This window comes from Fundulus heteroclitus, chromosome 1 (genome assembly GCF_011125445.2).
Source record: "Fundulus heteroclitus isolate FHET01 chromosome 1, MU-UCD_Fhet_4.1, whole genome shotgun sequence".
Taxonomy (NCBI): domain Eukaryota; kingdom Metazoa; phylum Chordata; class Actinopteri; order Cyprinodontiformes; family Fundulidae; genus Fundulus; species Fundulus heteroclitus.
In genome coordinates, this window is record NC_046361.1 from 34,806,123 (window position 1) to 34,878,211 (window position 72,089).

Here is a 72,089-nt window from a genome sequence, read left to right on the forward strand (position 1 = left end):
TTGCTCAAATTAAGAGATTGCCTTAAAGCAAATTCTTTTATTCCGGCCTTTATGAAGAAGATGCAACTGGAAGAGGTTTTAAATCATGATCATATTTTTGAATTCACTCATGAAGAAGCCCAAACATGGTAACTAAATGTAACAATTATATATAAGTATATCTAAAAATATGTCAGCTTTTATTTTTCAATGTAAATCTACTTCCGGTTCTGTGAGAACTGTAACTAAACTTGACATCTTATTGGCTTTTGGACAACTTCCTACAACGTTTTCCACAGCTGTGCCAGCAAATACAGGAAGTGATGACGCAAAGTTGAAACAGCACTTCGGTTGGTCTCCTCTAGATGTCACTGTTTTCAAACATAACGCCGTAAAAGGAATCAGGCCAAGCTGTAAAAAAAAAAAAAATTAAGTTGGAAAGTGAAAACCAATGCACGACTGTATCAAGCTATTAACTCAGAAATATTCAATTAAACAACAAAAAATAGAACACGCAAATCATTTATGAAGATGAGATATTATATACATACATTTATAAACTGTTTATATTTTCTCTTGAAAATGAAGCATTCTCTCTGAGCATCAGGGATTAAAAAACAAATAAGCGGGTAGAGGGGGAATGTGCCACCATCTAAAATCCTCTGGCAGCTCTTCCAAACAACGATCTCCAAAAGTTTGCTTCTTAAGGTCACCAGAAAAGCACAAGTTTGTTTCTATTTCTAGCTCAGATCTAAACACGAGCGTTTGGAAGAGTGAGCTTAATACTGAGCCAAAATGACAGCTACAATAATTCATACAAGCAACACACACAACTTTATTGTCTGTCAAAGAGCCTGCTCTGCTCGAGCATTTCATCTATGAGATAAAGCAGAGCCGAATAAGCTTGTAGGGTTGCCAACAGAGAGAGGCAAAGCAAAGCAAAGCAAGAGAGAGAGAGAGAGAGAGAGAGAGACAGACTGGGGCAGGGGGGGAGGGAGAATGGGAGATGATAAAACGCCAATGTGAGCCCTCCTGTAGGCTCAGAGCAAAGGAGAGACTCAGACTGGACCAAAAAAAAAAAAAAAAAAAAAGGACAGGGAGTGCAGCGGAGCAGGCAGAAAGCAGCCCAGCAGACCCTGAGGCAGACCCTGAGACTGGTTGGAGCTGTGAGCAGCACCTGAACGACATCAGGCATCTGCTACCTGTTGAGTTCATTGTGGAAGGAGACAGGAGAGACTTCAAGGGGAAGGAGAAGAAGCTCCAAAAATAGCACGTCTGAACCTTAAAGTAACTAATCTGAGCTTTTTTCTTTTTCTTTTTTTTTTTTTTCCTTTTTTCTTTTTTTAGGAAACTGATTTGTTTGGATCTTGCAGCTTTTCCAGACACAACACCACTTTGTTGCAGCCTGGAACTTCTTCTTTGTGTAAAAACCAGCAGGAGGGAAAACAGAGAACTTAACCATCCATCTCCAGCAGCTCTCACAGCCCACCCTCTGCTTTGGACACCCCTCCTCTCTCTCTCTCTCTCTCTCTACTCCTTTACCCCCCCACCCACCCCTCACCCTCCCTCAAACACCTCACCTCCCCCCCAACAGAGCAGAAAGCGTGAAAAATCTCACTAATGGCTTTATTTGCTGTCAGTTCTGCGCAGCTCTGTCATTCCCCTGGACCATTCTGCTTCACACATTTCATAGTTGAGTAAGCCTCCTCGGCTGTCTGGCTAGACCGAACAGTGCCCCTGCAAGGCTGTGCTGGCTGGGATCTCATCAAGAGGGGAGGAACGCAGCAGCACCACTCAGTCTTGAGAACTTTGTGGGGAAAGGACATCCTGAAGCTCGGTGAGCCTCGTGAGCATCTTCCTCCGCTGTCAGACAACTCTACCGGTCCTCAAAAGCCCTGAAAGATTCTCCGCCAGGCCCCTTCGGTGCGGATTTGAAGTGTGAAAATGAGGTGCGGGGCTGGGCCTCTGGCTGTGGTGGCTGCCGTGTTTTGGACTCAGTGCATCCTTCTGGACGGAGTGGAAGCCAGGAAGGAGAGAAAGAGGCCAAAGGAGGCTGCGCCCCAACACACAGAGGCGTTCAATGTGACTCTATCCAACAGCGAGGAGGTCGGCGGAGGCATCAAGGTAGGGACCAGAACTCCTTGCAGTGCTGCTTACATTTTCGTCAAATCACATCAACAAATGCCAGTTGATTTTACTTGATGCACCTACGCCATGTATCTGTAAAGGGAAATGATAAAATACATAGTTTGGCATGATTTTCTTCCACATACAAGCCTGTGACATCATCCAGAGAATAGATCACCCGCTACTACCATCTAATGTAGAACAGATTACTAGATCAATGTGTGCTTCTGTGCTTTTTTGTTTCTCTTGTTGTGTCTCTGCTCTGTCTTCTGTAACCCCCAGTCGGTCGAGGCAGATGACCGTTCATACTGAGCCCGGTTCTGCCGGAGGTTTTTCCTTCCCGTTAATGGGGAGTTTTTCTTCGCACTGTCGCTTCATGCTTGCTCAGTATGAGGGATTGCAGCAAAGCCATGTACAATGCAGACGACTCTCCCTGTGGCTCTACGGTTCCCCAGGAGTGAATGCTGCTTGTCGGGACTTTGATGCAATCAACTGGTTTCCTTATATAGGACATTTTTGACCAATCTGTATAATATGATTGAACTTGATTTTGTAAAGTGCCTTGAGATGACATGTTTCATGATTTGGCGCTATATAAATAAAATTGAATTGAATTGAATTGAATTGAAACGTGTGGTTTGCGCTTGTACTTAGACCCCCTTTTACTCCCTACTCCTAAATAAAACCAAGCGCAACCAGCTCCCTTCAGAAGTCGAGCATTTAAGGAACAGGGTCAAGAAGAAAGCCAAGGCCAAAAAAAAAAAAAAAAAAAAAAGTCCACCAGCGATATAGGTGGACACAGCAAACATGGAAGAGCATGCTCTGGGCAGAAGAAACCAAAAGTAAACATTTTGTTCTCCAGGCAAAACATTATTTGTGGTGAAAAAGTCAAAACTGTAAATTCCTCTACACACAGCACGCCTTTTGTGAAACATTGTGGTGGCAGTATCAGGCTTTGGGGACACTGATCTCTCGCAGGGAGGAGAAAATTGGAAACCAAAACTTAGTTAGAGGCTGCAGAGGACAAGAGACAAACGCAGATGTCCACCTTGTCAGTATCTAAATCTTCAAAACTGGCAGGAATACAGCTGGAAAGTCTTGCTGCAAAGTATTGCAGTGAAAAGGGATCAAAACTATGCAGGACTTTGTGTTAGTCCTCAATGAAATCTTAGTAAATTACTTATAAATTTCTACCTCTACCATGACAGAATGTGGAAAAACGCGTTTGCAAGGCTTAATCTGAGGTTAGCCTGCAGATGTGAAGGTCTGCCGAGAGGAAGCAAAGTGCACCAAGAGGCTAAATCATCACAGGACAGGTGTGCCCCACCAGGTCAAGCTTAAGAGAGTGTGACGGACAAAAAAAACGTGTGAATCCGTGAACGCGACGACCAGCGCAGGAATGCGAGGAATGTGGACGTCTGTCTATTAGCGCACCCTCTGGGTGTCTTCCGCTGATTCTCCAGCCCGTGTCAACAAATCAGGATGTGGTTTAGATAAGATATCAATCGGGATGTCATTAACAAAACTGAACAAGATAAAAAAAAATGTGTTCATTTGCAGTGAGAAAGGGAGGATGAAAATAGTTCATTAGTTCATTAGATACAGTGACTACAGTGACATGTACTATATGCTGCAAACTGTAATTTATTTCATTGGGATTTTATGGGATAGACCAACACAAAGTAGCTTAGAGTAAGCGCTAATGTTCTAAAGAGGTTTTACTTATCCACCTTTAGTCTGGTCCCCCAAATTAATCCAGTGATACCAATGAGGTTCCCAAAGTAGAGTCTATCTGTGTTTGATTTAAGGGAGGAACATGAGGTTATAAATAGTATCCCAAACTATAATTATCTGAAGGAACACTGTTCAGTCAGCCATCCAAAGATGGACATAAAATGGGACAACTGCAAATCTACTAAAAGATGGAAAGGTGAGCATTGATCAGAGAAGCAGCCAGGAAGTGTGCGGTGACTCTGGAGGAGCTGCAGTAGCCTAGAGCTGAGGCGGCACGGCAGACGTTTTTTATGTCCAGACCTAAACCCAATTGGAAATCTGTTGCAAGAGTTAGACGTTTACGTTCACAGACACTCTCCATTCAATCTGACTGAGCTTGAGAAAGTTTACAAAGAACAATAGGTGAGAACTGCAGTTTTGAGATGCGCTGAGCTGGTGAAGAGATTCCCTAAAAGGCTAGAAAAGAAAGACAGTTTGTTGGTTCAGGTGGGACTGACGCACACCGCATTTTACACATCTTTATTTGTAAACCAAATATAACGTGGTTCACAAAAAAAGTTACAATTTTACTTCTCCTTCACAGTGATGTGCTACGTTTTGTCAATCTATTGAGGAAAACCCTTTTAAAATGCATTAAAGGTTGTGACTTTACATAAGAGGAGAACATGAAATCAGTATTTTTTCTCGAGTTTTAAAAAAATCGGAGCAACGGTCTCGCCTCCGACTTCATATTATTGTTTTTCTTGTTGGTGTTGCATATTCCTGATGGTTTCCAGCATTGGTATTTATTTTGCTTTCAGCCCACCCATTATGCTGGCAACTCTCGCTGCCCTGTATACGAGATGTCACGTCTCGCGGTAACCCCCCCCTCCCAGCCTGAAACCACACAGTGAGGTCTCCTTTGTATCTTTAAGAACACTTTGTAGGTGGCTGTGGCCTGGCCCTGTTTATTTGACTTGGTTAGCCCTGTAAAAGCAGCAGCTATGAAGGATGACCTTATGTCAGCCCCTTGCAGCCGGCTGAAGATTGAACCTCAGCGCTACGTCTCACCTCTGCGCTACGTCCTGCACGGTATCTTTTCAAACCCTATCCCCTTACCACCCCTATCCGCCCGGTCCGTTCTCCCCACGATGCCTCGCAGGCTGTGATGTAGGAAAGTTAGGTGGGCAGATATTAAAAAGACCTGTGGCGATGTTGTTTCTCAGCGCATTGATTCTGTCAAGCTCAGGCCCAGTCTGCCTCCGCTGTGTCTGGGACATCCGATAGGAGCGGCCGTGGCCCTGAAAACCGGGGGCACCGTGCCATGTAAGCCCCTCACAAAGCCCCGTGGAAAGGGCCCTGAAAGGGGACACCTCGGCGAGGATTAGGCCCGGGCTCCTCCCTCCTTTTCTTTTCATCTCATTTTCCACAATCAGACTTTAATGATATAATCACCGTTTTGGGGCGAAGTCGCAGCACCTTGAAGTAGTTTTCAGACACATTTTGTTGCCTTAGAGCCTCCGGCTGATTGTATTTTATTGGGATTTTATGAAGCAGGCCAACACAAAGCAGCACATAATTGAGAACAGAAAGAAATGATGCTTGGTTTTTGACATTTACTTCACGTTGAGATAAAAAAAAAAGGTGCAGGGTGCGTTCGTATCCAGCGCCCCTGAGTGACTGCTTTGTAGAAGCATCTTTTGCAGAAGTTACAGATGCAAGTCTTTACGATCATGTCTCTACACTGCAAAAACGGATCTAAAAATAAGTAAAATGTTCTTAAAGTTAGAGTTTTAATCCTTGATTTGAGCCGGTAAACAAGAATATCTGCCAACGGAATGAGTATTTTGACCCCTAAAATAAGATAATTACACATCCTGCACTTAAAATAAGCAGATGGAGATGAATTGTTCGTATTTTAAGTGCAAAAATCTTATTCCATTGGCAAAGCATCTTATTTACCTGCTCAAATCAAGGACAAATACACTAATTTTAAAGAATATTTTACTTATTTCTAGTTCTGTTTTTGCAGTGTAGCAGCTTTGTACATCTAGAAACTGACATCTTCACCAATTGTTCTTTGCAAAATAGCTCAAACTAAATTAAACAGACAGCATCCCTGAGTTGGTATGTTAGAGTCTTACGATAAAAAAATTATCCTCTGGGAAGAGGTTTGGACTTTGAATGGGCCATTCCAACACAGCAGTATGCTTTGATTTAAGCCTGGGGGCGTCCATCTCCAAGGGGCCAGCGCCCTACGGGTTTTATATTTCTCATTACTTCAGTGCAGCTGATTCAAATGACTGAATTACTCCCTCAACAGGTAACCTGGCTCTACAGAGACCCGCTAATGACCCGTTGGCTTGGCTCAGGTGTGCTGAGCAGGCCCTCTACACCATTCTATCGTAGTCCTGGATGTATGTTTAGGGTTTGTTGTCCTGCTGAAAGGCGAATCTCCACCCCAGTCTCCAGCCTTCTGCGGCCTCTAGCAACTTCTCTTCTGGGATTGCTTTGGATTTAGCTCCTTCAATCTTTCCATCAACTCTGATCAGCGCTCCCTTTCCTGCTAAACCGTCCCCACAGCAGGCTGCTCACTGTGTGTGAGCAGGGTGTTATTTCCACCCTGCATAGCGTTTTACCATTAGCTCAAGTCTGAGTGGAGCCACCTTTCTTCCACTGCGTAGTTTGTAGCAATGCGCAAACGGGACTTTTTACGCCTTGTGGCGTTCTTCTAGTCATGGAGAGCAAGCAACAGGAACAATAACTATCGACAGATTCTTCCTCCCTCCTGAGCTGTGGGTCTCTGCAGCTCCTCCAGAGTAACCATGGTGTTATTTTTATTTCTAAACTATGTTATAAACCATGTATTGATTAATGGTGAACTGGGATTTAAGGGAATATATTGTGTTGGTCCTTCCCATAAAATCCTATTAAACTAAAATGAAGTTTGTGGTTTTAATGCAGAAGTGCAGCACAGCCAGACTTTCTGTCACAAAGAATTAAGCACGCACAATGAAAAGTGGTAAACTTGCTTTTCCAATGTTAGTTAGTAAGTTTACACTTAGCTCACACGTCTCTCAGGCCTCTTAGGTGGAAAGCAGCCCATCCATTTGTGGCTGTCTTGGCCAGTCATTTGTGTTCTCCAAGCAGTCGAACATTTACCCTCCGCATTTACATTTTTCCCCTTTGTGGCCAGTGGAAAACAGTCCTAATGGTGGCATGTCTATCTGACCAATCCCGTGTATGGGCCGCTAGCAGCGTCCAGTTGGATGCTGCATTCTTCTGGAGATTTTCCGTTTGAAACAGATCTCAGCAGCCATCTCTGTGACATGAAGTTGTTGCTGTTGTTGTTTTTTTGGTGGAGATTATGAACATTTCAAACAAGCCTGACCTCTGTAACCCATCGTATTCTACACTTTTAAAGCCCAACGTCAAACATTTAGGCCTCGTAGCGAGCCCCTCTTTAAGATGAGAGGAATCTGTCACTGCTTCAGAGCAGCGAGTCGATCTATGACGGCTGTAATGGAGAGAGTCAAGTCAAACATCACGCCCGGCGTGTTGAGTAATAGCAGGGTTTAGCCTGAAGCAAAGGTTTTTGTTTCCTTTCTCTCATCCTTGGTGATGATTAATGCTGCGGCGTGTGGGACCTTCGGGATCAGCCCACACATAGGAGACGGGGGCCGAGTCCCACAGGAAGCGGGGCCGCTGTGAGAGCACGCGCCGCTCGTATACTACGCAGCACGTGAACTGTCCGTAGTCTGCGTGGCATCGCGTTGAACCCCGCCTTCAGCGCGTCAGAAAACAACAAAGGTTAGGATTATTTAACGCTGTGAAAATGACTCCATGATGTCATCTGCAAACGAGTAAAAAGAACAGAAAGCCATGAGCAGCCTTTTGTCATCACACCTGGGATTTGCAGGCAAAATAAACCAAAAGGTTGTGCTTTCACCCAGCAGGCTCAGAGCAGCCGTTTTATTTGGATTGATGTCAGGTTTATAGAAATCCCTTAATCTTTCCTGATTCTGCCCATGCATCAGTCACTGTTCTAAGATTTGTCTTTTGTGGCTTTCGGAGAAAAATAGACGTGTTCGTGTTTCTTCCCAGAATGATAGAACAATACTTTATCCTGCACATACATTTGATGTGCATTGAGAATTTTTTGCTAAACAAGAAGTGTGCATTCCAGACTAAGTCAGGTATGTGGTATCATCAAAAGAAGGCGCCATTAGGTGTAATTTATGAGCGGCGGCTGCCAACCAAAAGATAAAAATGTAAAAGAATGCACAAACAAAGCTAGCAGATTTGGCAATATGCATGAGAAAAATGGAGAGATCTTCGGAAATACTTTTCTGTGGTCTGTGTTGCAAGTTATTGTCAGCAAGTATTGGTCAGGATGGTTTCTGCAAGCAGAAATGAAATGTTGGAAAAATGTTCCAAATTACAGTGTAAAAACTTCAGCCCATTCTTTGAATTTCACAGTAACCTTCTTAAATGCCAGATTTTTGTAAAAAGAAAAAAAAAAAAAAAGCTGAAACAAAGAGTGGTTCATGTGTTTGAAAAAGGAATATCAGGATCCTCAGAAGGAAGAAAAGCGACCCATATATTCCCATCAAAGTAAATATAAAATGTATGTTTTACGTCTTTTATTAGAAAGGTTTCCCAGAATTCAATTTAAAGCTGCAGTGTTCATGATACAGCAACATCTAGCGGTCAGAATGGGAACAGCTGAGGATTTGTGTTTGAAAAGAATTGCACAATTATTACATATTACCAGAGCAATAGATTGAAGTTTATAATCTTCTCGCTGTTAGGTTACTAACAGAATGGACACAGTGTTCACTCACTCGGTTATTTTGGATTCAAGTTTTTTTTTATAAATGGCCAAATATGAAAAAACTGTCTGAAAAAGTGGCCCACTGAGTGCCTTCTGCTACTCTATAAGCTAAAAGTCTTTCTCAAACAAAACCAATGCCTTCACATACTTTCGGTGGGGCGAGAGTTTATTTTTTTTTAATTTCAGCTCAGGTAAGGAACATTAGCGAAGAAAATACAGACTTGTTTAAAAATTGTGAAGCGAAATCCTTTTCTTTTGAAGCCGTCACGAAAAAAGAAGGAAAAAGCACAAACACGACTGATATCCAATTCATAATGATTGCCATGTACTGTAATTCTCAGTTTAGGTTTTATTATGAGATGGATATGTAGACAAAAAAAAAAGGTTTGTGGTTTTGCTTTGCATTTTTTTGCCAATAGATCCATTTCAGGGCTGCAGTGGGAAATTTAATACTCTGGCGTTTAACGATAACTTGATGTGCACATGTATCTTTACAAAATTACAGAACAATACGGCTTACTGTACATACTGTGGAAGGCCTGTTTGCATCGGTCAAGCACTTACAACTCAGTCCATCAAAGAAAACTGCAAATAAAAAGAAGGGAAAAGTGTTCAGACTTAATTCAGAGCCCCTGATGAGCTCAGATGGATGTTCTGCCTACAGTCAGACCACAGGGTAAACTCCGTATCTGGGATGGTTGGGGATCCTACTGCTTTTCAGCTGCTCGTTTTACCTACCACAGGGAAAATGGGCACTCACTGCCGTGTTAGGGCTGTAATTTGCACAGACAACAGATGTTAGCTGGCAATCACGTATCGTTTAATCTTATATTGCCTTGTTATAGGAAGTGAGAGCCAAGATTTTCTCTGGAGATTTAACAAACATAGTGTCGTCCTGTAACATTCAAACCCCTCACATTTTTTCCACATTTTGTCATGTCACAACTGAAACCTTCGTCTGATACGCCAGCAAAAGTAGAGAATGATGCACGGTTTTTAAACTGCTTTACAATTAAAACCCTAAAAAGTGAAGCATGCATTTGCATTCATCTCCCTGACTCCATGCCTACTGTGAAACCACCTTTTGCTGCAATTACAGGAGCAGCTCTATTAGGGAATGTCTCTACCTTTACACAGCCAGAAACCAAAATAGTAGCTCATTCCTTTCCATCTCTCAGTCGGATTGAATAGAGACCACTAGTAAAAACTGGTTTCCAAGTCTTGCCACAAGATTCTCAATTGGATTTAGGTTTGTACTTTGACTAGATTATTTTAACTCATGAAGATGATTTGATCCAAGCCAAACCATTTTAAGTCTGGTTGTATCTTTATTGTTATTTTGGACCTCTACATCCAGCCTCAAGTCTTTTGCAGCGTATAACAAGAATTCATCTTAACGTCATCGATGTCTGTCTCCTGAAGAGAAGCATCCCCACAGCATGATGCTGCCACCGCTGTATTCCCCATTGGTTTTACTGTGCTTGGTGTTATTCTTTTATGTTTTGCATGTAAACCAAAACAGAAAAGTTTTTTTTAACAGGATTGCTGTTTCCCCTACATGACTTGTAGCAAATTTAACTTTAAGTGGGACTTCAAAAGCGGCCTTCTTCTTGCAGTTCTTCCTTAAAAGCCATATTTGTGCAGTTATTGATGAATAGTTGTCCCGTCAATGTGTTCTTCCCACCTGAGCTCATGGATCTCATTCATCTTCTCCAGAGTTACCATTAACCTCATTTGTGCTCCTCTGATTGTTGCTCTCCTTGAAGTTTAGGTGGCCTGCCATATCTTCGTAGTTTTGCAGTTGTGCTAAACTCTTTCAGTTGTCAGATGATCGACTGAACAGAGCTCTGTGAGATGTTCAGAGCCTAGAATATTGTTTTATACCCTAACCCTGCTTTAAAACCCCCACATTTTTCTCTCCTCTGTCTGTCTGGGGTGTTCTTTGCTCTCCATGACGCTGTTTGTTCTCTAATGTTCTCTAACAAACCTTAGAGGCCTTCACAGAGCAGCTGGATTAATACTGAGATTAAATTACACATGGGTGTAATTCATAATGAGAGGACTTCTGAAAGCAACTGAGTATACTAGATTTTATTTAGGGGCACTGGATTAAAGGCGACTGAATTCATATCCAGATTATCCAGTATCAAGATTTCCATATTTTATTCCTGTATATAACATTTTCCATGCAATACTTTACGTTGGTCTATCCCATGGGTCAGCATTCTAACCTGCATAATCCGTAGAAAAACGATAACTTCCCAAGTTTTATAAATACCTGCTATATATAATTGGTTTATTGTTCAAAACAACTTCTAATTCATTTTGCATTTTAGATTTTAGACCAAAAAATAAAAATAAAACAGCTTTTAGAATGAGAGAAAAAATGCGTTTGTTGAGAGAAGATTTCTGAATTTATGGAAAATAAAGGAAAAAAAAATGTAAAGCAAAGCAAACAATGACTGAAAAAACAAATCCCTGTAGTATTGTTGCTTACTGTGAGCATTGCCTTCAGAAACTGTTTGCGAATTGATAAAAGGGAATGGTAAAGTTAGTCTTTTTTGTTACCTTTGTATAAACACTGCTCATATTGACTTAATGTTTGACTGAAGTGATTAGGAGTAACTGCGGAGGACCTAGTCATTCGATGCTCTGGAGCCGTGGGTAGCAGACCTCTACTCTACCCCTACATGGCTTAAAATCCCAATAAAATGCATTAAAAAAATGAAAGTTGTTGCAGAGAAAATGTGAAAAAGTTCACGGGGTGTCAATACTTTGGCAAGGTACTGTGTGTACACACATTTTACATGCCTCACTAACATTGTTCACGGCAGTAACGTCGGACAATATTTTCTAATGTGCTCCGGAAATATTTATGGACTGAAAACTTCAGTGGGTGTCAGAGGGATTTCATATTGTGTAACAGTATAGCGAAAAAAACAGCGCAGAGTCAACATTGCATGCCTAACGGTATTTAGCTCTCCTGCAACCAACAAATCCACGAGGTAATCCGTGTCTTTGAAGAGCAGTGATGGGGAACATGGATGTGGATGCACCATGTCTGGGATGCACGCAGGTCAACAGGATCCCCCCCCCCCCCCCCCCCCCCCCCTCGCCCCTTATCCCAAAAGGCCTGGGGATCCCTGCCTGCCGGGGCGGCACCGGGCCCAAGTCGGGCCCTTCCAACTCATCCATGGATGACTGCACGGGTAGCTGTACAGCCATGTAAAAACAAGAGATTATAAAAGACTTTCCATCATCCCGCTCAACCCTAAAGCGCCGTGCGCAGCGTTCTTTATCAGCAGCTAAATGTTTCATGTCGTCTCGTGTGTACGCACAGGTAGGAAAACACATAACGCCGACGTGAAAACAAGATAAGTTAAGCTGGAGGAATTCAGGAGCTGCCTTGCAGAGGAGTAGAGTTTCAGTATCTGGTTGCAGCCCCAGAGACATGTTTTAACAGTTGTGTTTGTGTTTTCGGTGGCACGCCGCCCCGGGGAAATAGTTCCTGTTTTATTGCTTCAAATAAATTCTACCTAATTTTCTCCAAACTACATGAAAAACACATTAAACGCGGCAAACAGAGAAGAGCTCTTTTTCTCCGGGTAATAAAATCCCATGGCCCAATGTGGACGATCTATCATGATTACAACTGTTTCACCAAATAATCCAAAACCTCTAAACCCACTGGCCTGCGTGAAGTATGAAAAATAAAACAATAAAAAAAAAAAAAAATGTTTTATTGTTCGCTGTGATTGCCACAACAGTCACCAGTGGATAGACAAAACTTGTTTACGTGAAAGCTTCACAGATGCGGCGTTGTTGCATTGTTCTACTGATTTATTTGGCTGTCAGAAACATCTACGATTGAGATTTCACAAAGAAGATCCAAAAGTTCATGAAGTACAGAAGTTGTTTTTAACATTTGGCGGAGAAGAACAAATCTTGCAACATAAAATTCGACCGCAGGCAGTTTCAATGAACTAACTTTGCTCAGATCTTTCAAAGTCCAAACTTAAATGTTGTTTCAGAGCTTGTCATAATGCTTCCATAAATCTATTTGTTTCCCTTTGAAAGGGACCAAAGGACAAAACAGCACGGACAAAAGAACAGCAAAAAGGTTTCCCAGCAAACAAACCCAAACGTTGAACTGCTTCCATGTTGGGGTCACGGCTTACAAATAAAGTTCTCAAGATTATTTATTACAATCATTATTAACAACCTTAGAAAATTAATTCTTCAAGGTCTGGATTCAAATTTCACAGCTGACAGTTTAGGAAAACAGTTTAGAGTGAGCATGTACAGCTGTTGTTGGTTTTATGTCAATTTTTATGTTGTACTAAGTAAAAGCTAGAGTCAGTGTTCCAGTGATGATTTCTCTTGCTAAGAAAGATACATCAAACCCTGTCCATTCCTTTCTTCCACCTAACTTTTAATTTATACGGCGAGAGCAATCTACAAGTTTGTTTACAATCATAAGACTTAAACCCAGTCGCTCATGTTAAATATCCCACTACGGTGTTTACATTCAAATACACAATCTTGGTACAAAACTAATTCGATGACACGCTGTCAGCATCTATGGAGTCAGAGAGAGTAAATGCTCTCGTCAAAGCTGGTGTCTTGGGATTCAAGACACTTACGATTGTTTGATCGTTTACAGCCTTTTCTTATACTGAGGTACAAATCAATTCACGATACATACATATACACATACATCTCAAAGATCTTTACAAAGTCAAATTCAATCAGATTATACAGATTGGTCAGAAAGTTTAGTGGTAGTACCTTCACGTTAAATCTCCTGAGTGTAGTTTTGTGGCGTGCGAGCAGCTGAGCGTTTTAGGTTGGTGGCATATTCTCAGCATCAAGTTCCAATCATTTAACTCTCATAATCTATTAAGCGCTGCAGAAATGTGTGTGAGAAACAGTCCTAATTTACACAGTAAATTTGTCTGAGTAAATTTAGTCAAACTGAAGACATTTTACTCCGATCACATTTTATCCCTCTTAAAAATAAATAAAACGTCTTCAATTTGAGTAAATTTACTGTGTGTTAAACCTGCTTAATGTTTCCTATTTCTTCTGAGTTTGGAAGGACTTTGATTTCGTTTCTGAGTGTAAAATCAGAAGTTATGGCTGTAAAAGACCAGATTGAAATTCTGATTGCAGTTCCTGTTCATCTCTCTGTCACACAGCAGCGATGAGTCAGGGTTAGGTCTACATTGATGAAATATGTCTAAAATGCTTTACAGCTGCAACTTTCAATCCGGGGGCGGACGTTAGGTGAGTTACAGAATCACTGGTTGTAGTTTTATTGCTTACAATTATATTTTGGGTTGGGGAACCTTTATTTTCCGCCCTTACACATTCGGCAGCACTCCTCAGCTACTGTAGGCTACCGTATGGGAGGAAGGAGTCAGGCATCCCTCACAGACGACAGCCCAGCGGGGATTGGGAGAGTTCTGTGTAATTAAGTTTAATGTCATAAAGGATCAGCGAAGCACCATGGAAACACAGTTTATGTATCTCTCTGCTAACGCTGCGGCTGCACATTGCAACACGGATCTGCGCAGCTCTTTTCATCTTGGATCGCGTCTCTCCCGTTAAGACTTGTACTTGTGTGTGTGATTAGGAGTTTTATTCAAGACCGCGGCTTTATGGGATCAGAGTTGCATCTCCAGGGGATTCCTCTGCTGGAGAGGAGTAGGTGGAGGTCAGGTGAAATGAAGCTGTCTTGACAGCTTTCTCTGATGCAACCCAGTGAAAGTGAACTGCCATTTGAGTGCTATAGATTTTAGTAAATGTTGAAGCAATGACAGATGGACTGACGTTTTCTTTGGATACACAAACAGCTGAAAATTGGGGATTCCAACAGGACAATTATCTAAAATACACATCTACGTTTCATTTTGGGATGGATCAAGCAAGCTAGCCTCAACCTTCCCAAAGGCTCAACTACAACCCTTTTCAACATGTGTGGGTTACGCTTAAAAGCCGGCTTGTACCAGGAAAACAACTCATTTCAACAAACTCTACCGAATCTGTTGTAAAGAATGTTCAAGTAGTTTTCCAGGTTTTTGGTGAATGCTCTATTCTGATTGGCTGCAGAGTGTCCGCTAAGAAGTATAATAGAACATCTATAAAGAAGTTCCGGTCAAATAGCCTGATTGGTCTAAATTATTGCGCTGGCTCAAACCTTAGCCTGGTAATCCTGGCAACACGTCACAACGAGATATTAGGTAGTTCTCTCAGCCGCTGCTTGTGAAAAATGTACGATTGAGCAACGGTGAAAAAACGAACATTAGAGTATTGGTAATTGATTTAATGTCATTAACCGAGACTGAGGACCCAGTATTCAGCCAGACAAGAACAGGATGTATTTTAAAGATGGTTTATTAAATAACAGGTGTATGGTAGAAACCGGGATGACAGGCAGATAATCTACTCAAAAGGCTAGAGCAGAGTTTGTAGTCGGAGGTAGTCCTAAGTCAAAAGCCGGGTCAACAGAAGTGCGGGAATAACCAAAGCAGAATCCGGGAGCAGAGTCGGGTAACAGATCCAATGTTCAATAACAGGCAGGCAGAATTAACAGAAAGGGATCAGGCCGGCTCAGCTAGTCCAGGGACAGAACAGAATCAGGCAACAAAGGCAGGCAATCGGATCAGGGAGGAAAACAGGTAAATCAGGGGTCAGGCTGGCCCAGAATATCCGGCAAATTCGGGTCAGATCAACAGGCAGAAACAAAAAGAGAACGCTGGACTAGACTCACCGAATGGCTCGTAACAATCTGGCACCGAACAGTGAACAGTGGCAGGCATAAATAGGGGCGTGAACAGGTGAACAGAGTAGAAAACCAATTACAGGAAACTGGTGGAACTAATCAAAGGAAGGGTGGTGACTGAAAGTGAACCGAATTGATTGGTTGGTGACTGGTGGGTGAAAGGTGAACAGATCTGACTGGTGACAGGGGAGTGACAAGCAAACTGATAGGATAGTGGCTGGTGGCTGGGATGTGAAGTGAGCTGCTTGATGAACCGGTAAAACAAAGAGAAGATCAGAATAACACCAAAACAAAACCCAAATCAGACCATGGTATAAGCAGGAAAATGCCCTTTGAGGTGTCCGTTATCAGAAATTAATGGGCTTTGTGGAAGCATCTGTTCTCGCCTCCGCTTTGTCCTTTAATTTCTGATAATGGACACCTTGTCGGGCATTATCCCTTACTTATACCAATCTTTTTGGCTTATAGCTAATTGAGCTTGACATCCAGTATTTTCCAGAAATACCAATCTTGCAATTTTTCCCCCCTCTGCCTGCTGGCTATAACGTTTTATCTGACAAGAGGTTCTTTCACCAGACTTCCTCCTCTTATAAAAGACGATTACATCAGTGGTGTTGGAACCGAGGCGTTTACTGTAGTAAAAGTCTGATTACTTTTCCCACCAGATAACACAGTGCTGCCCATTCTTTAGAACCCACCCCTCATCAAGGATAAAAACTGCCAGGAGGACTTAACATTTCTCACCTTTACACATGATAACTGACACATTCTCGCGGACGGTGCTGGGAGGGCGTGCGCTCGACGCCGCTGACAGATGAGACGAGTTTAAGGCCCTCACACGTCAGCGCTGATCAAAGCCAGATCACCTCTGTTCTTCATCAGCTCTCCCGAGCTTTCATACCTGCATTCCCCTCATTTGTTCACGGCATGCTCGAGCTGATGTAAAAGAGAACGCCGGGGAATCCACGGTTCACCTTACACCGCAGCCCAAAGCAGCCAGTGGGAGCTCCGAAGCCTCTGACGGCGAGCAGCAGAGGTTTCTTTTTTTTTTTTTTTATCTGCATGTGTGCACGCTTTGATGTTCCAGCTCCCACCTGCATACAATGAATCAGGCAATTTTCTTTGGCACGTTGTAAGTGTGATCCCAGCCGTCACCAGCGCTTGTATTTCTCTGGTGGTACGTAGAGACGAGACAGCAACACGGTGTGTTTAATGGAAAAAAGCTAAGCATTCCTCCAGTTGTTGATTCAATTATTTATGCAGTGATTTGCTGTTATTCCATAGCTCAGAAATGAAGGTAATAATTACCTTAGTTATAGCCTTTCTTCCCCGAGCACAGAAAATCCCTGAGGGGAATAGTTTAATGGTTTAATTACAATGTTGTGTTTCATGCATTTGAAGGGAATGACTGATATCTTGGCAAGCATAAACCTTTTTTCTAATATAGCATGTGTGGGCCAACTCTCAGCTTCAAAAAAAAAAAAAGAAGACGGTGAGCTTTCACGGTGCCTCAATAAACAAAATGTATAGACCACGCTGAGACCTAAAGAACTCCGGGGTAAATGTTTGTTTGAATTGTTAATAAAAAAAAACCCGTTTTCTGGGTCAATTTCAGAGTAAGTTGTCAGTAGATTGGCCCTACGTTCAGCCTTAGATTGGCAGAAAAATGTCCGCATATGATTTAGTCTGGGAGCTCTCAGTTTATTTTCAGTGTCTACGGGCGGTGAAAAACATGTGGTGACTGCCTTGCCTGAAGACACTATTGGAAAAGCAATAATCATGTTCCAAGGTGTTTCCCTTATTTTATACCGAAGGAAAGTATTTAGCATGCATAAAGGGACGCCTACTGGTGTTCATAAAACACACCTAATCTTTGCTGATTTTAACACATAGGGAAACCCAAATAAGAATAAAAGCCTTGAAATAAATTTGCCGTTTATTGCAGTAGTGCGTCAGAGAAAATTTGGGGAAAAAGTCAGACCTTTAATTCCTCTACATCTTTTTCAGCGGAGAGAATCTATTCTAGAAAAATCTATTACATTTAAATTGAATAAATGTGCACAAAGTTAGCAGTACATTAACATTGGTTGCTCTGTGGTACAAAGTGACATAGGGGACCATTTCTCCTTTATCACTCTTCTGAATGGGAAAAGACAAGGAACAGGGGTGGCCAGTTAAATTGGGCAGATTTGTACTAATCCTTCTATTTCTGGTGATCGTTTCAAGAGAAAAGCTACCACTCACTTGCCCTTTTCACTCTTAAAACAAAAATGCGTTTGAAAGTTTATTATCAAACAGGAGAGAGGTAACCAAATTGGGGGACGGGGCGAGGACAGGTCTATAGGATCAAACTGGCAGAGTGACGAGAAGGCACTGGGAACTAATGTGCATGCAGCTAGACAAGATGAGACGTTCTGGCGGAAAGCTGCATATATATATATATATATATATATATATATATATATATATATATGCAGAGTGACAGGTGAGCAGAGTTGAAACTAAGTGGCTGCAGCAGCAGGTGGAGCTGATTAAGGTGCTGAGTGGTGACTGAGCAGAGTGGTTGAAAAGTCCAAAGACAAAAAAAAACCAAATCATGTCAAATGGAGCTGTAAAAATCTTCAACGCTCAATACAAGAGAACTGGAGCAAAAAGTGGCTAAAGAGCTGGTTTACTAAGAACAACCATTAGATGCTATCTGCGTGTTAACCGATTGTTTAGGAGGAATGCCAAGAAAAAACCTTTTCTCTCCTGCCATCACAAATGTGAAGCTTTTTAACACAATACTGGAACTTTAACTGGAACCATGCACTTTTATCAGAGAACACAAAGCTCGAGTTTTCTGTCCACAAACACTCGAGGATAAACATGTGGGAAAGAAAATTATGGCCGACTATTAGATATGGTGGAGGTTCTGTGATACTGTGGGCCTGTAGTTCCCACAGTTTTATTGAAAACCTCCAGATAAGCATAGAAGAGGAAGACTGTGCTTTTCACAATAAAAAAAACAAGCAAACAAAACAAAGACAAAACGAAGTAAAGAACAACAAACAAAAGATTTCCGTGAAAAAAACCCTGAGAATAGTCCCTTAGAAAATAACCTATGGCCACTGTTAAGTATGACAGTGGATCCATAATGCTGTGGGCCTAAACACCGGGGGAAACCTTGATTGAATGGCATCATGAACTCCTTGAAGTACCAGGATATTTTAAATAAAAGTCCAGTGGACTCAACCAGAAAACCACAGTTAGGTCTTTGGGTAGGGTAATGATTCAAGGTTAAAGGCTAAATCCGCTCAGAAATGGTATAAAAGTCACAAAACCAGCCTTTCTTCAAACTTGTCTCAATTCCTGACCTAGAATGTTCTGATCAATAAAGCTTTCCAAATATCATTCTAAAACAATGTTTCTTAAAATTTGATTTTTTTTCCAACATTGAAGAAACGCTACACAAGTGAAATGCTTAATCTTTTCTAAAATTTGAAGCATGAAATTATGCTAGTGCAATAAAAGATGACTTTATTGTACGGCCTTTTCGCATCTTTACCATGGTTGCCAATAAGTACAGATTTATCCCACGACCAAATCACACAACCCGGGTGAGGTAATAAAACAATTTACTTCATAATCAGAGTTTTATAGCCATGAGAGCGAGTTTTGCCAGAACAATGGGAGAAGTAAAAATATCCTTAACCCAATCAGCCTTCTTTTTATACATTTCCAATCTTGAAAATATCAACAAAAACACACATACCAATTCGACACGCAGTCGGCGCAGAATCTGTTTATTTTGTCTGCTTTCTGTGAGAGACAGGGAGCAAGTGCTGCAAATCCACAAACCAAAGGAAAAAAAAGAAAAAAAAGAGGAGAAGATTTTTACTCCAGCATATTATAAAGACAAACAAGGAGTTACTTTGTTGCGGTGCAACAAGAGGCACGTCTTCAGCGGAGCAGAAAGGAGCATGTTGGTTTAGCAGATAAGTGATCCGTGTTCTGCTGCCAAACCTAAACAAATTCCATTTCAGACAGCTCACCTCCGTGGCTCGTCCGTATCTCCTCTTCTATCTCAGCTGAAGGCTCCTGGACATTTGGGGGAAAGTTGGGGTAAAATTTGAGCTCCATTTAATTGGAACTCGTTCAACCTCTCATTTTACCCAAATGAAAACAAACCAGTTGCAGCACTGGACATGAAAAAATGTTGCTTCCAGAGGCCTTCATGCTTCCTTATCTCTCTAACAGATTGCAGTCTCTTTGCCGCTGTAATTTATTATAAATGAGGTATTTCAGAGCTATAAAAAAAACAGCGACTGTTTAAATTATCCATATATATCCACATTCTGTATATATTTACCGCGTCTTTATTAGAGATCTGTTATTTTCCCAGGACTTACGTAAGCATTAAAAAACAAGAAAACACTGTTCTGTCTGTGAGTAAGAAAAAAAGCCTTGTTAGATGTTTTTAGCTTATCATAAACTACAGTAAACGAAGTCTGCGGTGTCCAGGATTGACGTCACATAGAGCTGCAGGGTGCTTATGGGAATTTTCTTGCGGAGAACCCCCCACAAACCTAACAATGTATGTTTACATTAATCTTCCTGGCCTATTTTGCAAATAGGGAGCCAATGCAAGAGCTGACATTTTCCTTGACCTTTTCCACATAACCACCAGAAGCTTTAATGTATTTTCCAGCAACTTTATGTGATAGTAAAACACCAAGTAGTGCTCAATTACGAAGTGGAAGGAAAAACGAAGCGTTGTTTTCAACACTTTTAATGAATAAAAATCTGAAAAGGATGGTATGCATTTGTGTTTAGCCTTTTCTCCTCACTGTGCTTATCTGTAGATATCAATAGATTGAAATACCTGCACATTCCTGCAGTTTGCAAAATAGCTAAGGCTCAGTCAGTTCGGATGGGGAGCATCTGTGGAGTGCAGTTTTCTAGTCTAGGCAACAGATTCTACGTTGATAGAGGTCTGTACTTTGACTGGGCCATTCTAGCAGAGAATTGCCATTTGAGCTAAGCCATCCCACTATAGCTCAGGCTGTGCGTTTGATGTTGTGCTGCATAAAGGTCAGTCACCGTCAACGTCTCTTTTGCAGAATACAGGTGGTTTATTTCTTCAGAAATGGCCCTGTAAGTAGCTGGATCCATCCTCCTTTAGTTTTCCTTGTCCCTGCTGAAGATAAGCAGTCCCACAGCTTGATGTGCCACTCCCATTTATCAGATTTGGCCACATTTATGGCGTCCACGACTAATAGTTTCCCTGTGAACAGACTCTCCCACCCGAGCTGTGGATCTCTGCTGCTCCTCCAGAGTTACCACGGGCCTCTTGGGTGCTTGTCAGATTAATGCTCTCCTGTGCCACACTCGGATAATGAATTAAACAGCAAAGCCTCCTATGATCTTCAAAGCCTGGGAATTGGTTTTGTGACCTAACCCTGTATTTAACTTCCCCATGACTTTATCCATGACCTTGGTGGGTTTCTTGGTCTCCATGATGTTCACTAACGTTCTCTAAGAAATATCCGTGACCGTTAAAGAATAGCTATAATTATACTGAGATCCAAGGTGGACTCTTAACAAATAAGGGGCTTCTGAAGGATCTTATTTATGAGGATTCAAGAAAAGGGTAATGAATACAGATTCAAGGGTGCGAGAATACTTTTGCGAGGTATTTATTATATGTAACAAAGCTCCTGTGTGAATTGATAAAGAAAAGAAAGCACACGAGGAGGGCACCGATGCCAGTGTGAAAAGCCTTTATGCTGCCGAGTCAGGAGGGAAGGTAAGGAGGTTCCCCTGTTGGAGCATTCCCTGCTGTCTGGCACCATATAATTGTATCTTAGCATGCGCTTTTCCAAAAAGTGGTTTTAAAAGAAACAATACTGACTCTGTGTGCTAGTCTTTGAGGCTCTTTTTGCATTACATCCCTCTGGGAATCACTTTACAGTGAGATGAATGATTAGTTTTGTTAATAGGACCTTTTTACACACTTCTTTAAAGCAAAATCTGTTTCAAATACTCTTGTGTTACAGAAAAACAGAACGTAGAGGGTTATTTTGTCTCGATCCTCTCTTTTTAGCTTTATTGTGTCCATAGTGGAGCAGTACTGTTGCTTAGTAGGTAGTTCTGCTGCATCATAGCAAGAAGGTTCTTAATCACATCTCAGTCTGGGTCTTTCTGTGTGGACTCCATATGTTCTTCCAATACATGTGTGGGATTTAGCATGTTTTGGTCACAGTTTTCACTATAAATTGATCTTAGAGTGCACGGTTGTCTCTCCTGTGCATGTGTTTGATGGACTGTGTGAAACTAGTCCCTTACCCACTGACAGTGTGTGAAAATCTTTCCTGAACCCATAAACTGCAAGAAACATTTGTAGAAAACGGTTGGATCTATCCGCCTGTGGGTTGAATCAGTGACACAGCCTTTTTTCCTTCCTGCAGACGTCTGATCACCAGAGAGTGGATCCACTTGGGTCGTGGATGGATTTTGTCAAAAGACCTGTCGGAAACTTCCCCGGAAAGTGTCGCAAGCGCAAACGACCTCTGGTAAACCCGGCTGTCTTTTCCAGTCCCCCAAAAGAGAATCCTACTTTCACCGATTATCTGTACATGACAGCAATTGTAGTTCTCAGTTTAAAAACAAGACCGGTTTTCTCTGCCAACAGCCTGGACCCCCGGGTCCTCCAGGTCCCCCGGGCCCTCGGGGACCTCCTGGCTCTCCAGGGGCTGAAGTGACCCAGGAGGTTCTTTTGCAGGAGTTCAAGGAGATGATTAAAGGTAAACAGTTTGCTTACTATTCAATCATGGGGAAAACTTAACAAACTTCTTCTGCTTCCATATGATGAAGAGGAAAGGCAGCAGCCAGGCGTTGCTAATGAGATACAATTAATTAACTGTCCGCCTTCATAAATTAGGAGTTTTGTCAGTTTGCTAAATTTTAGCACATAGCTGTTGGTTAATACGACACCTTGCTGGAAAGATATCAGCTATGACCCAACACAGGTAATTGTTGCTACACATCAATGTGGCCAAGGATAGATGGGTATCTTCAAACCTTTAGAAAATCATCACACTTTTACCCCGTTTACATTACCCCTTTTTAACCGGGCCGAGACCAGTCCGGCTCGGTAACCGAGATAACTATGGAGTGTAAATGGAACGCAAACTGAACTGTTTCGAGCCAGACGCAACCGGACCGCTCTAAATGCAGACCAGTTCCATGTGTGGGCTCGGCTCGTTTTTTTTCTGGCCCGGTTCTCTAATACCAAAGAGCGCATGAGCAGACCGCGTCATCTCCTTACAGCCACCTGACATTTCAGACATTCATAAAAATACTAGCTTCCCTATTGTGATGAAGCTCAGCGTCTGTCGTTGTTTCCTGCATCTGTAAATCCTGATTAGATGTTCATTTGTCTTATCCACTTCTCAAAAGCCGACTCTGTCAAGTAAATGAACCAAAAGTTGCCGTCTTTGTCTGACTCTCCGCAAACCACGAAATATAACCAAGCATAACTTCCTGAATGCTACGGGGGCCGCCATTTTTACTTGCTTGATTTCCTCCTTGAAGCCTAGAGAACAGCAGTACCGCAGATCATCAATAGGAGGCGAGGAAACCAAGGAACCGAGATAGCATGATGTGTAAACGGTCGTCAGAACCAAGCTCGGCTTGGTTAACTGATCCAAGCTCGGACCGAGCTCGGCATTGATCGGTTTAACAAGGGTAGTGTAAAGAAAGAAAATTCACAGATGGAGAGAACATTTCAAACAGCTTCCATCTTCCCAGGATTAAACTTCACTGCCAGTTCACTCCCAGGTCAGACCACTCAGCGAAACAACACCCAGCAGCTCAATATCAGAACACACAGGTCTCCACTAGCATGTTAACTGGTAAATCCCTTGACAATGCAGTCTCAAAATGACTGTATGGCAGCACAAGTTAGGTTTGCAAAGCTTTATCTAAATAAAATAAAAAAAAAGGCTTCTTGTAAAATATTCGTCAACCAGGCAAGACCACATTCGAGATGTTTGGTTATGATGGTAAAAAAAAAAAAAAAAAAAAAAAAAAAAGATACACAGTATATTGACGCAAATGCCTAATTTCAAGTTTTAAGCATGGTGGTGGGGGGCATAATAGTTTGGGCTCGTTTTGGACCAGAACATTTAGCTTTCCCTGAGTCGACCATCAACTCTTCCATTTACCCAAAGTGTTTTAGAGACTAGCGTGAAGCCATGAGTCCAACGGTTTAAACCAACTATTGTAATTAGGTCACCCAGAGGACAACGATCCTAATCCGAGAAACACATCTACACCAGAATGACTGAAAGCAGAAAGGATTCAGGAGTTGAAACAGTCCAGACAAAGACCAGACATCAACTTTATTGGGATGTTGGGCTGAGGGATTAAACGACGGCCACAGGAAACTGATAAATTGTCGTTGTTAAAGGTGGTTCTACAAGCTCCTCATTCATGTCACGCATTTCAGATTTTCACACAATTTAGCCTACATCTTGATTTAAAAAAATGAAACATGTTCATTTTGTGTTGCTTTTTTAGTACATCTGAGGTTGTGTTATGTCCAGCTATGTAAAAAAAAAATGAAACATAAAATGATAGACAGATTTCCTTTCTTGACAATATGACAAAGAACTGCTTAGAAAATTGGCTGAAGAAGAAGATAATCAAGATGCTGTGATGAGACCTTAAGGGAGCTGTTCATGAACAAATAATAATTATAATGAATAATGAGAAAACAAGGAAGCCTTCAAATTATTGCTGCTAAAGGTGGTTCTAGAAGCTATTTGATCGCAGGATGTACTTAGTTTTTCAGAAGAAACTTTCTTTTTCTCATGACATCTGGGTTTAAACAGTATTCTTTTTCTTGCTTTGTGCGGGGACTACCTCCTCTTAAACATTTAATGAGAAACAATGTCTTAATTATTAATTCTTTAATGAGAACATTATGTTAAAATGTCTAAAGTTTGTCGTGGCGTGACTTTGCAATGTAACACCCTGGCTGCGTTCCACTCAGAGGCTACAGAGAGGAGGGCAGCAGCATTCGACAGGCAAACAAGCCCTAGCCAGCAACCTACGGCCCTGCTTACTCTGGAGGGAATGGCCTCCTACCGCCAAATACAAGAAGCTTTCCACTGCAAGCTCAAGGGACCTGTGGTGGTGGACAAGAAGACTCTGGTGGAGCTCCAGAACTTTCAGACAGTGAGTAAATGTTCAGAGTAAATGTTTTTTGAATCAGACCAGTTTGGCTTTCCCATTTGTGCTTAATTCTCCTCCTCGCTGTTATTTGCTATTTTGCTGTTGCTTACTTTGGATGTGGGAGACACCCCCCTGTAAATGGCATTGGCAAAGCATGCAGTGCCATTCTGAGACTCAGACTGCCTCTTTGGTTCAAAAATATCCCCTTTTTCAATCCTACACATCACTCCCAGGGCAGCACACAAAGGGCACTCTGTCTCTGACTTGGAATAATGTGTGGAGAGGACAGAAATAGAGACTGTTAGAAGAAGCATGCTGCAGAAGAACTATGGCCTGTTGGGGCGGGCTGACACGCTGTAGCTGGAGTAGAGACGATTATATGCCAATCTGTTTAATATAGTATTATAATAACATGCTACCAGAGTATTGGATGGTTATAGTTTAGGTCTTTTAGCAGTCAGAAGCAAAAAGGAGACGCTTGAAAGAAAACATACAGATGAAAACAATTTGACATGGGGCAAAATTAAAGAAGAAATTAAAAAGACACTAAAAAAGTCAAAAGGTAAATTATGTCTGCACAATGATTTTGAAGAGATTTTCCTCAATTCCCCCAAATTTCAGTTTTTCCTAGAACCCTGACCTGCTGACTCTGGTTGAGACTTTAAACTTCCTTTAGTATCTTTTTTATTAGTGCAGCGTGATCAGCCTGGTGTAGCATTAGTAACGGTAAAGTGTTTGTATTAGCTAAAGAATTGAAATCTATTACCTTTACTTTTTTAAATTTCAGAAAAAGACTGCCAGCATTTACAAGTCCAGGAGGTTCCAGGACTGAGAGAGAGTGAAAGAAAACGACTTTCCCATACTCTGTTTAGTTCAGTCGTTATCTCCGGAAGTCAGCTCAGCTCAATCATTACGATGAAACGTTCCCAAGGCGGGTATAAAGTGGGACGTCAATTAATACTCCTTTTTGTACCTGAATACCTGAAACCAATTTTGAGCAAAATTGGAAATATACGAATTGTGAAGATTTAAAATGCCAGCCCCACCTGCCTTTGCACGCTCTAATTCAAAGGTGGATGTGATGCCTTGAAAGTAAGGGAAATAGCCTCTTTTCCACTGCAGGGACTTTCAACCATTACCTGGGATTTTGAAAGACCTCCACGCATTTCGACACAATTTAAACAAACAAAAAAAAAAAGTCCTCCCCAGTATTGAGGAAAAGTTCAGGCTCCATTTTTATGGCTTCAAAGATCTGTGCTTAACACTATCACAGAAGCTAGGTGACAGAAGTTACTCCAAGGTAAAGGCGGGAACAGCTGTTAATGCCTTTGGTTTCTTATTACTGCCAGCTGCTGGACCGGAGGTGTAATGCAGTTTTCTTCTCAACTTCCCCATGCATCAGTTGCTTTATTGTTGACACACGTCATTTCACACGGAAATGAGACGTGCAGACACAATGTCTGCATAATTTATACCCCATGTAGAAGTAGCACTATTCTCCTAGACTCTAGAGGGCGGCGTTGTGCTTTTACGTCAAGCGTACTACACCCCACTACACATAGAAGTAGAAAACACAGTTGTTTCCAACGTTTAAGCCTCTTATTTTCTACTAAGAGTGACTGCGATTTCTGTCCAGGAATTGTTAATCATTTTTTTGATCACAGTGAACTTTTTGGGGGCGAATCATAAAGATGTCCATATTTACAATCCTCCGCCAGAAGGAGTGCTTGCTCGTCCAGCATGTTTTTTGCGTGCAGGGCTGTCCGCGTGGTTAAGAATTTTCTAAGGTGTGTAGAGTGGAACCATTTGGCCATATTACGCAAGTGACGTAATATTGCTGCGTGGACCTTGAGAAGGTGTCAAACAGAAACCAGGCTTTAGGCTGGTTGATATAAATTTTCTGTGGTTTTTCAGAGCAGTGGAAACAGAAAACACACAAATTCCCCAGGATTCCTTTTACTGGTGTGGAAAAACAACAACCAAAAAAATCCAGATGGGGCTAATGCTAGCTTCATTAGCAGCTAACTTAACTTTGAAGAGAGACATTGTAGCATTTTAATACCATGAGGTCTTGTGTCACGAGACGTTCCTGCAATTCTAGTCCTTAGCAGGTTCCTACAGAGCTAGGTTGCCCATTGAAGAGATAGTTCAGCTATTTAGGTCTGGTGAAGCGTGTGGAAAATGTGGCTCACAGGCCCTGAAGTCACACCTGTAGGTCAAACTCACAACAATTTCCCTACAGTCAAAAGTTTTTGCTCAAATATATTAAATTTGTTGTCATGTTTAGGCAGTGCAAGTCTCCTCGTTACTACCCTCGTCCCTGATGCCAAACTAATCTTCACTGACTGTGACACCTTTAAACCCAGTTTCTATTTAATTTATTGTTTCCCAAAGAGATAATACACACCAGTTAAGCAGTTGTTGTCCAAGAGGGAGCACTGTGTCTCTGTAATAAATTGTGACAATATTACTTAAGTTCTTTCTGTGCTTCCAGCCGCCTGCTAAAGGAGCTTTTCTCAGAGGAAAAGGGATGGACCTATCAACAGGGAGGTTTACGGCCCAAATCACTGGAATCTACCAGTTTTCTGCAAACGTCCACATCGGTAAGTCACCGTAACTTTCCTTTATGTACTTTTTTACACAGTAAAGCCTTAAAGCCCCCTATACACCCAAATACATGTTCAGACTCTTGCAAGCAAATTATAAGGAGACAGCGGGTGTTTACATTGACCTCACCCTTGCACTTATGTGGATTCTGTTAAAAATTTTAAAACATCATCATCATCATCTTTAACCACACATGTTGAAAACAGTATGAGGTTTAATATGTATATACAGAGTTTTTACTTATTTACAATGTTCATCATAAAGAAATAAAAATGGAGAAAATACCCTTGGATTTTATTTTTAATATGATTTTGATATGATTTCTTGTAAAAATCAGGTTAGGTAACATGTGATCAGGATAGTTATAGACTACATGCACTTATTTGCACCCCGTGTGTAGATGTTTGAAAAACTTTAAATAAATGTATATTTTATTGCAGCATCATAAATGTTAAAGATAAACATTTTTGTACCTTGGAGTCAACACATCCCCAACAAGCACTATACACCAGCTACATGCCAGTTGGTTATCAGGAGGCCTGTTAAATAAAGATATGGCTCCTTCTGCCAGAAAATCAAAAATGGATGATCATTAAGTCTTTTAGCAAAACTACATCACAAAACACTTAGTCAAATCCCCAAAGAAATGATTCAACAGACATAAATGTCCTTCTTCCATGACTATTGTGGTTCCCATACCTAACTCCTAAAGAAAACCTGTAGGGTGAGCAGAAGAGAAGAGAGCATAGGAGATGACGGCGTATGATCTAGATAGCTTGTTAAAGGAGGAATGGTTTAAACCATCCCTCTCTCTGTATGATCCAACCATGTGCATTTGAAATGTTATAGAAAAATATTAACCACTACCAGTAGATCTAAAAAAAAAATTATTTTAATTATATTAATTTTGTTGAGTCCAAGCCAGTTATTTTTCTCCATAACCCAAGTTGGACGTGTCTGATGATGTCTCTGGTTCTTGAGTGGCTCGACACTAGGAATATTATGCAACATTTGTAGCACAGTACGGGTGGAGGAATTGTCTATGAGTGGTGGTTCTTGATGCTCTGACTCCAGCCAGCGCATGAATGCATTTTGCTGGACAAAATGCATTCGCTGGTTATCCGTCTATTTCCTGCCATACGTTCCTTTCACCCAACTTTTTACAAATTTGTTTGGATACAGCAGTTGGTCAACAACCAGCTCCTTTAGCGATGACCTTCTGCGGCCAACTTTGCTTGTTGAAGGTGTCTTGTGCATGTCTGTCAAGTCGACCATCATCCCCATGACAGTGTAACCTACTGACCCAGATTAAGAGGCCAGTTTGAGGCTCATACAACATTTGACGGTGTTTTCAAGTTAATAAGCTGATTTTGGGTTTTCGTTCTCTGTCAGGCAGCCATCTCTGTCAATCAACAAAACTACAGGAAATAAAAACTTGAAATGTGTCACTTAGGGCTGGAAGGTATAGAAAAAAATCGTATTGATTGATATAAAACAAATCAATATATATGTTTTAAGTGCAGCCCTGGCCATTTTTAGCTGTGGCTTAAAGGAGTCATAACCTGGTATTTTACATATAAAATCCTTCTCAAAATGTCTTTTAATTCATGTTTAGTAATTTTTAAGAGAAAAATGTTTTATGCAGGCAGAGTCATCGGAACATTGTAATCAAAGATGAACTTAATCCACTGCTCCCTGGTAGTTTTGGTCCACAGATGCAGGAAAACCTAACACAGCTCGTTAGTGGCGGTGACACAACTAAGTGATTTCAGGTGGCTGACGAGAGGCGCCGTGGCTTACGTTAGCATCCTTCCACGACGTAAATTTAGGAGGAGCACCAAAATCTCATTCTTGTGGGTTTTTCTGGTTTGTACAAAGAGCCAATCCCAGGTGATGACTCCTTTAATTGGCAAGCTTAAGATAAAGAACATAAACATTGCATTCCAACTCAACCCTTTATTCAACCAACTTTTAACCACAAATACAAGTTTATAAAAAAAAAACCGCATGCTCTCTGAACTCTATGAAGGGGGCGGAGCTTGGTGACGGAGCGTTGCTGGATCTGCGTTGTGATTGGTTGGGAGGATGTAAAGACTGCAGTATTAACCTAAATGGCTAAAATGCAAAAGGAAGCAAAACTGTCCTTTTTTTCTATTGCACCACACATCGATCAATATATATTATTATTGAATTGTCGGACCCGAATTTCGATCTATGTGTACTGAATCTACACAATATCTGAGTTTCACTTTCTGAAATGAGTGACAACAAATATTCACATTTTTTTAGATGTATCTGTGCAACATGTTAACAGCAGGGTTGCCAAAAATAGTGGCACTTGTGATTTTGTTAAAAACATTTATTTCTTAACATAATACTTTCTTTACTAACTAAATAAAGGTACTCAAAAGCTGTATGTTTTACTTATTAAAGAGATTATACACATATTTATGATTGTATAGCATGTATTGTTGTTATTGTGGATAATTCTTTCATTTATTTGATATACAGACTTTTTAACACATCTGGAACAGGTGTAGAGGAACTGTTGGGAGATTTAAATGAAAATGTGTTTAACTGAGCCTCTATAATTATGTGATGGAGACTGTTTGCTTCTTTGCAGATCACAATGAAGTCAAGAGGAGCAAAAGCCAGCTAAAAGCCAGAGACAACATCCGCGTGTTGATCTGCATTGAATCACTCTGCCACAGATACACGTAGGTGTTCTGGAAAGCGGCTAGATCTGATAAAGATCAGTTTCACTCATCGGTGAATCTAAATCAAATGTGCATTGCCGTTGTAATTATAGAATGTTTCCATTTGGCACGATGTGTTGGTAAGCAAAACCCCAAAAGTTCACGAATGAAACTTAACAAAACGGCAGAACAAATGCACTTTGCATGCTTGACATTCCTGCTCAGACAGTTTGTTTATCTTTGCCTTATACCAGTGAAACTTAAGCGGCGTTTAATGCTGCCTCAACTTTCACTGGAATTTATGAGCTGTTAAAGGTGTTGTCTGTTACACTTCGTATGGGACCAGTGTGGCATTTCCTGTATAAAAGCAGCGCGCGTCTTTAAAGGAAATGTCCCCTCATTTAGAAAAGTCGTCCCTGTCGCCAAACTAATCTTTATAGACTCACCTTTGACACTTCAGGCAGCCTGTTACATACAACAGCCTTCATAGTGAAATGCCCTTATTGGGGATTCTGGCGTCAGATAATGAAGAACAATATACGGTTGGTCTGCAAGAGGAAAGGAGAAAAAAACTAGCAGAACTAGGCTTTGTTCTTTCCCATATTTCAAAATGTCTGTTTACATAAAGTCAGAGAGAAAGGTTGAAATGAAAAACTCCCCCAAGTCTCCCCAGAGCTCTGCAGCCACTCTTCTAGTGTGGTACAATAAGGGAAATGTATAAATAATGCTATTATGATGGGTTGCTTAACCCAAAAGAGTACTTGGCTTTTGCGTTTTGAGCCAAAGCCCCAGCCTGTCTCCCACTCCCACACATGAAACCGAGGAGAATGTGAAATATGGTCCATTGAGATGGCAGTTCGGATGAAGACAAATGTGATTGATTCACAATAAAAATTGAACATTTTCCACTTAACACAAGCCAGTTCTCCAACTGTGCGGTTAATGGCTGAGGATTAGTTTCAACCATCTTTGCAGGACAGAGTTGAACTGGTAAAGGAAGGACTTTTTTTTTTTTTTTTTTTAGAAATGGCCTTATTAGGTCTCTTGGTTATATCACCTTTTTAATCTGGGCTTTTATGCATGGTAATTTAACACAGAAGTTTTTTTTTTCACATACTTTAAATCTGATTTGGGGAAGCCAGGAGGAGATTACCAAATCAACATATGTTACGTTATGTACTGCTTTCACACACAAACACATTGAAAGGTCACTGAAAGTGGATATTTCGGGAAAACTTCATCCAAAGTGAAGATCTTCAGAAGATTCATTTATAGTGTTTATCCACAGACAGTAGAAACCAGACTTTTGGAAATGATAACACATACACAGTCATTCCTTGATTGGATCTAAATGTATAGTCTGGTCCATTTAGACCCGTAAAAGCAGATGACCTTCTTCCAAAATTATAAATAAAAGAGATTTAGTTTTTCCTGTGTAAACAACAACAGATGTTTCTGAATCTTTCCACTCCGGAACCCATTTTCCACCAGTGCCGTTGTCTTGTACACGGACAGAAGAAGCGCAACAAAACTTTTATGTTTTAACCAAAATAAACTATGTGCACAGGGCCATAGTTACAGTGTGATAACATGGTACACATCTGTTACTTTTGGACATAAAGTGTTTCCATAAAGGCTACTTTCGAAGTACCATTAGTGTGTCCGAGGGGTTAACTCAGGGGTGCCTTTGAGTTAACCTAAATTTTAATTACAGGAGGGGGGCTAATATGTGTGAGACACACTGGGGAACCCTCTAGAGGTGCACTAAATGAATTACATGCGACCTCGCTGTTAAGCGCGTAACTACTACGGAAGCTGCGGAGTATCATAAATGTGACAATGTAAACATGTCCTCAATGTATTTGGTATTGCTAATAGCCAATAGCTACGCTCATCGTGTGTAATGGTTTTTGGCACTGTTGCCAAGTCCGCTTGTTTTTTTTCTAAAGTCGCTTGTAAATTCCATAAGTTGCGTTTTTTTGGGCTCGTTTCACTGTTATATTGAATTAACTTACCTGTCGAGTAGAAAGCACAAAACTTTCACATTCGCTTCCTCATGAATTATCTCCACCTGGTAATAATTGAGCCGATATAGCCTCTCATTTTCTCTCAGTTATTACTAATTTTTCTTTTCTTGGTTAATTTCTCCTCCCTGGCCGGCAAGTTTGTCGCCCTTTCGACTTCTGAAATCAGAAATAGCGACGTAAGATGCCGTCTCCAAGTGGGGGCACCGGCACCTGTGTATTTATAAACTACTGATTCTAAATTCTGCAAAAGCTTTAACATGTGAGGTTATCAGACTTTGGTAGAATATGAAAGCAATTCTTGATTTTTGCTAATTAAAAGCCAAATTAGTTACACACTGCCCCTTTAATCTTAGGTCCTGTTTCAAACACCTCACAGTTTTCAAATGCATGATAAATGGAGAGTTAAACTGTAGCATCTTATGAAATCCTACTAATAATCTAAACCTAGGAAACCTATTTTTTATCTTTAATATATATTTCGCTTTACCATTACATATATGCACTGTTTTTTAATCAATTTTGTCTTTACAGGTCACTTGAAATGATTGTTGGATTAGAAAGCAATAGCAGGATATTCACTGTCAGCGTTCAGGGTCTGCTGGAGCTACAGGTGAGAGAAAAGTCCAACAAGCATGGGATTAAAAACTTTTACTTCTTTTCATTAATACCAGCTTTTTTTTTCTTTTCACTGCAGGTTGGCCAATACACGTCCATATATGTGGACAATGCAGCTGGTGCTTCTATTGAGATTCAAAGCGGTTCGGATTTCATGGGCATACTGCTTGGGGAATAGCTTCACACCGGAGAAGGGCATTCTCCAAGCCATCCACTCGCGTCACGTGGTTCTTTGTATCTCTGAACGAACTGCCTCTTAAAACCATGACAAAAGACAGACACCACATGGGATTTTTTGAAGGAAAGATGAACGGCTAATATTGACTTTACTGCCCATCAGATGGTGAGAGGACACTGTGAAGAACTTCAAGGCCGAGTTTTGTTTTTCACAATGCACTGCCACTTCCACGGGGGACTTGGATGCATGCTGCCTCACATTCAAAATAGCCTGAACATGAAATGGAGATTATGTTTGCATAAGTATATTTTTTTATGGCTTTTTAAGATCTTTGCAGTAAACCAAACATTATTCTTGTTTTATGTTCATTGGTGGAAAAGCTAAAGAACATTGAATTTCACAGTCATCCATTTAATATATATTGATATGTATTTTTTTTTTGTCTACAGTATTTGTCATTTACAAACTTGTGAGATAGTATTTTTGGATTTGAATTCACGACTATATATAAATATATGTATATTATATGGTGCATAGACTCTGTGAGTACACTGGATGATTGATGCTAGATGGGCCTTATGATTTGTCAACATACGGTGATGAGAAAAACAAGGTAATCCCCAGAATTCAATAGATTACAGAGCCCCATAATTCGTGTGATTCAAAGGCTTGTTGCAGCAATAAAAACTCTCAGTTTTCTCCCATTTTGTTGTGGGAGACTTTTGGCCCCCAATCAGGCTGGAGTCTCGCCATTGGCTGGGCCATTTCAGTTCCATTTCACATTCTTTTTAGGTTTTCTGTAGTACCATTGCTGCTCTGTTTGAGATCATTTTCATGTTATTGTGTCAGAAAAATGGTTTTACGTTTGACTATAAAGTGCTAGAGAGGAGTTCATGGCCAGATTATCGACAGCAAAGTCCCCGTGTTTGCGCAACAAGCCCAGACCACCATACCTTCATTAACTTTCTTAACAGTTTTGTTTGTGATGAAACAGCACATTTGATTAGCCCAAACATAGGCCATTGTAGTGTGTAATGGCGAAAACTTTCCAATGTGTTGACCCTGAGTTAAACTTGCTGGGATTTCAACTCCTGGGGTTATATACAATTCATTTGTTTCCCTAAGTCATCTTTCTTCCTGTAAAACAATGGACTTCATAAATAGCCAAATTATCCTTCCCAGATAGATTCCTTTAATTTGTTTTTCCCATGACTTTATTGGCAGTCTGGGAAATTGTCCTTGTTCAGTGACAGAATTTTTCTAATTTGTGCATCATCCCAGAAATTGCTCAGAAACTACTGAAAAGATTTTAAGGTTAGTCCCCAGGCTACGCTTTCTACAAAATGTCAGCTGGTTGCTTCAGTGAGATACTTCAAGAACTATTATGCATGGCATCATTAAATGTGTATTGATATAATATATGCTGTGAAAAAAATTACTGTCCAACAACATGACCAAATAACTCAGGACACATGCTAATTAACAAATGGTAACTGGTGCCAGCATACTAAACTCTTCCAATGCTTTTATGTTGGAAAATCTTTGCTTTCAATTTGCATCCGGGAGTTAAAATGAATTTCACATCAGAATAATCAATCCAAAATCAATTGTAAAGTAGATGGCTTCATACTAATTATGAAGCCATATATATATATATATATATATATATATATATATATATATATATATATATATATATATATATACATATATATATATATATATATTAGTTTTAATAGTACATCAGCCAATTTTCTGGGACACAAGCAACAGCGCAATAACCAGACACTGCTACTGGAGTGATGCTGCAAGTTTTTTTTTTTTTTTTTAATTAAAAGGTAGAGTCTGCGATTTCCCCCCGGAAAATTAAGTAAGAAACGCCGATGTTGCTTTTTGAATAACTGCACACATGCACACATGCAAGACTGTGTTACCTGCTCTTCTGCTACTCAGGGGGATCTAATGAAAAAATCTCCCAAATCCAATCTGGTCTTATTTCTTTCTACTGATTCCTTCCTGTTCTCATAAACTTGTTTGCTTCTTGTGACTGTTAGTCTTGTTCAAAGTCTATGGTGAGAGCAGCGGAGCTACAACGAGCGGCTAACATCGAAGCTAACAGCTAAGCTAACCGCTAAGCTAACGACTAAGCTAACAAGATACATATGCGGGAAAAACAGTAGATAAGGTGATACCTCCGGAAACTGAGGGACGGGGGGGTGTCTGAGGGCAGGACGCGACATGAAGGCATCTGATTGGCTCTTTCCATCTGGACCGAATGACAGGATTGGACAGAGTTTTTACAGGCCTGCAGCTCTCCCAGAGATCTCGTTTTTTTAACTTCCTTTTTCTGAGCACATAATGTATTGACTACTTTCAGGATGTAAGGACCATTTCACCCAGTATAACAAAAAGTATTTCTGAACAGGATTACCAACTATAGCTTTAAGTGGATAAGGTGCTTTAAATGATTTGAATTGGAAAAAATTAGACAAGATGAGAAGATTTATCGGTAACCATCCCAAATCAAGATATGTACACAGAGGAATTATCAAGATGAAGGGTAAAAACAACATGGAAGAATTTACGTGACTCAACTGTATACCACGTTCATATCTAGTCATGTGATTTCATATCAGGGTTGTCTCAGTTACTTTTACATTTCCTGAAAAATGTTTTCTATTTTTTCATTTTGCGGCTATCACCTAGCCGGTGCTTTAGACTAAAGTCTGAGACAATCAATCATACCTTTTATAGACATAAACTGACACAAGCTATTTTCAATAATTGAAGTAAATCTAAATACAGTGACTGTCAGTTTTATGGTTCTAGGTGACTGAATACAAGTTGAATTCAGGCTTTTTGCTGTGGAGTTCACACAGCAGCTGTAGGTTTTCATACAAAGCACAGCACAAGCCAACTCATAAATATAAATAAAAGAAAAGTATCACCATGCTAACACTTTTTTCCCTTAATAACAATTTTAATTTCTCCAGTATTCCTGCATGTGTCGCCACGGTTAGGCACATTGCTTCTCCTACAAAACAGGCCATGGGGACGTTTACAAGTGTGGCCACATTTCCAGAGCCGTATTCAGAGGATGCGTCCTCAGTGTTGACTTTTCAGGCTTGACAGTCGTAGCATGTTGGCATGCAATTAATTGCGTTCATTTCAAATCATTATTTTACCTTTTGGCTCCATCACAGATTTAGACACACACAGTTTGTAATAATATTAATAATAATAATAGTAATAGTTCAGGTGTTTGTTGGTCAAACATGGGTGACGTTTGCAACAAAAGTGTTTTATTTGCCTCTTGCTGTTTCCTAGTGTGTAATAGCAGGATATAGAATGCCACCAGGCTCAGAAAAAGAGACGCAGAGGGTGGCAGGGTTGTTAGGTGGGGTTTTGGGGTAATCTGATTTTATCTCAAAGATACAAATATATTTTTTTTCTTGTTTTGAGCCTTTTCACCATACTAGTTCCCTTCTTTCTTAAATGCATGGTAAAGGTCCATTGGCCAGTTTTGGAATATGAGAAGATTAACTGCGGATCTTTTTTGTCCTTGGCATATATTTCAATTGTTTATTAATTATGGGTAACCCCCAGATTCCACATCCTCCGTGCTTGCTCTGCTGCGTTCACGTACGTGCATTAATTTCAATTAATGAGAACGGTGTCCGCCGACAACTCCGAACGTCACAATTAGCGGACCAACTCTCCATTGTTCACCGTCAAATTACGGAACAACTTCAATTTTCTGCTCCATTCTGGGCCATCTGGGTCAAGCTCCACAGTTGCAATGGTAGCAAACAGGAAAAATAACGTCAACAACCTCCGGTTTGTCAAAGTTAAATGGTGTAAGTAGAGATCATTAACCACAAATTAAATATATTTTTTTTAATATTCACAATAAAATTAACTGTTGTGATTAAATAAATATCGGATGCAACCCCACTTTTTTGCACCCAATAATGAAGCCGATTTGTCATTTCAACATGAAATTTTAAGGAGCAATCAGTACATTTCCACCAAAACTCATTTGAAATAAAGAAGCAGTGGTTGGTTGCTGATTGCTGTTTTGTGTTGGGGCGTTTTATGTTTCTGTGCTACAAAATGTGTGCTGCTAACTCTTTACAACGAAAAGCAGGAAAAAGTGGCCAAACCGTTCTTTTATGTTGTTAAATGTTGTTATGGATATCAGTTGCTAATGAGAGAATCCATTACATCATTTTATAAGTTCAGCCTTTAAACTCACTTGAATGTCAGTTATTCCCTTTGCTCACATATACCTGTCATATAGATGTCTTTATACAGCCACATTCCCAATAAAGCCGCTCTCATTCATCTACAAATACTTTCTTTTTTGTTGTTGTCTCTATCAAAAAAAGTTTAAAATAATAAAAATCTCGGTTTAGAAAGTATCTCACCTATGTCAACAAAATGCAAAGGGGTCCCCCTGTGGATTTGTTTAATGTAGACTTGATTTCTGTGCTGAAAGTCAACAAATTCCCTTAAGACACTTTTAACAAGCTGCAGAAACTCAATAAAATTTCTCCACTGTTGATTCAGCAAAACCATGAAGAACTTCAGTTTTTTTCTTACAAGGAGTAACGTAGCAAAGAGCAGCAGTAGAGCTGCTCTACTGCACTTTTCTGCAATTAAAACTTAAAAGCAAGTTCCTCTTTCATTTGATATAAGCATTTTGTTTTTAATGTCAAGACTGTGTGAAAATCAAATTTTTGCAGTTCTCAACCTGTTAAACTTAATAATAATTCCAAAACTTTGTCCACCTTTTATGTGACAAACATCCTGAAATATTTACCTAAAAAACAAACTTGGATGCATATTTGGATAAAGTGTAAGGTTGAGAAGTAAAACCTCTCTTTTCTCCAGGTTTTAAGGAGACATCGACCTATTATTAATTTCATCCACCTGGACAAAAAAGCCTAGATCGGTCAGAAAAAAAGTAAACCTATAGGATGTTGCTGCCACCACCATGTTGTACTACAGGTGTAATGTTTTTCGGTTATGCTGCAATTTATTTATTTTTGCGGTGTGTGTCTTGTGCCAATCAGGTGTTTTGGCTTTGTTTGATCAGATCACACCAGTCTTCAAAAAGGTTTTAAAAGGTTTTAGCCAGATTTGAATGTTTTTTTCTTAAGGAAATCCCCCAAATTTTAAAACCACCTCAGAATTATCTAAAGAAAAGCCTAGGGAGGCAGAAAGTTACCTTAGTTACTTAGTTACCTTCTTGCGCTACAACCGGCCACCAGTAGCTTTAGCCTCTGAAGGGATTAACAGCAATGATGAGAAGAGACCAGGTGAGATCCATGGTTTCAGAAATCTTGAGTAACATATCTGCATCCTTTCATGATCTGTAATAATTCGGAGTGCATTATGTCTTCATTTCCTCATCTTTTCCAGTAGAAAACTACCATCTAAACATAGTAAATACATAATCGTTGTGTTCTCAGTTATATATAAGCATAGAAAATGCCAAATCCATACTGAACTAGATTGTTTTTACCTCTGTTCCTTGTCTGCTTGTCTCCATTTTTTCGGCTTATCTACCCAATCTTGGAGAGATGAATGGCATGATGTTGTGACGATATAAAAGTTCAAAGCCTTCAGCTGATCCAAAATTAAAAAGAGGGATCATATTTCTCCAATTTTAGCTTCACCTCATTGGCTTCCTGGTAAATCAAGAATATAATTTAAAATTCTCCTTCTCCCTAAAGCTCATAAAGGGGCCATAATAACACATTTCATTTTTATGAGGTTTTGGGAGTATGAAATGATCATTTGTGCACTAATGAGGCTGTGTGAATATCAAGAGTGTGTACCGAAGGACCTGCTCAGGGATGATCAGCTGTCTTTCTGCTCAAAAACGGTCAGATCAGAAAATGGTTTAACTTTATATATGTATTTCTGATTCTCCAATCAGAACACACCATCAAGCTAGCAGCCTTGCAGCGGAGTGCTGTGGGGAGAGAAGAGAGGTGAGGATGGGGTGTGGGGGCGCGTTTGACTGGTTTTCCAAATATTTTTGTAGCCAATCGGAGTGAAGTCAGCTATTATTACTGTACCCATCTATTTTACTGGCGAGGGATATTTGGCTTTTTTTTTTTTTATTAAATTCTTTGGAGAATTTACATGTATAGCAATATCAACTACATGAAATGGTTTATACAATGATGTCATGGCGCCTTTAATAATCAAGCTCCATCATATATCAGAGCTCTGATTACCCCGTATGTTCCTAACAGAGCACTTCGCTCTCAGACTGCAGGTCTGCTGGTTGTTCCTAGAGTCTCTAAAAGTAGAATGGGAGGCAGATCCTTTAGCTATCAGGCTCCTCTCCTGTGGAACCAACTCCCAGTTTTGGTCCGTGAGACAGACACCCCATCTACTTTTAAGACTAATCTTAAAACTTTCCTTTTTGACAAAGCTTATAGTTAGAGTGGCTCATATTACCCTGAGTTACCTCTATAATTATGCTGCTATAGGCTTAGGCTGCTGGAGGCCATCAGGGCCTATTTCCCTCACTCTGCTGAGTTCTCCTACTGCTCTCCAATTTGCATTGTTTGTTGTTATTTCAGCTTTTAACTTTTTGTTCTCTGTCATTTTTCTCTTCATAAAAGGTACACCTGGTGTTCTGTTAGCTGTGGCATCATCCAGGGAAGACAGATCATCCTCTATTACCATCTAACATAGAAAGTACTCCTAGGTCAATGTGTGCTTCTGAGCTTTCTGTGTCTCTGCTCTGTCTTCTCTAAGCCCCAGTGGGTTGAGGCAGATGAGCGTTCACACTGAGCCTGGTTCTGGTTCTGCTGGAGGTTCTCCTCCCTGTTAAAGGGGAGTTTTCCTCTCCACTGTCGCTTCATGCTTGCTCAGTTTGAGGGATTGCTGCAAAGCCATCAACAACGCAGACGACTGTCCACTGTGGCTCTACACTCTTTCAGGAGGAGTGAAAGCTGCTTGGAGAGACTTGATGCAACCTGCTGGGTTTCCTTAGAGAGGAAACTTTCTGGCCAATCTCTCTGGAGGATTTGATTGAATTTGACTTAAGTGCCTTGAGATGACGTGTGTTGTGAACTGGTGCTATATAAATAAAATTGAATTGAATTGAATTGAATTGAAAAGTTGATATCCATGCATATTTTACCTGTGTTTGTTCTACAAGACTATTTACTTACATGTAAAAGTGACAGACAAGATGAATATATTGATAATAATTTGGACACACTCCCCTACTTGTCCTCTGGATGATTTGTTGTGCTCTAATTAAAACTAGACAGCTGCTGTCCCTCAGAACCCATTACAACTTTGGTCTGTATTGCTGTTCTTGTGGTCATTTGCTTTTTATGTGGGTTCAGAGTTTCGTGGGTGGTCTCGAAAAGCACTAATAAGTTCTTGGCTTTAACGTTTGTGCGGCCAGCAAAATAAGCCGTGAGCATCACTGCATGAATGCCTCTGGAGACTTCTTTGGGAGGCATTGCTCAGATGCCAAGTGTCACATAATGTACCCGAGGGCCGACCACAAGAACGTCACACCCACGTGCTATTTCAGCCACCTACTGTAGAGCATTTGTCTTGCACGAATGGCCTGCTTGCTAAACGGTGCAGCCATAATTTGTAAAGAAAACATTACATTTTTGTTCATTATAAAAGAACCAACCAATGTTTTTAAGGCGCCACTTAGACTATATGCTTATTTTCCACACAACGAAGCAGTAAGAAAAGTGACACATTCATATGGATGTTAAAGTACAGATTTAAGGTCTGTAGTGTATTATTGGAGCAGGATTGTTGAAGCGTAGCCACTTTACATTTTTTCATAAGCTGTATCTTTCAACATCTTTAACTGAGCGGGGATGATAGATGATATAATATTTGCCTTTTCACTGCTCAAGAAGTAGGAAAGTGACACACACTTGTGTGTTTTGATTGTCTTAAGTTTTTTTTTCCCCTAAATGTGTTTGATGACAGCTATGTGAGCATGCCGCAACGCATTCGCTGCCCTGCAGTGGAACGTGGAGCCTGCCAAAGTGGTTGCGAAACCACCCTGCGCCATGACTCTGACAGGAATTTCCCATTGCCCTATTATCAGTATCAGACAAGCTGAGTGATTGCAATTACATCTGCCTGAATGCTAAGAGCGACTGCTCTTTCCTCCTCCCCCCACAGAAGTGAGGTATCATGAAAGGCCCCATTGTGAATCCTTGAGGTTCCTGTCTGCCCCGTAAACCAACATAGTTGGGCTGTATGGCTCTAATGAGGCTTTAATTATGAGATTCCTCCACCTTAGCAACTGGCTCAACGGGTGACGGCTTTACGCAGATCCTACTGTGCGTAGTTTATAAAAAGGCAGTGGTGCCAGGGCCCATATGTACCAAACAAAGACGCACGTGGAAGCTCTGAAGAACCCGTTTAAGATTGAAACTCACAGGTGAGCTGTGGGCCGTACCAGATATTTATTAAATGACCTCAATCTGAAAGTTTGGCTAAAATGCTGCATATTTAAACTTCTAAAGGTGTCCAAACTTTATGACTAATGCATTTAATTTCTGGCTGCTTTGTAGCGGAGAACAGCAGAGCAGAATGCAGTTAAACAGGTATGATTGAGATATTATGATACTGAAATCATTGCAATCATTCGCAGGGATAAACAGAGAATTGTTAGCTGTCATATACGGACTGCATATCCAGGTCTGATGAGAGGTTTACACGCAGTCATCGTGGGCATGGATGTCATGTTAATTTTTGGCTTTCAGTGATTCATTCTGACTTGTCTTTTTCCAGGGAGCAATGCTTTTACTGCCAGGACCTTGGGGATGGCAGCAGACAGAGTTTGGTTTCTCTGTCAGTTGATGAGGGACTTTTCACACACAAGGAGCGTATGCATGATTTTAAAACTGCCGGTTAGAAAGAAAACAAGGCATTTGAACGTCTCCGCTCATATAATTCGACCAGAGAAAGCGCTAAAAAAGGTTTATCATAGAGTAAAAATATATAAACAAAAGAATGATGATGGCAGACGGAAGGCTGCTCACAGCAGAGATGACCGGCAGAACTGACCATGGGGGCGGGCCGGAATCAAAAGCCAGAAGCAGTCCAGGTATATGTAGGCGGAGTCACAGGTGGCACGACTGACAGGTAACTGGAACCACGGCAGGTGAGGCTGCTCTACTAATTAGTTATGAGAAGCAGAGCAGCAGGTGGAACACAGCCAGCCAGCCCAAAAAGCAACAGACAGGAGGCAGACCGCATGGCAGGACCCTGGTTAAAGAATATATAAGATGTGTTATTGAAAGGCCAAAATTAAAATTACATCCACGTCCACGCTGAGCGTATGCAGACTTTTGACCAGAACTGTAGATTTTGTTACTAGTTGAATGTGCAATAATTCAACTAGTAACAAAAGGTGGTTTCGCAATACGGTTCAATCTGCTGGCATAATGGCTTCAACTACCGCCCATTACTAAGGGAGTGGACCTGTTTCGGTTGAATTTGCATGTTATCTAAGCCATTACAAGGCCTTTGTTTGGGCAGTAGTATAAAGCTTGTTACCTCACATTACTCCAGACTTTTTGAATTGAGAAAGCTTCCTGGAGAGGAACTGAAACGTCTTCAACTACGGAAAACAAGTCCAGTTGCTTTGTTTTTTTACTTTTTTTGGAGTTACTAGTTGAAGTTTTAACCTCTCCTTTCTCATTTTAATGTTCATAAAACATGATGTACGAAAGGCTTTCTGACCGGAGCGTTGCAGGAAATGTAAATGGGTGGGAGTATTCCTCTAAAACCCATGGCCTTAGCATCATTTGTATTGAATGTAATACCCAATCTAACGAGGGGCAGTGTCTTGTTATTATATCCGCCTCGTCTACTTGGGAAGACGGAGTCATGGCAACAGGTTTGCAATCATCAAACCTTGGTATCAGCAGGACTTGGGCTGCAGCACTTTGTTTGGTGTATCTTAGGCTGCTGAGAAAAAATCCAAGGCATGCAAAAAACATAATACACAGGAGCCTGGCATCCTTAAGAGAGAGCCTCGGTGTCTGTGGCTCTCCGCAGGTAGCCATGTTTGGAAGTGCTGACAAACAGAGAAGGAAGACAGAAAGGATGGGGTTGAACATGTTGCTGTCTGCTCACCAGAGTGTCCTATCTGTTTCACGTGTGGCCTCTAACTACTTATAGGCATCTCTCAAGGACCTGCAAGACTGAATTTGGAACATGCTCCCATTGAGCATTTTAATAGTAATAATAGCAACTTTTTGCTGCGTCATTATTCCTTTCTGGAAAAGACAAGTGCACATAAACCACAGAAAAAAAAAAAAAAACAATCACATGTAGAGTCAGCCAATGAAGAGTTCATGAAAACGTGTGACTGCTGTTACATGCTTGACCTGTTTGTGCATTCGGGCTCTCGCATTTTGTGGGTTTGTATTCATCTCAGACACCAAAATGTAAATGTTTTACAACATAAATCACAATTCCAGTAACAGAATTTGGACACTTTGATGGTCATTAACTGCCAGAGGTCAGGATCAGCAACAGTGGATGACAATCAGTTCCCTGGAGGGCAGATGTCCGATGAACTCAGAAATAAATGTCACATCCCAGGACTCTAATAAAAGTCAATAAAAGTTGGTGTGCTGCTCCAGGTGCAATACAGCAGGTAAGAGCCCTGCAGAGGATCGTGACGGCAGCCGAACGGGTCATTGAGGCTTGCTGCCCTCATACCAGGACCTGTTTCAGTTCTGCAACAGGAACACCCTCTCTTATTTTATATATTTCACTCAATTTGTGTTTATAAACCTAATAATATTCAACGCTGAAGAAAAGCACCCCAACAGTATGATGCTGCCACCAACGTATTTCAACGCAGAGATGATGACTTTGTGGAGTTTTGCCACAAAGCTCCACCTTACAGTCTTCTGAGTGAGGCCATGTAATTCCTGTTTAGTCTCATCTGACCAGAGCACCTTAAATCCGGTTTGTGCCCTCTAGACGCCTTGTGGTAAACTACAAATATACCTTTCTTTCAAAAACTATTTTCCCCCTCACAACTCTTTGATAAATTGATAAAGGCCATATTTGTGGAACGCAACACTAATGATAATTGATTTAATGACTCTTTGCATGTTTATAAGTAAATAGCATTTCATTCTTTCTCTTTTTTTTGGACATTCCAACATTTTTCTGCCAATCTTTTCTGTAGATTTTGTCTTTTTGAGAATTTGGCAAAATTATTTAATCTGCCAAGAAAGCTTAAATTTTGACACAAAGCTACAGTTAGAGTTAAAGGACATAATGTTTTTTTTTGCTGTTGCTATAATCCAGTGCTTTGTCTCAATTCTTGGTCATCCAATCACAAATGGGTATTGGTACAAATGTATTTTCTCATCTTGTAATTCAATATTTCCCTTCCTAAAAGTATTTAGATTGACTGAATTAGAGTATGTTGTATGTTGTAATCTGAGAGGCAAATAGAAGCTCAGCATCAACTGAGTTGGTATATGTTATGAGATGATGGAATCATGAAACAACTACATGGAGCTCATGGATATACAGAGGGAACATGAGAAATAAAAGTAAAATGATGATTTATAACGTTTCTGAGCTCAAAGTGAAGTTATCCTGATAAAGGGACTCTGAATCTTTTAATGTTCATATCACAATGGTGTAAATTACTCTTGTCCAGGGCACTGACCCTTGGCCTTTGTCTGGATGGTCCTTTTCATCTACAACCTAGAGAATCCCGTGTAGATTTCTTCCAAAAACAGATCTGGAATGAATGTATGCCTGTTTGCAAGAACTATTAGCTGCTTTACAGATTTCCTCTGGTTTTCAATTTTTTTTATTTTTTATCACACGTGCATGTTACAGAACATCAAACATTCTAATATCAGACAAAGATCACCTGAGTAAAAATGCTATTTCCAGATGTGGATTTTATTTATTCATTTAAAAAAGATATCCAAGTCAATGTGGCCCTATCTGAAAAACTAGGTGACTGCAATGACTACCATCAAATGTTTCCTGTAACTTCTCATGAGTTTTTATATTTCCCATCTTGCCCACTTTTTTTTCTAAAAGTGTTTGGTTTTGTCATATTGCGTTTTTTAAATTTTTTTTTGTATGAACATCCTGTCAAAGGCCGTACCACAGCATATTAACAGGGTTTAAGTCCCATTTTGGAAGCCATTTTTGCCCGTTCTCTTTCCCATTCTTGAATAATGAGCAATGACCTTAAATGAGGCGAATAAGGCCTTCAGTGCTCTACTTGTTATTCTGGGTTTCTTGTGACCTCCTTGTTGGATCATTGATGTGTTCTCAGAGCAATGTTTCATTTTTCTCCAGGGAGTTATAACCAATGTTTCATGTTTTCCCCATTTGGGGATAAATGCTCTCCCTGTGGTTTAACCTCAAGTCCCAAAGCTTCCTAGATGGCAAAGGTTTACCCTAAATGTGACACCTTAATCCAGATTTATTATCATATTTGGCCAGGTTGAAACCTTTTATCCCCTGCATAAATTAAATCTTCATTTAATTACCTGGAATGCATCAATGAATGTACAGTGTATTAATCCATCAAGCAAATCTTATATAACAGTGCAAGAGCATTGACTGAGGTTCATGCGTCACTCAATAAACGGGGACAAAAACGTAAAAGCCCCAATCTTTCTTTGAGTCTGAATTTTCAATAACCACTCCCATTTTTTCTGCTGGGATGTGTAAAGCACCCTTCACAAATATGCACTCTCTTGCAAATGTGTATAGAGTCTTAAAAAGAATGAATCTTTTATTGCACAGCATGATATCACAATGGGGAATTCTGAAAAATCCAACATTTAGAAGTAGTAGGGGAAAATACCAAGTTGAAATGTTATTTTCAATAAAATTAAAAGTGCTACAATGATTATTAACCCTAACAAATCCATGGATATTTGTAAAAAACAAAAAACAAACAAACAAACAAAAAACTAACAAAAAAAATGGATTTTATCTCTGTTTCACTTCTTAAAGGTTGATCAAAGTCTTAATTTGAAGTTTTAATTCATGACTTTCCTTTCCCCTGGGACATAAATGTGATGCTTGACACATTTATCCTATCCACTCTTCAAAATGGAAAGGATCAATAGGAGAGCATGCTATTCAAGTAAGGCAGACATGCATCCCATAATCACAATGTACAGTAACTGTGGAGTTTGCCAGACCCTAAAGGCATTTTACACACAGCTTTAGTTTTAAGATAAAGCTTTCAGCAGTAAGAAAACCAGATACCTCTGAGATTTAAAAAGAGCCACAGTTGGTATGGTGGAGGATCTGTAATGCTGTGGACCTGTTCCTCTTCCAAAGGCCCGCTATACCTTGCAAGACTGCATGGCATTGCAAGCCTCTTAAAATACCAGCACATTTACTAAAAAATCTGATCAACTCTACTGGTAAGATAAAACTGGACCCTCGTTAAGTCTCTCTGCTAGACAGTGATCCAAAAGTACTTGTCCAAATTAACAGAATTATGGTTTCCAGGACATACAACCAAGCTTTGTCTGTGCCCTTCTCAGCAGCCAGACCTAAATCCTACAGAAAACATGCAGGGTGAGCTAAAAAGAAAAGAGAACCTGACTCGCATCGAGAAAGAGGAATGCAATTTACTGTTCATCAGAGTAAGCTTATTATTGCAAATCATTTTGCTCTATTTTTATACAGAAGCTTAGGATATCATCATAATATACCTGATTTCAATGGCTGCCAGGATTTATTTCTCTGCAAACCAGATAAGATTGCATGTGTCACATATTTCCTTTCACAGTAATTGCGTCTTGTTGCAAATAGTAAAAATGAAGAAAGAAAAAAGGGAAGCAAATGGTCTACATATCTGACAGCGACTCTTTAAGCATTTTCAGCAGTTTATATCTTAAATTGCAGCTGTCATGTTTATTTATTTTCACCCCTCAATTCATACATTGTCCCCGAAATAATGTGTCATGTCTATATTTTGTCTTTCCACAGGTATAGTCAACAACCTTTGGAGGAATCATGCACAGTGAGTTATGAGGACCAGAGGTGCCGCCAAGAATTATAGGCCCTATAACATGAAAAATCTATTTCAAAACCTGATATAAATGCATACAATTATGTTTCTGGGGCCCCCAGTACCATGCCCCTGATGAGGACATTGTGCCCATTATAAATGCTGGTACTGGTCGATTCTCACACAGACAGACACTTTGGTGAATAAACAGACAGCAGGAAAGGAATCCACTGTTGCTGGAGAGGAGATGATGGGATCTAATGACACCCATAATTGTCTTCTGTCTGACACGAATCTGTCGTTAACATTGATCGTTTGTCCTGATGCCCACCTTCTTGCCCATAAAAATGAGTGACTGCACAGTGGCGTTAGCAGACTGGTTGCTTGGATTTCCTCAAGCTGGACAGGTTGTGATCAGGAGCCAATGAGAGACCCAAACCCGGAGCCACTGGTGAGATCGGTATCATATTAATGACTCCACAGGCTCCAAGATACATAGCAGCAAAACCATAAGAGGCACTGGAATGCGGAGCTCCCCTTGAATCATTGTCATAATTAGGGACAATTGCACAGACATACTCTGGATCTGTTGTGATAATTTGGGAGATGTGCGCTCTGACTTTTCTCATGCCTCAGTATGCAGCTTGTGTCATGTTTCTATGAGACAGAGAAATAGTTTGATGTTTTTGTAATTTTCTGAGCTATTTTTTATGCATCACAAAAAGATTTATACCCCTTATAATCTGTTGTTTGTATGTTATAAACATAAACTTTGCAGTGTTTTATTTGGATTTTATGACAGAAAAACACAATGCAGTGGATAACCCCCAGATTTCTACATCCTCCGTGCTCGCTCCGCTCCGTTCACGTCCGATTGACACAGAAACTATGTTGTTATGTCAATTAGTGGCGACGGTTCCAAATTCTCTGTGACTAATCAGAACGTCACCATCGACGAACCCGCTCTTTATCACTCAGCGCCAAATTCTGAACAACTCCAATTTTCTGTTCCCTTCTGGTCCGTCGGGCTCTGGCCGGGTCAATCTCCACAGTTTCTGAACGTAGCAAACAGGAAAAAGGACGGCAACAACATCCGGTTTGTAAACGTTAAACAATGTAAATAGCGAATGTGAAACACTATTTTTTTAAATAGTCACACTATAGTTAACTGTTTTATTTAAAGATTAGTTGCAAACCGCTCTTTTTGCACAAAATAAGGAAGAAGATTTGTCATTTCAACGTTTAATTTGAAACGTAGTTATCTCCAAATAGATTTGTGCTCTGTTTATAATGTCTAACATCGCACATGTTCTTCTCGGGCTCCGAGAAATTTCGGAGCGAGGCCAGACGGGTAACTGCAGATGTAGTAGGGGTTACTTTTCATGGACTAGCGGAGGTGGTCCGGAGGGGAACATACATGTACAGGATCAGAGGAATTGAAAGGGATACGATACAAGGTTTTCAGCATTGTTTTACAAACAAAAATCTGAAGACTATGCTTGCATTGTCTTTCCGGCAACCCTTAGTGAATACATTGCAGAGGCAACTTTCAGTGCACTAAGATACCTTTTCCCATTCTCCTTCGGAAAATAGCCCTAGCTATTCTCAAGTCTTTTCTGGCTTCTAGCAGGTTTTCTTCCAGGATTACCCTGTAGTTGTTTCCATCCATCTTCCAATCAACTTGCTGACCAGGTTTCCCGTTTATACTGAAGAGAAACATTCCCACAGCATGATGCCGCCACCACCATGTTTCACGTCAGCCAAGGTGTGTACAGTGTGTGCGACACAAGGCATTTTTTTTACATGTAGTTACATTTTGGTCTCTTCTGTCAATAGCATCTTCTTCCAGATGACTTTATTTCTGCAATGGCTTTGTGCCGGCCACTTTTCTGTAAAGGGCAGATTTGTGGAGTGTTTGACTGACTTTTTGTCGACAGAGTCTTGCACTGGAGCTGTTAGCTGAGTTAGCATAGACATGTCGGCATGGACGGCCATTTCTTGGTAGATCTAGAAATTGTGGCAAACCCTTTCCATTATTGAATGCTGAATTGAATGGAGCTCTGTGAGATGTTCAGAGATTACAGCGTTGTTCTTTAACCCAACCTTGTTTTAAACATCTCCGTAACATTTATCAATGACCTCTCAGCTGTGTTCCTTGGACTTCATGACGATATTTGCTAATTAATGTTCTCCAGCAAATACCTGAGGCCTTGACAGTACAAGTTGCAATTAAATTACACACAAGCGTGCTCGTTACTTTTTAATTTTTTTTATATCAAATACAAATACGTGCTATACTTTTAAGACGTAAGAACATTCAAATGGAGTACTTGGATCATTTGAAAAGGGTTTAAGGATGTTTGCCAGCTAAAATAGGTTAAAAGTTGTCACCTCACTGACATCTTCATCCCACCTGAAGTTATAGTTGAGCTATGATCAGTTCCAGTTACAGTTGGAGCTTCAAATGGATTTGAACACTCTGGTTAGTTTCTTATTTCCACTCTTTATGCCATATTGAGCTATGATCACATTTACATTTATTTTATTTTAATGAAATATTTAACCCAAAATGTTGAGCTGTAAGAAATTCCATGAATAAATGACTGTCTCCTTCTTACTGAATGACATTCTCAGGCTTCCTTGGGCAATCACAGCAATAAGCTGACATTATATGAAAAAAATAACATGCCAGACCTATCTGTATAACACATAATTGTACCTTAATAGTACTATTGGCACTAATAAGGGCAAATGTCCCTCATTATGTTTTTCCTGAGTGATAGCAGTGATGGAGGAAGACTTCAGCTGAACTGCTGGTCTTATCCTGAACCAGTAGCTCATGTCTAAGGGTGTGGCCAGTCTGACAATGATAGAGGGGATAAGTTGAATCTCAGTCCTGATAAGAGTGAGTTTGGAGACTGATGTGAGACCTGATGAAGGATGAGGCTGGTTGTGTGTAATTGTAGACATACAAGTGACTGAACTCAGTTTTTTTTTGTTACAAAGACAGATCTGTTGGTCAAGGAATTACATCATCATTATTTAACAGAGTTTTATTTTGATGTATAATGAAAATAATTGGTACCAAACTGTAAAGGTATAACATAATCTATATTTGGAATTGTTGAAACTTTGACCTTATGTTTAAATTATGGATGAAAACAAGTAAGTACTGGACTGGTGACCTATCCAATGTGTACCCCGCCTCTCACCTAACCACCACTGGAGATAGGAGCTTCGTGTTTACTTAAATTATGACATATATATATATATGAGGTATTCTGATGAACGAGAACACAACATATAGTTCACTGATGTCACAAAACAATGTCTGTATGGAGAAAGCATTAATCATAACGTAGGAAAATAGTTTTTGGAGACGTGTCCAATGGTCTGATGAAACTAAGGCTGAACAGTTTGGCCATAACGAGCATTGTTGCATTTGGAGCAAAAATGGGGAAACACTGTCACTAAGTGTGAAATACAGGGTTGGCAGCATCATGTTATGGTTTTTTCTTGCTGCAGGAGGGGCTGGTGCACTTCACAAAATAAAGGGCATCATGAGAAAACTACATTATGTGGAAATTCTGAGCCAACATTTCCAGATATCAGCAAGAAAGTTGAAGTTTGGGTGCAAATGGGTTTTCCAAATGGCCAATTACCTGAAGCAAACAGCCAGATTGGTCTCAAAGTAGCTTAAGGATGACAAAGTCAATGTTTTAGCGTGTTCATCACAAAGCCACTCCACTCTCAAACCTTTTGAAATTGTATGAGCAATCCAATGCAATCCATCCATTTTCTGGCTCGCTTATCCCTCTTGGGGTTGCGAGGGGTGCTGGTGCCTATCTCCAGCGTTCAATGGGTGAGAGGCAGAGACACGGAGATAGACAGGACAAACAACCATTCACGCACACACTCACACCTAAAGACGATTTAGAGAGATCAATTAACCTAACAGTCATGTTTTTGGACTGTGGGAGGAAGCCGGAGTACCCGGAGAGAACCCACGCATGCACAGGAAGAACATGCAAACTCCATGCAGAAAGTCCCAGGGTTGGACTTGAACCCAGAACCTTCTTGCTGCAAGGCAACAGCGCTACCCACTGCAGCCGCCAATCCAATCCACTTTATTTATTTACACTGTGCTGTACATAGCAAAAAAATAAGTATTCCAAAGTCTGAGGCCAACTACAGAAAATGTTGTCTCCCCTCTGGTTTTAATCCTTGTCTTAGGCACTATTCACTATTAGCTGAAGATGGCCCTCAGACCTCAGAGCATGTGCCGGAGAATAAATCTGGAGGAGGTTGTTGATGTATTGCGGAGTCATCTCATTCAAGGCTCTAAACACAAACAATAAAATCTTAAAATCAATTCTAAAATGAACAGGGAGCCAGTGCAGAGACGCAAGAATTGGTGTAATGTGTTGATTTTTTCTGGTCCTCGTTAAAAGACGAGCCACTGCGTTTTGGACTAGTAGACTAGATGGCTAGAAATAGAAGAGTGTAAAACCTGCTCAAAGAGGTTAAAAGATAAAAATGGTTTTACCTTAGATAAAAGACGGAGATGATAAAAACACGATTTTAAAACACCGTTTATTTGTTTGTTTAGTTTAAAATCGCTGTCTATGGTGACACCAAGGCTGGTTACTTTGGAACGTACAAAATCCTTGAAAGGTCCCAAGTCAGAGATGGCACTGCCAAACACCATCACCTCTGTCTTGCTCTCATTAAGTTTCAGGAAATCCTTTGATAGCCAAGCCTTGATGTCACCCAGACAGTAGAGTAAGGGTGTCAGGCGGCAGTGGCTGTTTTTAGCAATTGGCAAATAAATTTGACAAACGTTTGCATAGAAATGGTACGTTATGCCATATTTAGTAAAAATCTCTTTGAGAGGAAGGAGGTATAGCGCAAACAATAAAGGAGCAGGGTGCCTTACAAACCTGGCTCAGTGACACCAGTTCTGTGAGGAGGATTGGGTGAAACTTCCTGACAACTTTTGTGAGAAGCTTGTTGGAGGAAATCCAAAACGTTGGAACCAAATCAGTTTGAAGGCACATATTAATAAAAATGTACGTACGCTTCTCTCCACTAAGCAAGTAATAAAACAATGTCTAAAAACGGATACCCCTCTTCATTCTGGCATTTAGGAAACAGAAATAATTTTGGTAATCCCAGCGAACCTAGGACAAAAAAAACTGTTTATTCAGATTCAGATTTCGTGTCTGATGGTGGGAACAAAAAGCTTATGTGTCTATTTATATAGCGTATGTAAACTTCTGGTTTCAACTGTATTATTTCCCATACCTTTGTCCTTTACTGCTTGGTTCCTGACAGAAAGTTTGTTACAAATCCTTCCCTTTCTATAAGGCAAGGCAAGGCAAGGCAAATTTATTTATATAGCACAATTCAGTACAAAGACAATGCAAAGTGCTTTACATGATTAAAATATAGCAAAATAAAACAGAATAAGAGCAAGTAGGAATAAAATATAGAAAGAAAATAGAACAAAAAAGTGGTGATTCAGTTAACTAGGACAGTTGAAGGCAATTTTAAACAAATGTGTTTTTAATCTTAATCTTAAGCTCTATAAGCTTTTATTATATGACGATTATATCACAATCTCACTTCTTGATCCCAGTATAGAACCTGGCCACACCTTGTCTCATTAGCTCCCACCACATTTCAAGTTGAGTAGACTTGCATCTTAAGCTTAAAGGAAGGCAGTGTTTCAATTCAGTGTATATATGTGGCTCAGCAGGAGGGGCACTCTGGCTTTTCGCTGTCAAATCAAGACAAGTCAAAGTATTTGTGAATTTCATACCGTGTCCTCCCAACCTCGTTTAAATATGTCCAACTTATTTCACACAAAAAGCTTTGATCTGAAACAGGCTGTTAAGAAGAAATTTGATTGACTGTGATCTCAAATGTACAATAAAAGTGTAACTTCTTCTCAGTAATAACGTTTAAAATTAAAACATCAAACATGCACATAATAATTGTGCATGTTTGATGTTTGATGTGCATGTTTGAAATAAAAATCATTAAAAATCATCCAAAAAAATGTTTGTCTACTTGCTGGGATTTCAATTCATCTAAATTCAAAATACTCTGCATCAGAATACATGACAACATCGCTGTAGAACAGTAAGAGGGTTGAGGTTTTAAGCAGGATAAACAAAAAAAAAAAACATCAGTTTACTTTCACACAGTCCTCAGTCTGCAGACTATAATCTTCCAAATCCTGTCAAAATCCCATGGATGTATGTTTCACAAGTGATACACACATATGGTTTATTTTCTTCTGTGTGATTACACCCATGGAGGCATTTGAAAGGGAAGATGAAACCCAGTTTTAGCAGGCTGATAAAACCTTTAACAGACATAGTACTTGTGTGCACGTACGTCTTCTTCCTTGAGACAAGTTTACTGTCTGGAACAGGCAGGATGAACTCCTGAAATAAACTTCGGAGACCCGGTGAGTGAAAACAACTCCGTCTCTTTTGTGAGGAAGACGAGGCTCGGCTCGATACTCATCAGTGGGGATAACCTCTGACCCCAGAATCATATGACGCTGAGTGCTGGAGATCCCGCTGCAGCCAGACAGTCTGTCTGAGATGCCATTGCTTTCTCCTCCTGACAATTTTTCTCCCTCTTGACTTATCTCCCATTTTTTCCCCTTTCTCTGACTCTCCTGCTGTCAGAAACTCTGTATAACACACAGACTGCATTTGAGATGATTGCCAAAAACTTAAAGTTATATTTCAAGAACACCCCAGAGTTAGTCATATTCTTACCACACCAGCCTCCACCAGCTGGTCAGTAGCATCAGACATGTTCAGTTGTCAATGTCACCGATACAAATATGTCAAACGCTGCCGTGTTTTTGGCCACTTTAGACATGTTTTCATGTAAACATCAAAAACCTATTTAGATATAATGTGGTAAACCAACAAAAAGTAGCACATAATTGTGATGTGGTGTAAAAATAATATATTGGTTTTCAAAAATGTTTTATAAACACAAATCTGAACATTAGTTTGAAACTCTTGCCATGCATTTAGGTCCGGACTTTGACTGGACCAACACATAGATATGCTTTGATCTAAACCCGCCCTGTAGCTCTGGATGTGTGTAGCAAATTGTCGTCTAGATATAAGATCATGATCAAGATCGTCTGCCTGAGTTTCAAGTCCTTGACATTCTCTATAGGGGTTTCTGCAAGGAATACTCCCACTGCTTCCCTCTTCCTCACTTTGGAAAGGTATCCCTATATCATGACGCCACCGCCCACATGTTTCGCTTTGGGTATGATGTGCATTGTTAGTTTTTCAACACAGTGTTTTGCGTTTAGACCAAACCTTTTCTATTTTAGCTTGACCTGGCTAAACACATAATTTAACATGTTAGCTGGGTTTCCTGTATGGCTTATAGACCAATGCAAATGGGACTTCTAATATCTTTTCACCAAAGGCATTATTTTTACCACTGTTCGATTAAGACCAGATTCCTGGAGTGCATGAATGGTAATTGTCATGCCGGCAGATTCTCAGAAATGAGCTTCAGATCTCTGGAGCTCGTCCGGAGTTACTATAGCTCTCTTAGATGCTTCTCTGATTTAATGCTCTCCTAACCCAGCTTGTCAGTAAAGGTGCACCACTTTGTATTGGTTGGTTTGCAGCTGTGCCGCTGTCTGCGTTTTCAAACGAGGGAACAGTACCCAGGTGGATGTCCAAAGCTTGGGATATGATTTTATAGCCTAACGCAGCTTTAAACTTCTCCAAATGTTATCCCCGGCCTTTCTTTCCAGCTTTTTATTTGTAATAACAATATGGCAACCTGTGTTCCTTCCAGTTCACAGTAGCGTTCTACTTTTTTTTGGTGTGTCATATTAACTTGCAAACAAACATGTTACATTTATGGTTTTATTGGATATGGTAAGTCTTTAATGATGATAGATGTTTCAACCTGAAATAAATGTGTTTAGTTGTATGTCGGTAATCTTTGGATCATAAAGCAACTGGTGGAGCTTAGAAAATATAGCTTGTGAAGTCTTTTTTTGAATTATTTATACACAGCTGCAGATTTCCAAGACGCCAATTTGGGTAAATCTGCCTGAATCAAAGTTATGTAGACTTAAACTGCCCCCCTCATATGAAAGTCAACTGATTAGGATACTTAGAGGCAGCGCGAATAGCACCACGTTTCAAGCCTGCCATGAAATGGAAACAGGTGTAACATTATTGTCTAAAAGCCTTCTGGAGAAGACATCTGGTGAGACGTGAAAAATATCAACACTATAGTCCAACTGTCCTGCATGATGATGCAGTTACATTGCTAGTAAAACTCATTCATTGCAAAAAAATAAATAAAAAATGGCTGGAATAAAAAAGTATATTTTCTTCATCTCAAATCAACAAATATGTGACTGAAACTTGGACACAAGTAGTTGTTTCAGGAGGACAATGACCTTCAAGCCCAACCTCAAACATATTACGCATCAAAGCTAGGCCCGTTCCAGGAAACCAAACAGTTAACATTAATCTTTGAGCAATTCTAAGAATAGTGGTCAAATATTTAGTCAGAATGTTATGTTTTTTTTCTGCAAATTAATCAACAATTAGCAAAGAAAAGCTACAAAAACATAAAAAACATATTATTCACTTATTTCTTGGTTTTAAAATTTCTTTCCTTGCATTTAATGCGTCAAAGATGTCAATACTGATAACAAATAAACTTTTTTTTACCAGAACTGCATCTCAAACATCAGATGCAGATATTATTTAAGACAGATACTACACCCATCATTCACACACCCTTTCCCTATCTCATCCTCCAGTCTGCTCAGCTACCACTGCTGTCGTCTCCACTGCTAACCCCTGAGATACCAGCCTGCAGACAGGATGGTTGGATTGTCACCGCTCCAAACAATTATCATTAGTTAGGCAATGACAGAGGATTTCTTCACCAAGTGACAGCCTGAAACAGCTGCTGACAAGCCAGCCTCTCCGGGTCCTGCTCTGGGATGCTCTGATGGATACACAGCTCCTCAAAGAGGTGCTCTGGGGGCCGCTCCTCAAAGCCTGGTGAGCACAAAATACCAAATGTTTCTGCAAAAATTTATATAATTTCAGTCAGAGGCTGATATTAAACTTCCATGTCTTGCAGCCAAGCACTTTGGCAGATTGTTGTGGATTATCAGTACGATCAAAGAGTTACAACATTATGCGATGCATGTCTTAACTGAGGTATGGGAACTGTTTATAAATGCAACGTAGTAATGTTAGAGTACATATAGATGGCTCTGGAGGCATGATTTGCTCATCCAAACATGACAATTGTACATCTAATTTATTTTTGAACGATGTAATGTTGTTTACTTTTGCTGAACAAAACATAAGAGCAGATAATAATGTGACTTTCAGGATGATAGCCACTTGGGTATGGATTCTGAGCTCTAATCAGTGTGAAAATGTATTTTGCAAAGCCTATATAATTAACCTGAGCAATTATACTCACAGTGATGAAGTGTTCTTGTCCCTCATCATCTCTTCTCTTGGTGTTTACAGTAAATTGAGCGTGCGTCCTCATTATGTGTGCTTGCAAACATTTCTTGATAAAAAATAGCAGGTTCGCAGGTGTGTTAAGTGTCTCCATGCAACACCACCAACCTTCTCGTTGCATTGCAGGAAAAGGCAGCTCAACCCCCATGCATACGTTTCTGTCCTGTTCAGAGTTTGGCAGCTGTAATGTTTGCGGCATTTCACCCAAGTGAGTCATGGATGAAGCGGAGCGCTTTGCCAAAGAAGTGTTGGGTTTGACTGCTGTGGTCTTCTCAATGGGCTGGGCAGCATGAGGTGACATGTTCTGCTGGTGCAGAGGTTCTGGGAGACACTCCCGTAATGAGTGCTTTTTTAATAAAATGGTATGCACAAGCCCACCTCCTGCTACGTTTCTCCTTTCACCTGCAGAGGCAGAAACAGCCGCGAGAACAATGCCGAAACATGTCATGTGGGAAAGCTCCGGCTGAACGGGTGTGAGAGCAAAATAATCCGATTCCTACATGGCATGCTGTTATTAAGGGACTGGTTGCGCAGATTAAAACTCCAAATTATTATTATTTCAACCGTCTCTCCAAAGTTTGCTTGTTTTCATGTACATTTTAGCCTTTCATATTTGTTCTAATTAAAAAAAACAATTTTTTTATGCAAAAAATTTATATTTTGTTTTCCTCAAATTTTACATCTACCTCAAGTCTTAGCTAATCATGTAATGTTTTATCGTACACTTTAGAAGAGCAGAAAAAAATATTAGCAAAAAGCATAGTTTTTTTTTCTCTGAGAACTATGAAAGCTCACTGTTAGATAAGATTTTCTAAAGTTTTTTTCATTTTTGTGGAACAACATCTACAAAACTATTTTGAATCCAGCATTATATTTTTGGTATAGTGTGTGGTGATGATATGGTTCTGGACGCTTTAAACAAAAAGCTGGAAGTCACAAACTGTCTTTCTATTGTCCTATCCTTTACTTTGAATGGAGCAGAGCTATGAAAATCTCAAAGGTCGGGGTCGAGACATGGCTATCACCAACGTTTCAAAAGTATTTAAAATATCATGCACGTTTTTCATATTACAGGCAGTTGTCTGGAGAACTGCTTCTTTTATTCCACAGTGCAGCAAGGGAAGATTCCCATTGAGCCCGAATTCCCAAATAGCTCAAACCAGCTGTGGAAAACAAGATTTATAAGTCATGCGTTCAATTTAAAGGAGAAGTCCGGTCAAAATCAGAATTCAAACTGCTGAAGGTACTTTAAATATAAGATTATTACATACTGTTCAATAAATGATAAGCTTTTTTAATTAAGAGTAATTTTCATTTGAAGGTCCTTTAATTGGGGGCTGCCATCTTGGTGAAGAACAGTACTGCCTCCTCCCAGTTTGTGACGCCACTGTGCGGTATTGGCTGTAGAGCAAGTCCCAATGCCCTGTCTGTCCCCTTGTAAATAAATATCCGTTTTCATGCCGCAATATTTTTTTTAACCCCTTAAACAAAGATAGACATGGCATTAAGCATTTAAATTTAAATTAATACTAATTTTACACTTTAGAGACATAAAAAGACAACAAATAAGCATTAAAGTACGGTTTATGGGTTGGGTTCTGCATTATTATAAGCAAGTGATTTAAAAATACTGACCCCAACACAAAAGTAAATAATCTACACTGGTGCAAGGACACAGTTTGGTGCTGTGGTGCAGAAACAAACTTGCGGTATAACACAGTCTTCTTAGATGGAGGATGGTGAATAAAGAACGATTCAGTGGTGGCTGCAGCTATGTGGCTGTTACAGAGCATGTAACCTACCTGATTTTGCTTTAATCTAAAGCAGGTCTTATCATAGTTATTTGACTTTTTATTGCTTCTCTTTTTCTTTATTATGACCAAAACTGTGAAGACACACATCTTCGGCGGGCCATAGCAGTAAGTAAATGCGTTGCCGTGGGGCTGTATTGGCTTGCAACAGGTGCTTGTTACCGTATCAATGATAAGTATCAGTGACATGTAGGTCGGATAAATGTGACCTGGCCGTACAAACACAGGTCACATTTGAAAAGATCAGATACATATCGGATTCAGGAACACATATCCAAGTGGCCTGGGTCGCATTTGAAAAAATCCGATCTGTGTTGTTTAGACTGTCATGAAAAGATCAGATCCAGGTCGCATATGGGCAAAAAAATCAGAATTGGGTAACTTCAGGCTGCAGTGTGAACGTAGCCTAAGATGCTGTTTGCACATTGTTGACCAGAGGGAGCTTTTTAGTCTACGCTGTTCCGTTTGACATTTGGCAGATGTAATATTTTCTGATTAAACTCAGCAAATCGAAAATAAAACCAAAGGCTTTTCTTCTGTTTTGTTGTAATGTTGTTGAACAGTTTTTGCTGAATGCCTGTTGACAAAACAGCTGTTTTTTCTTTTATTTTGTATAAGAACAAATATTTAAATAGCAGACGTTCTCCATTAAAAAGGAATTCATCCAGCCTGGGTGTCTGGAAAGATCATGTGATGGCCCCCTGACTCCTATTATCCCAGAGACAGTGGTCCTAGAAAGACAGCCATAATGGACTTTCAAAGTAAGACCTAAACATATTCTACAAAATAAAAGCCTCCATATATCACATGGCTGATTATTGCACCAATGTTTCAAATGGGGCCCTATGTAACAACTTTGGGTTGTCTTAAAGATAAAACTCGTCATGTCAGAGGTACGTAAACATGCACCTTCACCTCACAGTGCTCCTCCTCTGCTCCGGTGTCTGCTGGACAAATCTGTTTAAAATTATTTTAAGCTTGGCATCTACTCTGCGTTTATGTTGGAAATATTTAGGGGCTTATCGGTTAACTTATTTATGAATCAGGAACTTTTAACAAAGATTTACTCCTACATTGTTTGCAACCTACAGCTGGCTTGGCTAGCGATAGCAGCCTGCTAAAAGCTCTGTGTAAAAAAAGCTTTCATTCAAACTGAAAAGGCTGTGAACACACACACACGTATCAGGATATGGCGTCAGATGTTAGGTTTGGTCATTGCACGGCTGCTATCCAGGGTCCATTCAGGCCTCTTTGTTAGTTCAGAGATCTGAGCTCCTTGGCTTTGATTCACTTGAAGAAGTGAAAGGAAAAGTATCTTGTGTACAAATGTCAGTAAAAATGTAAAATAGGATTTGGTCATATTGTTCAATGGCTCGTCCTTATTTTTAGTACTCTCCATGTTGTATACACATGGTGAAGATATCAAAATTTGAAGCAAAGTAATATAGAATTATGTAGCAAACAGAGAATTGTGAAATAACTCAAAACATCTTCTGCATTTTAGATTCTTCAAATTAACCCCTATTTATTTTGATAATTGCTTTGTACTATTAGCATTCTCTCCTTAAGCTTCATGATGTAGTTTCCAGAGTTTCCAGCCATCCAGAGTAATGGACCACAAACTTTTTGTCCAGGTCCAGGAGAGAATCCCAGAAATCCCTTTCCCCAATCAAATCGCTTATTCTGAGGGATTCCAAGACATTCCCAGGGCAGACCAGATATATAGTCCCTACAGTGAGTTCTGGGTCCTCCTCAGGGTCTTCTTCCCGTGGGACGTGCCTGGAAAACTTCCAAAAGCAGGTGCCCAGGGTGTATCCTGATCAAATGTGTGAATCACCTCAGCTGACTCCTTTCAATCTCACTTTAAGATCCTGTTGGACATCAGATCTCCTCACTCCATCTCTGAGCCTGGCCAGCATCTGGAGGAAGCTCATTTTGGCTGCTAGTAACTGGGATCTTGTTCTTTTGGTCCTACTCCATTCCCACAGAGGGGACAGTCCCTCTTTTGCCGGTTAAGGGCCATTGCCTCAGTCTACATGAACTGACTCTCATCCTGGCTATTTCACACTGAGCAGCAAACCCCACCAGAGCACTGCAGAGGTCATGGCCTTAAAACGCCAACAGAACCACATCATTTGCAAAACGCAAAGAGGAAATCCTGAGGTTCCCAAATCAGACACCTTCCTCTCCACGACTATGCCTCGAGATCCTGTCCTTGACCTCCACAATCAGAACTGATGACTAGGGGCAGCCCTGGTGGAGTCCAACAGGCACTGAGAAAAAGAGGAACCTCGAAGGCCGGTGGTGCCGTGTGATGGCTCTAAGCTGTAGGCTGGTGGCTCAGGCACCCTGGAAGAACCTAGCTGGAAAGTAGCCTAGCAGGTGATGAGGAGGAACCTGGAACTGGTCCCTGCAGGCTGGACCCACGACCTCGGAGACTGAACCCAGAAGCTGAGGTTGGATGATTGGAACCAGGAACCAGGAACTCTGAATGTCTCAGAACATTGAGGAGTGCTGACATCTTAGGAACATAGTGGAGTTCATATGACCCCAACGTTCTGAGAACATCAAGCAGGTCTGGGGATATGGGACCACCATGGCGCTCTGTGGAAACTTGAAACCACCATGACGCTCTTGAGACTTGAAACCAAGGAGCTGCATCACAAACCAAGCCAGGGACAGGAGGTAGTTCATCCTCAAACCCCTCGGAGAACGCGGGAGCAGGAACGGGAGGTTGACACAAAGTCTTACACCAAGATTTCACAATTGACGGCCACACTGAACTGCCTCCAGGGTGAACAGGGCTTGGCCATAGTGCCAATGTATTATAAATCAAACAGAATATAAGACATCAATGAGAATAGGTTAACGAGGAATTGAATCTCCAATGAATAACTTAAAATGGAATGAGAGAGCATAGAAGAAGTAGATGAAGAAACTAGGAACACCTGACAATAATGTGCAAAAGGAAATTAACCTATATGGCAAAAATAACAGTATATGGCAAGACCTATGGGACATTAAACAACAAAGTAAACGCTGAGAAACATGAAAACCAAATGAAAAAATAAAACCTAACACCTCAGGATTGTTACAAGTTCATGGCGGCAGGTATTAGCACAACAAGGCCCCCGCCCTCGCATGCCACCCATCTTGCAGTGCACCTGATCCCGATGTTTGTCCCTTACAGGTGGAGGGCCCACAGCACAGATCCTGTCTTTAATTTACAACAGGGCTTTATCCAAACACCAACCTCAGTTTTGTGAAAGCAGATGTAAGAGCAAAAATAATCTTAATGGGCTCTTTTTTTTAGCCCAAATCATTATGGTTTCTAAAAAAGACATTTGGAAAATCTATGACTGAGAGCAGCTCTATTGAGGATCAAGCCATGTTCCAAAAATAGTTTATGAGAGCAAAAATTTAACTGATTGTAAATATGCTCATTGTCGCATGACGACTATTTTCTTAAAGGCTTAAGTTATTGAAAAAATTCTGAATGAGAACTAGGCCCTACTTTTTTGGTTGGGTGAGTCGATTTAGTTCAGATGTTTAGATGGCAAACTATCGGCATGAACTGATTAAGTTTTAACTACAGTGAACTGAATCAAAACTAGTTGTTGCTACGTCGGAACGTGCACAACAGTGCAGTCTCGCCAACGGACCAAATCCCTTCACCTCACAGGGACGGCGAACATGTTCTGTTCATGGATGCTTCACTACACAGCAGACGGCTGTGTCTAGACTGCGGAGCAGTATGGCTAACAGCTGCGTGCGCCTATACAGGGACAAATGCCAGTGACAGCATTTCCTTGGGTTCTCTAACATACTGTGTCTTTATTTCCAGGGGTCAAGCTGCTATGCAGCTTCGGCCGCGGATAAATGCTGCTTTGTCAAGTGTTTTTCCCCTCAGGGGCAGCTGTCCACAGCCCGTCAGGCACTTGTATGCTCAGCGGCCAAAGCAAGTGCACGCAGGCAGCCACAAAGACAGCAAATGTTTAAGCCAGGAGTCAATTTATGTTCGTAAATAACATCTTATTTTAGATTGTGCATTTAAAAAAAGACTCACATTGTCAGGAAGCGGCTCTGCGCACCAAATAAAAACCAGACACACCTGTGTTCTGTGAGTACTTGACTTGTGTACATAATGCATACCTCAGTGAAATCTGGCTTGGATACACCTCATACCTCAAACCATTTCACAATTCCTGGTAGCTACATGACTCACTGATGCTCTGAGGATGTTCCCAAAGTTGGTTTGTAGTCACACTAAGTCGCTAACTTTCCAAGATTACAGGGGCCAATAACACAAACAGAGATCTGGCACCACAGACGGAACCTTTATGGGAAATGGATTTTTCTTTTCTTGGAGAACAAAAAGAAAAGAAACAGACATAATAGACCCGGTTGTGTACAGCAAAACATTTTTCTTGTTCCATGGATACCTTCCACTGACCCACCTTAAACGGCTGCAGAGTTAGCAATATATTAGTGCTTAGTGGAAACTGTGAATTCAGAAAATTAGACTTTACTTATCATAGTACTATCACTACACGCAGGTGCATCTCAGTGGATCAGAGTATAATTTAAAGTTTCATTTATTTCAGTAATTGTGCTCAAATTGCAAACCCATAATATATAAACTGAAGGTAGAGGGACACACTTCAGGTGTTTAATGCTGATGACTTTTAAAGATTAAAGCTTACAGCAATTCAGAACCCAAATTTCAGTGTTTCGGTAAGAGAATGTGATTATAATAAGACCAATATAAAAATGGGATTTTTACTACAGAGATGCTATTTTGGCCTACAGAGTCACAGTGAAGACAGTTAACTTGAAAATTGTCAAGCAAACTGTCCTGAAAACCCTTCAAAAGGAGATTAGGTTACAAAACATTGTTGCTAGTGAAGCAACAGAATTAAGCAAAACTAATAGAATCAAAACCTTGAAATATATCATTGTGTGTGTAACTTTTGATGATTTAACGATTTGTTGAGATGCCCATGCAGCCTACATAAAAACAACAGAAATCTATGTTTAAATTGTTTTAAAATTTTGTGTCAGCTTTTGTTTTTAATAGGATAGACTTTATTTTATTTTTTTAACAAACCTTGTTTATGCTGACTGTTTTCTGCAAGATTCCTGGATCTTGTGTAAAACTTAATAGATGCACATATAGCATGCATGCTGCAATATAAAAGAAAGTATGCACTCAACGTTACTTCCAGTTGCTCAACAAATGTTGCTCTGCTTACAAGTTACCTTAAATGTTTAGATATTACTTTTTAACAAGTACATTGTCTCACGTGTTTGCACGATAGTTTTTGAAAATCAACATATTTAGAGCAGTATTAGCTAAGAATCTGACACTCCTTTGATGGTTGCCCATTGATTATTAGGAGAGAGAGAGAGAAGGAACCCGAGACATCGTTGACTGTTCTTTTAAGTTTGTTACAGGCTGCGTTAAAAAGCTTGGCCTCAGTGGCCAATATCCAGCTCATAAAGGTTTGAAGCCATGCTGTGCAGCGGTGTCGCTAATAAGACCTTGACTATTACCTGGACTGACAGGCAGAGAATGGGAGGAGAAGGACTGGCTCCACACTGCTCAGTCAGCCAGAAAGGCCCCAAACGGCAGGGCTAACGCAGGTCAAGTGATTTGGCGCCTTGGGTGTATTAAAGCTCTTTACAAGGGACTAAGGGATTTACATGGCCTCACCCTCTCGGTCTGGACTTTTATACGATCTGGCACAGAGCTGGAAGCTTTTTCGGACCATCTTAATCAATAAGAAAGGGTAATAAAGAACATTGGCTTTACGGGTGTTTAGCTTTGCGTTTGGCTGCAGAGGTTTTTACGGCTGGCTCCTGATGCCTGGTGTGAAGTCAAGCACAGAGATGCGAGGTAACTTAAGATCTTCTGCTGCATGTCACTCCCACACATTGACACAAATCCATACGCAGGTCCACACCTGTTTACATGTTTAATCACATAATAGCTGAGGATTAGGAGCAGTAACCTCATTAAAAAAAAAGAATAGCTTATAAACATTATATGAGCATCAAGCTGTTTTATTTAAGCATTAAATCAGTTGTGGTCAGAAGTTTGCCTGAACTCATCATGGGCATTTAAAGCCTTTTTGAAAGGGTTATTAACGATTATAGATTCTGTTAAAGAATTGACCTGGCTGCGGTCACCCCAGGTTCTTTGCCTGAATAATGTGCCGTTTCTATCGTAGACTTCTGTAGCAATAAAAAGACTCTTGAAATAGAAACTATATTTTTACATATTTAATCGAAAAGGCAGAGGGATGTTTACAGCTTCAGTACTGGACTTTTATACGGGCAGATTTCCGGACGCTGATCAGTTCGGACTATTGTAACTCTAGGGTATTCAGCTTTATCACTGCTTTGCATGGTTTGGAAAATGGCCAAAACTGTCTCCCTCAGATATAAAGAAATTGGTTAGGAACCGGCAATTTGCTGGAACGAGACAAAGATTGGGCGTTTTTGCCACAATGAGTCAGAGCATGTTTGGGTGAGTCAGTGTGCAGGTTTGTCTCATCGTACCAACTGACCAGCATAGTGGTGGCCGTATCACAATGTGGCGTTGTTTCTCTGTGAGCGAATGGACTAATGGATAAAGGATTACCCCCAAAATTTCCAATCTCATCTGGTATCAATTAATTCTAATAAGGAATGTTGATACAGGACAAATAAAAACTAAATTAGGTTGCATTAAAATCAAGAAACTTTAAAATCACCCATTAAGCATGAAATTATTATGAAAATGTAAGGCAAGCCTCCTTTCTGCCAGACAAATGTACTAACAACTGATCCATTGCAGCAGTCCAACTTTGAACTTGGTATAAACACATATTATTCCGTTTCCATAACCATAAATGTAAATATTATATTCTGAGAATGTGCTTGCATCACTAAAAAAGGTAAATGTATTTGTGACATAATTATATGACTTTGGTTTTTAATTATTGTTTGAAGTAAACCAATCGGGCTTTTATTAGGGGTTTGACCACCTCTGATTTAACCCTGCCAGGGTTAACTGTTTTAATAACTATAACGCTTAAAAACACAGAGATGTATTTTCACATTCACTTTTTATTTCAGTACTCACCAAGTTTTAAAACTCAAATATATGTTTTATCTATATTGAGATATTACAATGAAAAAAAAGTTATATAATGCAGTCGTTGAAGAGTTTCTCAGTAGAACATACTTGTTTAATAAATCAAGCAACAACACAGGAATCTCATCTTTTAGGATGCCTGTCTACGACTTTGTGAAAAATAATTCAAAATGCAGTCTTCTTTTTACCTAAACCAGTTCTTATTCCACAAATAACCTGGGAGCATCATGGAACCCATGATGCTCACATTTGTGCACACTTAAGATCTTAATTTGAATTCTGAATCTGTTTAGACTTTTCACCATAAGTCAAATGCTGCCATCTTGTGGCCAGGTTTGAAAAGGTCCCACATGTAACAAAAGGTTTTTAAAAGCCTGCTGCAGGATGTCTGTTCCTTTGCGCAAGTAAATTCAATCAACAAGGCCCTCCCTGCACAAAAGGAACAGATGCATCCTCCTGTAATTCATTTAGCTCGACTCTGAAAAGGTTATGAGAGCACAGTTTGCCAATACTTGGAACCTAATGAATCCTAAACGACAGGACCACAAAAACGCAATTATGCATGTGATTAAGACTGAGTCCAATACTCATTGTGGAGCTTACAAACAAATACAGAAAAATAAAGACATAAAAAATGAATTGAAGTAAACCCTGACAATAATTTAAGAACACACCTGGAGCATAAAATAAAACATGGCCAGGTTTTACAGACTGTTAATGCCTTTGGTTGCCTGCTGCAGACAAGGCAGCATGTTCCAGATTAGATCAAACTCCAGGTTGCCCATTTCGATTCTAAATGCGGCGGTTCTGCACTTTGTTACCATGACGACACTGGCAGTCTGGTCTGGTGTCTGGCGGCGTAAAAATAGACAGAGAGAGTTGTGGTTCAGTTAAGGACTCGCGTGGATGATACTGGGCAACATACAATTAAAAAAAAAAAAAAAAACCCTGATTAGAAGAGGCATCACGCTGTATCTGGCACAGCCCCCTAATCAAACTCTGGTGATGAAGCAATGAGCTGTTGTTTGGAGCCTGGGGTGCGCTTAGCTTAATTGCTCACAACTTGATGTAGGCTACTGTTGTGCCGCAACGGGGCAAAGAGGCTCAGGTGGCCAAAGGTCATGTTTGGAGACCCCCCTCACGGCTGTATAAGAACCAAAATCTGAAAAGAACTAGACTACAAACAGGTGGAAAAACACATAAAAGGGTTGCTGTGTGAAAGATGTGGTCCACAACCACAAAATACAGTTATTATATGTATAAAACAATCAAGTACACCTTCTTTAAATTATAGGGTTTGGATATTTTGTGTGTATCTAGGAGCTTTTGGTGTCAGGGCAGCATTAATAAATCATGAAATGCAGGAATCTGTGATGTGGGTTTGAACACTGAAGGTCAGTTTTCAATGATTTTTTTTGTTTAACCTGGAGAGGACCAGAGGCCTCATGTGCAAAGAGTGCATAAGAACAAACGTATGTGTTTTTTTCTATATATATCAATAATATAAATGTCCGTGGAAATGTGCAGAGCTCCATGGCAACCTCGTGGCTGGCACATACACATTTCTACAGGTATGAATCCATTGGCAGGACCTAAAGATGTATGCAGGCAAACTGTTAATGATATTACAAGACTTACCGTACACACCAGAGGCAGATAAACAGTTAATGTTTATACCTGTATGCAATTAAACATAACCTGGAAAGCCAGATTGATAATGTGTAGTACTCTACGGCCTCATCTGAAGTAATGTCCCTTACTGGCGCTAAAGAGCCATAAGGAATCCCACAATCCTTTGCGTCACATGACATGTCGGCACAGCCCACCTCACGGAAATGACCGAAAATGGCTGGAGAGAAGAGAACGTACTTTGTAGTTCATTATTGGAAGGCTGTAGGCCCTGATTTGACTCCCATCATCCATCTGCGTTATCGTCACGTAATGACATCAGAGTTAAAGGCTGTCCAAAATCGGCACAGCGGTTCGAAGCTCCTTTCCAACCCACGGTAGAGATCTTACTGTTGACCCCATGAAAGGCTGATTGGCTGAAGCGACATCTAGTGCCCGCCTACCAAAGGTTGGTTTAAGCCAATCACGGTATCAAATGAAAATGTAAGCAGCAGGCGTCCTGAGAAACCACAAGTTAAGCTAGTCAAGGCACCTTGCTGTTCAAAAAAGAAATTATGGATTATAACCAAACAGATGTGACAGCAGCAGCTACATGTGCGTCCTCCTGCGCTGCCATTTTTACGTTGATTTGGCTGTGGGTTCAACAGCTCTTGCTTTCGTCACAGCGGTATGTCCCGCCTTAAACCATAACACTGCAATGTGATTGGCCCGAACCGTTTTTGGTTCGATCACAAATGGTTGAAGCGGGAGCGGTACAAGATGGATGTTGTTGTGTTTGTGTACCAGAATTCAGCTTGCAGGCAAGGTTAAATAAAAAAAAAACTTTTAATAACACTCAACTAAGCTTCTAGAAATAAATGAAAAAAAAAAAAATTAAGGAAAACTAAAAATACATTAAATCCATTAAAGATCAGGGACAATTTGTTCTTAATGTTTCGTTAATTAGCCCTCAGTGAATGCTTTTTTAATGCAGTAACATGACCAAGAAATGTTTGTGGACTCACAATATGGCTAATGGCGATGACCAACAAAGAAGATTTTAGTTTTTAGCACTAGCTTGAGTAATGTTAGCATGTTTTAGCATTTTTTAAGGCTATGCGGACAGGGTTAGGGTTAGTCCTTGTCAGTAATTGTTCTCAGGGTTGGGCTCCATCCTAGATAGGGACAGTTCCAGCTTACCCTGAGCCGTGAAATGCTGCAGTGTGGGATGTTGTTACATGATTTTCAGGGGTAACAGCACCAATACAGGATGATTAGGTTTATTTTTAACACTAAAACACTAAAAGATGAGATTTAAGGATATACCAGGTTTGAGTAGGACATCTATGCAAGTCTTTGTATATGACGCTCTAGGTCAGTTCGACTGTCAGCTGTTGAATCTTGCATAATTAAACAAAACATCAAACTGTAGGAAATGTCCAATCAGAAATGATTTCTAACCATAAACGTTCATGTTTTGTTTTTTGTTTTTTTAAAACAACCCATTCTAGGTTGAGCCCAGACTGCTGTAACAACAGAACAAAACAGATATGACCTGATGAGACCTGTTGTTGGCTTTCTCTGATTTAATTAGAGGGGAAAATGTTACCTTGTCTTTACAAGTGAGTTGATGACTGTCCAAATTTGCCTGCTATCAGATTCCAAAACACCAAGGGAGAACTTTGGGCAGTGCTGTGTCGCAAGTGGCCTTCTGAAACGCTACACCTGGAAGTTACAGGTCTAGTGCCCCTAGTGGCTAAAAGTTACACGGCGCTGCGTTAAGTTGGGCTTCTTAAATATGTGTCTTTTCATAATTCATTACTAAAACTTTAGACTGAGACATGATCTCAATTGAATTTTATTTAAATCTATTTATTGAATTTAATACTTACAGCGAAGAACTCCAGTACCCAGCCTGTAGTCACTTCTTGAGTAATCAAGCCCTCAGAAGCACTGATGCTCCCGAAGCGATAATACATGCATTTCACTCACGTCCAGGAAAAGCAATCTCTTTCCAAGTAGCAACGCAGCACTCCTGACTAATTCTGGCTGTGAGACTTAGAACAAAGTCGCATAATCAGGACCAACAAGGCAGATCAGCCGTGGGAAACCAGCGAGGCCAGAAATATCTGATTCTGGTTTAATGAAGCAAATGATCCTTTGAAGATCTTCTTCCTTTCCCAACTTTGATATAACCATTGTTTTAGTAAAAGCTACAGAGTTTTTTTTGTTTTTTTTTCCAGTGGCACAGTTTGTGTTTTCACACCTCAGTTCACACTTAAAAATGCCCCCTCTGCACAGATATTTTATAACCACCTTTTCTGGTTTCCTTCTGTAATTATAATGGAAAACATATTTTGCATTAATCTTGTCATTTGGTGTTTTATTTTTTTATTTTCCCACACCGATAAAACCTAAATAACCCCCTCAGATTCCTAAAAGTTAAGACATCCACTTAAACATTATTGATTAAATAAATGATCTGTGAGCGGTTACATTTTGCAGACCTGCATGATTAATGAGAATGGTTGCAAGTTTTTTTTAATTACAGGGGAGAGATTTATCAAAGAGTGATCATCCTTTTAAAATTAAAATATCTCAGGCAAAAATATTTCTTGCTCATTAGACTTGAAATAACTCGGAAACATTGGCCTGTAAAAGCAAAGAAAGTCCAGGGGGAGTTTTAGCCTCCCAAGCAGTGTGTTATTAATAGAGAGGACTCCAAGAGCAAGCTGTAAAACCATCCTTATTATGAAAGAAAAAAAGTGTAACTTTTTAGCACCTAAACACCTGTCATATTGACTAAAGTTCACATTCACTGGAAGGACACTGAACAATAAGATTGGGCAATGCACAGCAACAAGGACAAAACCTTCATCAAGAATACCATTAAAAAAAAGTTGGCAGTTTTCTAATAAAAGTGGTCCTGGAAAAAAAACAAGTGGAAAGCCCAATGAAAACACAAGATGTACTGTTTTATTTTACTAAACACACGTCAATAGTTCAAACACAATCGCTTAAAATTTAAATCATATTGAAACAACAATCATTAGCTAGTGATGCATTATGATCTGGGACTTGCATCTGTAGCAACTAGACAGAATTGCTTGTTGTTGCTGATGATTTTTTTGTCTGCTGGACCATTTCTTTACTGATTTGGCTGTTTAGTTTGGATCATTATCTAACTAAAAGACCCAACAAAGGCCCGTTTTCCGTTTTCTGGCATTAATTTGGGATTTTGCAGAATTTGTGATGCTGTTGTCAAAGGGTTTTAGAAAAGAAACAGGGCAAGATAAAGCAAGGATCAATTCTATGCAAACATTTCCTTATTCATAAAGATCAATGCTCTTTGTCTTCACAGTGATGTAAATAGCTAACACCTCGTGTGTCATGTCATGTTGATACCCCAGGTAAACAGAAGGTCAAGTTTTCATTGGAGTCCCTACACTGTCTAAGATTTTAACTCAACTTTGAAAAGTTGGGACCGAATCAAAAAAAATTTCTATACAAGGTATCAGTAATTTTGCCCCAAATTACAGATTTGTCTCCTAATGCATACATTTATTCAACTTCAATTTTCCAGTTTGTGATAATGTTTGGTTCTTATTGTTTTGAACCATCTTGCCATATTCTTTTCTCTATATTTTAGTTCATCCTCAATATCATTTTAGTCTTTTCCCCCTTGGGTTGTTATTTCTTTGTATCTAGTCCAGCTTCCATTATGTCAATTGTTCATTGTCCCACAGCCTGTCCATTTTTGGTCTCCTCCACCACTGTTTCCAATCCCCTGAATTACTCACCTGCATTCAATGTCATTCTCCACTCCCACCTCAGTATGTAAGCTCACTGGTTTTCATTGTTCCATCCAAAAACGTAAAAAAATAAAACAACTTAAATCCAGTTTTTTTTTTTTTTTTTTACCTTTTAGGATTGATCATGACCTGGATGACAGAATCTTCACCAACATGGTTTTCATTGTTCTTTACTAGTTCTTCTCGTTACTCTGCCTGTGCTCCTTGACCTGTTCTCCTCATGTAAATTGTGTACATCTTCTGTTTAAATTATTCCTGTTCTATTAAAAATGTTATCCTGTCTGAATTTTGTTACCAGTCTCAACATATAATACATGACAAAGACCTTTTCACATGTTTTCCTCAGTGCATAAAACGAAGCTGCAATGATGCTGTACATAATCAACGGGAGCTTTTTTGGGAACAGTGTTCTGGGTTGCTTTCCGGTTTCATGCTGTTGATGCTAAATTCAGCATCTAACATCTGCAGCCTCACTGGAGTTGAATATTCATCAAGCCAGCTAGAAACACAACCTGGTTTCCCTTAGCCTTGCCAACTCAAAGCTTGACATATTGGTAATTTTTGTGCTTCCCATAAAGTACTTACATTAGTGGAGTACATTATTCTTGAAATGTTCCAGGGAGTACCATTACGAATGTCCAAATAAAAATTTGACTGTATTATGTATTCCGTTACATTTAATTTACATTGAATAGGTGCATGAATGAAAGATGTTTTTAAAAAGCTTTTCCTTTTAATTTTTTTCTGGCTCGTTAAATGTTAAAATAGTAAATGGATTGTACTTGTATAGCGCTTTAACTTGTCTGACGACCCCAAGGCGCTTTACACTACAGTCAGTCATTCACCCATTCACACAGATCCACACCCTGATGGTGGTGAACTATGTTAGTAGCCACAGCTGCCCTGGTTCAGGCTGACAGAGGCGAGGCTGCCAAACATCGGCGCCACCGGGCCCCCTGACCACCACCAGCAGGCATTTTGGGGGGAGTGTCTTGCCCAAGGACACAACGACTGAGACGGTCGGAGCGGGCGATTGAACCTGCCAATTGCAGAACGAACTCCCTAACTCATGTGGCACTGTTGCCCCAAAAACCTATGGTGCTTACATTTATTTCCAAACCAAATAAATCTTATGAAAAAGGTTAAAACAAGAAAGTGAGCATAAGGTTGTAAAAGACACTGGCAATTTATCCAGTTACAAGGAGGATTTGTTTGGGGAAATAACAAGCCAACACACTACCCCAGAATTTAAAAGCTCTCTTAGCACAGCTGCTAATTTACAGGCAGTTTTTGTCATTGCGTATGACCAAAACTATGATTAGAAAATCTGTAAATTTCTC

The 72,089-nt window shown here is 40.2% G+C and overlaps 1 protein-coding gene across 1 annotated transcript; it reads left to right on the plus strand.

Moving 5' to 3' along the window:
- Positions 1–1,412: 1,412 nt before the first annotated feature.
- c1qtnf12 (C1q and TNF related 12) lies at positions 1,413–33,317 on the plus strand. Its single transcript, XM_012863508.3, has 8 exons — positions 1,413–2,103; positions 21,887–21,991; positions 22,111–22,222; positions 24,475–24,659; positions 27,151–27,259; positions 29,887–29,980; positions 32,518–32,596; positions 32,681–33,317. The coding sequence occupies exons 1-8, from the start codon at positions 1,924–1,926 to the stop codon at positions 32,777–32,779; spliced, it is 963 nt and encodes a 320-aa protein (XP_012718962.1). The 5' UTR covers positions 1,413–1,923; the 3' UTR covers positions 32,780–33,317.
- The last annotated feature ends 38,772 nt before the right edge of the window (positions 33,318–72,089 follow it).

Excerpts from the sequence above, each read along its gene's own strand:
- c1qtnf12 (XM_012863508.3), top strand. The coding sequence starts at position 1,924 with ATGAGGTGCGGGGCTGGGCCTCTGGCTGTGGTGGCTGCCGTGTTTTGG. Across the intron at positions 27,260-29,886 it reads TTCTGCAAACGTCCACATCG|ATCACAATGAAGTCAAGAGG; the intron begins GTAAGTCACCGT and ends GCTTCTTTGCAG. Across the intron at positions 29,981-32,517 it reads TCACTCTGCCACAGATACAC|GTCACTTGAAATGATTGTTG; the intron begins GTAGGTGTTCTG and ends TTGTCTTTACAG.